Raw genomic sequence first — 72,089 nt, 5'->3', positions numbered from 1 at the left:
TTAACCCGATTATCCGATTTCATCGTAATCAAGGGTATGGCAGATGTTTTAGTAGTTTTCTTTAACTCGACTTTAAACCCGTTTCTTTGCTGTTAATTTAAAAGCATTCTTATTACCAATTTCGAATATTCAAGGGAAATACGTGACTCTATCACAGGCCGTGTACACAAAGCTGGTCTTATGAGAAAACATTCTATCATTTTATGACAATCGAGTACGAAGCGCGCTCTTGAGTACCTACCACTACTCCTAATTAAAAGGGTTTGTACGACAGCTCACCACTTCAGGTATTATTTCCGCGCTTAAATTTCATCTGATGGTCAAAAAAAGACTTATGTCATTAAAATTCTGAAAAATGAGAATAAGTATAATGAAAGGATTAAATCTTTGGTTTAAGAACTACTATGCTCTAACCCCTTTTATGTGGTTTTCCTTAACATCTCTCTTTCATTCTCGGAACTGTTACGAATATCACGTAATTAATTTAAGGTTGTATGCAAATTTTTGATGAGTAAATAATATGAAAAAGCTGACGTTGCCATAAAAGTCACAAATGAAGGTATATTTCATAGATGAAATGAGAATCATATAAATTTGGTCAGTGATGAAATTAGAAGATCCTCGCAGCTAAGAACACTACTGAAACTAGTAGTTGTAAGTAGGACCTGAAAAAAAATTTCTTTTTCAGGCTCGTATTTACCAGCTCCCAGTCATTTACCAGCTCCCAGTTGGCTTGTTAGCTCAATTGGTAGAGCGCTGCACCGGTATCGCAGAGGTCATGGGTTCAAATCCCGTACGAGCCTGAAAAAGAAATTTTTTTCAGGTCCTACTTACAACTACTAGTTTCAGTAGTGTTCTTAGCTGCGAGGATCTTCTAATTTCATCTTTCCACCGCAGTGCAAATATGTGAATTTTGATATATCTAAATCTTCATTCACTCGGATGTTTATTTGTACCCAATTCATTGACCAGCTCCCAGTTGGCTTGTTAGCTCAATTGGTAGAGCGCTGCACCGGTATCGCAGAGGTCATGGATTCAAATCCCGTACGGGCCTGAAATTTTTTTCAGGTCTTACTTACAACTACTAGTTTCAGTAGTGTTCTTAGCTGCGAGGATCTTCTAATTTCATCTTTCCACCGCAGTGCAAATATGTGAATTTTCATATATCTAAATCTTCATTCTCTTGGTAAGTGATGTTTAAAAGTTCAAAATTATTTACCAGGATCGACTGATTTCCAACCGCGATTTCTAGATATCGTAGAATCTTGTTCTAAAATACTCCAGAAAATTTTGAAATGCTCCTTTATTTACTTTGTCTTGCTGAGTTATGAGCTAAGCCAGGCAAATTAAGCTGAAACTAATCTTTAAACGGAATATGATGAAACAATGTAGAATGTCACAAGCTGTTAAGCATATCTTTATAAGCAGAGCTCATGGTTAGCTGCCATTGTTGTTACTAGCCTTTTAAAGGCTTTAATTTTGTAAAACGGAGCGAAATGGTGCATGGCACGATAGTAGCGGTGGAGAGAAAAAAGAGGGAGACTTGGGTCGGGTCGGGTCGGGTCGGGTCGGGTCGGGTCGGGTCGGGTGAAAAATGCTCTGATGCAGAATACAACTGACTTCTACAGATGTTTTCTTCGAGTCATTAATGGAAACTCTTATTAGAAAAGAGGAATCGAGACAAAATGAATGCAATCACCTGTTGTATACATGACAACTTTAAACGTCATTATGGTAGTTTTTCAAAAAACTCATACAAAACCCGGGCTAAATAACATGGTCTTGGTGACATTAGACTCACCCAAAGGAAGTCTTCAAATTGCTTCCTGACCGAGTAGAATCTGCACTGCAACCTTTTTGTTTTTCAATTTGCCGTACGTGTGTGATCATAATTCTGACAAGTCCTGATATAACAGCAGTGCCTAAGCACTTCGTCATCTGTCAATAGCTATCACTAAAGGTTTTTCTTGGTCAAACACTGATTTTTTTTCACCATTTCTTTTGAAAAAATGGTTACAGAGAGTATAACTTCGTCCCTGTTATACGATGCCATATCCAAAGTATCGCTTACCAATTCGATTAACAGGTAACAAGACAAACAGCACCGTTCAGAATCAAACTTCCGCCTTAGAACCAGAGATAATTGACACACAAAATGTCTCCGGTGAGAAGAATGTTTGAATTTCTTGTTTGTAGTTAAGGATAACTTGTACAGATGTGCAATTTTAATGGTGATTAAAAAAAAAACTGTTCACCGCTGCATCTATTTTGAAACCTTTTAGGACAAAAAGGTAGAGTTCAAGGCAGTTTGATCGGTAGAGATATTTTCTTGATCTCAAAGTTCCAGTCAGATGCGACACGTAGAGAGGAAAGAACAAAAATATAGATATTTTTAGGAGTAACTATGCATCTGTAACAATACATTAATTTTGAATAGTTTTATGCAGTCTAGATTTCTATTTTTTCCCATACCAATTATCATTTTAAAAAATTGGCATTATAGATGTAGAAAATAGAATAATTGAGATAGTAAATTTTGGGCACGTTACTGAACTAGGGAAAAAATGTTTTTAATCGTGTCACGTGCGTAGGACAAAGAAGAAACCTTGAGGGCCTCTTCATATGAGCCCGGTAACCGGGCTGGCCCGGTTACCGGGACGAATTTTGTCGTCTGTTCATATGGGAAATTTCAGCCCGGTTACCGGGATGAAAAAGAGTCGAAAAGGGCGCGAAACGTGGACTGAGGCCCTGGGAACGAGTTTGAGCGCGAAATTCAAGAAAGTAAACAAAGATGGCGCCACGTTCAACAGTTATATCGTTCGCTCCCATCGTAGCGTTATCAACGCTCGTAGCTCTAGTGCTACAACTTCACGGGGTCCTTTTGCTATGGAAAATATATCAAACCAGGCAGATTGATGCAATCCGGATCGGCTTGTTGCGGAAGAAAAGTTATTTCTTCCGAAATGTAAAGCAGCTGAAGCAGAGAGATTTGTACAGAAAAAAACGAAGTTGTTGGCATAAACCCGGTCGAACTGACTTGTGGTGCATAGCATCAAGTTGTGTTTGTATATCTATATACAATATAGATCTATTAGACAATGTCATAATGCCATAACTCTATGGTTGATAATAAAAGCTTCCACTGCTTCCTGGATCTTGCTGGCTACCATGTTGGCTAAACAGCTGGGCATAAACACCCTCAGCAGCCTGAGGTGCAACTTGCATTGGGTTTTGATAGAACAAATTCTGATTTACAGGTGCACGTACTACATAAGGTTGTTGCAATGCTTGTGATAGCATCTTGATTGATCGACAAACTCCTGCACCTAGATCAGTCATAGCTTTACTAACACTTTCAATACTATGAGAAAAACTTGCTGTAGACTCCCGCATTGCCTCAGCAAGGTCCTTTCGAAATTGGGCATCTTCCTTAGCTTCTTTAATAAGCAACCCATCCCTCTGGGCAGCAGAAAGCTTTTTTTCCAAATGCTTTCTTTTGTTGTCGATTAGCTTTGGTACACAGTTAGCTTTGCGTTTGTTACCAGGTGCCACATCGCCACTTGCACTACCCCCATCATCTCCAGGGCCTAGATCACTTGAACCAGCTGAAGTACCTGCAGTTTCCAAATCCAAACTTAAGCTGTCATCTTCTGGATTGTGACATTGGACAACTTCATTGTCCTCCAGAAAATCATCTCCTCCTACACCATAAGAAAGGGGCTCTGTTCCGGCAGAACCACCCCACAATGTTATCAGTTTGTCGTAAAATTCGTAAACAAGTTTTCCACTGCCACTCCTACTTCCAGAAACTACAGCTTTAGAGAAACTCTGTCTGATTTCCTTCACCTTTTCCATCACTCTCTTCTGTCCTTTCGTTATCATATCTCTTGACTCTTTTACACGATGCTTTGCTTTGGCCTGCTCTTCCTTTGAACGGGTTTTGAAATCATCCGGTAACTTGAAAGCAGCCACAGGACCAAATATAGATTCATCGTCCTCATGAAGCTTCGCCATGTCCACTCGCAGTTCTTGGTACTGAATTTGTTTATCGGCGTCGAAATCAAGGTTTCTATAGGCCATTTTTGCTTTGTATTCAAGTAAACAGTCGATCAACTGCCTTACCGTGTCTGTTTCCCAACGGAATCTCTTCGAAGTCAAGGTGGAAGACACTTCGCCATCCGCCATGTTTGCACGCGTTGTAGGTCGCGTGAGCTGCGTTCCGTTTAGTCAGCGTCCTTACAAGGCATGCGTAGTTGAAAAATTTTCTTCCCGGTAACCGGGCTGGAGTGTTCATATGGGAAAATATTTCATCCCGGTTACCGAGATCTCGGTTTCTACAACCGAGATCTCGGTAACCGGGCTGGCCCGCCTTCTCATATGAACACATCGAAATTTTTACAAAGGAAATAGGAGTGAGGCGAGATCTCGGTAACCGGGCTAGCCCGGTCAACCAGGCTCATATGAAGAGGCCCTGAGTCTCCCTACTGGAAAGTATTAGGAAAATTTATCACCATAACAATCACGATTGGACGCAAAAGCGGGTCAATAAAACCAACGAAGCTTCGATTTTGTTGTGTTGAAACCTTATTGGGGACAAGCAATTACAAGTAAAACTTATGGAAAAGGTTCAAACTGTTTCGTATACTTAACTCAACACTTTAAATGAATTAAATTGATCATGTATTTTTCTTTGCAAATGAATTGTTTGCCCATGGATATTTGAATCCCGGAGACAAAAATGAAATTCAACATACTTTCCGGAAATTTTCAATAGGAATGTTCGATTTACATCATGTTACTAGAATAAAAGGAGACAAAATTATGGAAATGTTTTCTAAATAGTACATCACCTGTGGAAATGATGTGATGATATGAAGGTTCCTGGTTTCAATAGTACGGCCATTAGTGTTTGTCTCTTGAAAATCGTTCTCCCCTCTTACCTTGATATGAAATTTGCTTAATTAAAATAAAAATATACATCACCGTGACAACTTGAAACACGTCTTTACAAACTTAAAATATTCGATATGCCATGACCACTATCCATTATAAATCAGCACGTTACAAGTTTTGATCAAAATTTTACTTGAGCGGAGTCAGAATATCCTTAATTATCCGTCAGGAACGAATTCAGACCATGATAATTGTGTTTAACACAGTCTTTAAGTTAATTTGATATCTGAAGGTGAATATTCTTGAGTTATCTGATGAGTAAGAAAAATATTAGCCCCGATCACTTGTCATGTGTATTTAGAAAATAGTTCCTCGTCAAGCAATAAAAAATTTAGGGTATTTTAATATTATAAACTGAGTTGATAACGTATATTAGCCACCGTAAAGAGCTTAGCAACTGACGTTTCGAACGTTAGCCCTTCGCCAGAGCGATTGGAGGAACTGTGGGTTGTGTGTGGGTTTATATACAAAAAAAGGAGCTACGCTATCGGTGGGAATATGGTGACGCGAAATCAATAATAAATTAGTCAAGTGAAAAGCGCTCGTTGATACTGTGGGATTAAGAGTGCCGATTTAAAAGGTCGATTTTTGTTCTACAGTTTTGTTGCCTTCCGAACTGCTAGATGTAGGGAAAGGCTGCAAACTACCATATGCTGCTTAGAATGATTAGAGTCATTTCTTTCTACGTCGCCAAGGTGTTCTCGGAATCGGTCAGCTAGTCGCCTTCCTTCCAAGAAACAAGAAGTTTATCTTACTATTAATTAGATATTTGAAAAAATGGGACCTCAAGCTTCGTGACCTTTAATTTTCTCATGACCATAACATATAACTCGGCTGAATTTTCGGTTATAAAAGAAGTGGGTAAATAGTAAATGAAAAAGTTAAGATAGACGTATCTTAAACTTGTCGCCGTTTCGTTCCTAAGTCCAGATAGGTGCGACATGTAGAGAAAAAAAATTCAAATATTTTCGGAATAAGTTTGTATCTGTAACCTACATTGATTTTGATATTAACATTTTTCTCTCAGTTTTCCTGAGCTGAAAACTATTCGTGGCGTTCCAAGATCACGTGAATTAACAATTCGGGTATGAAAACAAATCCGATCCAAACAACACGTCAGCAGATTCGTTGGTCAAGGCGTCCACCGACAATTTGTCGACTGCCGACCGACCGACCGACTGTCGGTCAAGTCTTGATATCCTATCACTGAAGCTTTATTTGAGTAGAGAATTCTTTTTTCCTTTGTATTTGTTTTTTTTTTCTGTGTTGGGAAATTAACCTATCAAAAATGCATGTTTACTTTCCCCTAATTACTAATTTAAATTCGCGCAGAGAAAACGGCCTTTTTTCCTCTTTCGTGTGACAAACCTCACAGCTTTTGGACATTTTACAGAGTCAGACGCTACTGATGAATTTTAATCTCTGTAAATGCTAATAAAAAGAATAAGGTTTAACTGATCTTGGCTTAGAGGGCGTTGTTAAGACGAAATATACCTCATATTTATTAAGGATAACCTGCAAAAAAGTGGAAGATAACAATGCTGGCAGCTTCAAATATAACGGAAAGTTGAACGCAGACGAAAACATTTGGAGTATGGCAATGCTCCCCCTTTTGGGTAGGCGAGTTAAAACAACAGTCCATTTCATTCTCAGCAGTCAACATTCTCCTCTCCATCACAGCAACTCTTGGGAATTCTCTTATCCTTGTTGCCCTTCATAAGGAATCTTCTCTCCATCCGCCATCCAAACTCTTGTATCGTTGTCTGGCTGCAACTGATCTGTTTGTTGGTCTTGCTACTCAACCTCTTTATGCTACCTATTGGATGTCCGTGGTTCACGAACACTGGAGTCTTTGTCGATACTCATTTGACGCAAGTAGCATAACAGGCTATGCATTATGTTCAGTGTCTTTGTCGACACTGACGGTCATAAGCGTGGACCGACTTCTCGCCCTGTTGTTGGGACTGAGATACAAAGAGATTGTAACTTTGAGGCGCACGTTCATCATTTTAGCTATCGTTTGGGTTGTATGTCTAGTCACTAGTTTATTCCGTCATCTCAGCTACCGTGTAGCCCTTTGGTGCAGCCCTATAGGTATATTATGTTGCTTAGTTATCTCAATCGCCTCGTACACAAAGATTTTCCGCGCTCTCAGTAATCATCAGGTTCAAGTACAAGATCACGCACAACAACAGCCTAGCCTACCAAATGCACTGAATATAGCGCGATACAGAAAGGCAGTGCATTGTGCACTGTGGGTGCAGTTAGCTTTAGTTTTCTGTTATGTACCATTTTTTATAGTGGAAACTGTGATCACTTTTAGTAAAGAGCGATTTCCGAATTTCGTCATAATCAATGGAATGGTAAATGTCATAGTGTTCTTTAACTCTACTTTAAACCCGTTACTTTTCTGCTGGAAGATGAGTGAAGTGAGACGAGCTGTAAAGCAGACAATCAGACAAACAATCTGCTATGCATAGGGGTAGACCTGTTTTAACGTTGACTAGTACTGTTTCTTTCATATAGCTAATTTGAAAAATTATATTTGTTAGAAGAGAGGGGAAGATATGCCAATTCATGATAAAAGGAGTAAGGAAAATATGAAGAGCTACTTCTAAATATTATATTGTATTCGAATTATCTAACGAAGAATTAACGAGTGAAAAATTATAATTTAGTAGCCACAACAAAACAATAACGTCTCCAATTTGCGCATTTGCAATGAAATAGTGCAGCCTATTATTTTTGAGTCAGAATGCGCTCAGGATTTTTTCTCTGCGATGTAAACTTAATGACATATGTCACCTTAGCTCAGAAATATGGTTTAGTGATGAAGAGCTGCTAAAGGAGCCAGCCGCTCGATTTTGTCATGATTAGGAATTAGCCATAATGTTTATAACGAAACCTTGTAAATTAAAGATGCGAACTTTGCCAACAATTGTTCAAATACACAGAAGGAACTGTTTAGAGAAGAAGTTGGTCATCTCTATTTTTAATAAACAGTTACCATTTGAGATCAATCGTTTACCTAAGATTAAGCTCGAAAATTATAACAGGAGAAAATTATAATAACAAATGATTAATATAAACCTTAACTCGGTTGATAGGACTAGCAAGCGGTTTCTCAGTACGTTACCAGCATCAATTAAAACTGTTTATCGAGTGCAAAATTGAACTCCTCAGAAGGTTGTCCATAGATATCTTTGAGCATATAATTTAAAAATCATTTTTATCACCAAATTCGAATATTCAAGAACATTTCGTGACTCTATGACAGACTGTGTACACACAGCTGGTGTTGTGAAAAAACATTCCCTTATTTTAATGACAATCGAGTAAAGGTGCTAACACCGCCTCTTACTCCTACTCCTAATTAAAAAGGTTTGTATAGCAGCTTACCACTGCAAGGATAATTTCCGCGCTGGAATTTCAATTGATGGTCAAAAAATGATTTGTCATTAAAATTCTGTGGAGGGCATAAAAAATTGGTTCAAAAACTACTTATTTCAAGTAAGGTACTAACCTAACCTCTTTTATGTGGTTCCCTTTAAAGTTTCCCTTTTGTTCTCGGACAGCTACGAATATCACGGAATGAATAACTGGTTACATGCGAACTTTTGAATTTTTGAAGAAGTTGCCATAAATGCATGAAGATATATCTCATCGATAAAACGAGAATCGAAAAAAATTTGATCAGCGATGTTTAAAAGTTCAAAATTATTTAACGATCGCCTGATTTCCGACTGCAATTTCTAGATATCGTAGACTTGTGTTCTAAATACTCCAGAAAATTATAAAAGTTTCCCTTTATCTACTTTGTCTTGCTGAGTCATGAGCTAAGCCAGGCAAGCCAATTATGTGAAACTGATCTCAAAATGGAATATGATGAAATGATGTAGAATGTCCCACGCTGTTCACCATATCTCTATGAGCAAACGTAATATTTAGTTGCTGTTGTTATCACCAGCCTTTTCCAGGCGTTCATTCAGTAAAACGGAGCAAAATGGTACTGGGCACGGAAGTAGCGGTTGAGTGGAAAAACGGGGGAGGCTTGTGTCGAGTCGGGTCGGGTCAGGTGAACGCCGGTCTTTAACCGACTCGACCCAAGCCTCACTCTTTTTTCGCTTCGCCTCGAACAGGCTCGATAAGCTGTCAACAAAAGCTGTGATGCAAACTATGAGTGACTACTACAGATATTTTCTCCGAGTCAGTAGTGGAACCACTTTTTACAAAAGAGGAATCGATACAAAAGACAAAATTAAAGCATCACCTGTCGTATACAGAACAACTTTAATTATTGCTACGGTAATATTTTGCAATCAGATAATGACTCAAAAAAGAATTTAACTTACCTTACTTAATGGTTTACAAAAGAAACCACTGTAAAAATGTTTCTGCAGCTTTATGAAATGATTGAATATTTTTATTGGGTAGCAAAACCGTATTGTAGAAAAAGTGCTAGTATAGTTTTCAAAAAACAACGGAATTGGTGACTATGGATTCTTTCAAAGGAAGTCTTTAAACTGCTTGCTGACCGATTGACATCTTCATGCACTGCAAACTTTTTGTCTTTCAGTCTGCCGTAAGTACGTGATCATAATTCTCTTAAGTCGCGAGATCACAGCATTTGCACAAGCACTTTGTCATTTCTCAATAACTTTCAGTGACGGTTTTCGTTTCTCAAACAATGATGTTCTCACCATTTCTTTTAAAACAATGCTCACATAGCCGGTATAAATTTGTCCCTGTTATACGATGCCATATCCAAAATGTCGTCTATCAATTTGATAAACAGGTTACTGAGACAAACAGCATTGTTCAGAAGCAACAAGCAGAAAACGGTCTTAAAAGAAACTTGAGATCGTTCGCGCATTTCAAGTAAGGTAAACGATACAGTTTAAACGCTAAAGTACATATGCATTATTAAATGGTAACATTTACGGCAAAGTGGACGTGAAGACTTTGTGAAGGCGAAATACCTCTGTAATATGCAAAAAAAAAGTAGATACTGATGATGCCGACTATAAATTTAACAGCATCTGAAAGGAGAAAAGAAGGTTGTCAATGGAGAAATATCAGCCAAGCAGCTTCTTTCATCCTGTGCAGAAAGCTCACTTAAAAATTTACAACTCGATCGTTTATCGTGTTAGATAAACAGTAATTCTATCGTTATGTTGAATGAACACACAATTTTTTTTTATAATGCAAGACTTTGACAAAGTAAATATACCATGATTTTTTTTCTATATTTTATTTCGTTATGAAATACAAATAGCCTGAAATATTTAAAGATTAAAAGTGAGACTCAATTTTTGACACAAAATGTCTCTTACAGGTGCTGTTGAAGAGAGCGGTGTACTTACAATGCAATACAATAATTTTGAATGTGTTTAATGCAATATATCGTTTAGTGTCATGGTCCTTCAAGGGCTAAATCTGTTTGAAATTCACGTTTTTGAAGACAGAAAAGTGACAGAAAGGAGAGCTGAGCCTCTTTTTGTTGACCTTAGATTTCAGCCAAGTTACATGCTTCGCATGCTGGTGATCGATTGGCACAATCGTTCACGTCAAGTACTGTGCTATTATTCAAAATCAGTCTATTTATTAAATGGGAATAACAGAGCTAGAGTGTATTAAAAGGAAGAGTTGGTCATAATGTAAAACACTCTGAGTTTTAGTCTTTAAGTAGGGGGGGGGGGGTCTACACAAAATTGACTGCCAATGAGGAGGGATCATCAGAATACCATGGAGGATCAGGTAATATTCATACTGACATAACCAAAATACTCCGATCCATCCTGTCTCCCCTCCCCCCCTTTTTTCAACTCCCCGGGCTACAAATCCCAACCTGTCCAGAATAATTGAATTCAGGTGTTGAAAGATACTGCAACTAGAAAGTGGAGCAACTCAGAATAAGAAATGTATGCTCTGATAAAATATGTTACACTTACAGCATTTCCAGCCTTAGATTACTGATGAAAATATCAGAAGGCAACTCCGCCAGCTGGTTGTCTCTTAGATACCTAGTAACATAAACTTATGTAATCGAATGATGTTAATGAATGGATGTAACATTTTGCTGGACGTATTACTTGATAGCTAATCCTTTACCTCGTGAGTTATAACTACTCCAACATGCACCTATCATTTCAAAGCCTCAAAATTCCGCCCTCAGGAAACCCACGGGCATTAGACCGTCGTCCGTGCCCGTGGGGTGGGGAAATTAAACCTTGCCTGGCTGGGAAGGAAAATTTGAACCTTAACCGGAAGCGGTGTCAAGTCTTTCCAGCGGAAAACAAGAGTTTTATATTTCAGTATGGTGATGTTTAAAGGCAAAGAGCTCACTTTGGCGAGCGAAAGGCTCAGAAGAAAAGGTCTTCAAGGTCTTAGTCTTGGCCCAGAGGTCAGAGCGCTGGACTCTGGGTCGGACGGCCCGGGTTCGAGTCCTGGATGGGGCACTACGTTGTGGCCTTAAGCAAGTCGCTTCACTCACCTTGCTTCGTCTTCTCGGATAAGACGTTAAGCCGGAGGTCCCGTCTCCTGCAGGGTTTGGGGTAGGAGACGTTAATTTCTCACGCACGAGATTACTGTGTGATGGATGTCCTCCCCTGGGTTGGGTTGGGTGGATTTTAGAGTTGTAATGCGCACTCGATCATATTATCGCATGTTAGACTGCGCAATATAAGAAATAAACATTATTAACCCGGTCAATGCGGGTGGGGGAGGGGGGGGGGAGAGGATTTTGAAGCTTCCAATAGATCGACACATCAGTAACGTAACACGCATTTGAACCGTACATGTTTATAAACTCCTACTTGTAAAATTAAACTCAAAATAAAGCGATTTAGTATAGAAATCTACAACACAGTCGTGTGTAAGCTTTGGAAAACAGAGTGTCCAATTTTTATTGATGGGGTTGCAATATCGGGAAAGGCGTTATTTAATTCACTAAAAGCTAGAAAAATGTTTGTTTAGCTAGAAATTCTTTACCTTGATAATAATTGAAAGGGTTATTGATCAGTCAATTGTTTTCAACTGTAATTAGCAGACGACTTTAATTATGCGATATGTGATTTTGATTACCAAAGGTGATTCGTTAATCGCACAGTAGGAGAGCAACAAAAAGAATCCAATCACCCGGAGTACATGTTGTGGTTCAATTTTATCCTTGGTTAAAAATTCTATTTTCCTTTGTTTCAAACTCATTATCCTACATTACAATACCCAAAAACAAAAGAACATAAAATTTGAACCAAGGATATAATAGAACCACAACAAATACATAACAGCTTGGTTGAATCAAGAACAAGAAATGAGAAGCTTACCTCACTAGTAGTTTAGATACTTGAAAAAATGGGACCTCAAGCCTCTTGACCTTTAATTTTCTCGTGACCATAAGAAATAATCCGGCCGAATTTGCAGCTATAAAAGAAGTGGGTAAATAGCGAGTGAAACAGTGAGATAGACATGGGCCAACAACGTAATATCTTACACCTGTCGCCGTTTCGTTCCTAACTCAACACAGGTGCGACACGTAGCGAACAAAAATTCATATATTTTAGAATAGCTGTGCATTTAGAACCTACATAAATTGTGAAATTGGAATTTTTCTCTCAGTTTGCCTTAGCTGATAACGATTCAAGACATCCCATGATTCACGTGAATTAATAATTCACGTTATTATCCGGGTAAGGCAACGAGTCCGATCCAAACGACACGTCGGCCGATGAATTGGTCAAAGCGTCGGCCGACAATCTGTTGACTGTCGGTCAACTGTCGGTATCCTATCACTGAAGGTTCATTTAAGTGAGGAGTTTTTTCTGTTGTATTGTGAAATTAACCTATCACAACTATCACAAGTACCGTTTTGCATCCTGCCCCCCTCCCCCCCCCCCCCATTGCTAATTCAAATTCGCGCACAAAAATTTGTCTTTTTTCTCTTTTGTGTGACAAAGCTCACAGCTTCAGGCATTTTGTAAAGTCAGACGCTACTGATGAATATTTACTTTATGTTATTGTTATTGAAAAACTAAGGTTTAAATGATCTTGACTTAGAGGCTGCTGTTAAGACGAAATATACCTCGTTATTGACAACTTAAGGATAACCTGCAAAAGAGCGGAAATACCAATGATGGCTATAACAACAAATATAACAGGAAGTGGAACACAGACGAAAACAATTAAAGAATGCTCTCCGGTTTGGGTAGGTGAGTTTCAAAAACAGTCCATTTCATTCTCAGCAGTCAACATTCTCCTCTCCATCACAGCAACTCTTGGGAATTCGCTTATCCTTGTTGCCCTTCACAAGGAATCTTCTCTCCATCCGCCATCCAAACTCTTGTATCGTTGTCTGGCGACAACTGATCTGTTGGTTGGTGCTGTTAGCCACCCTCTCTATGCTACTTATTGGATGTCCGTGGTTAACGAACACTGGAGTCTTTGTCGATACGCATGGGTCACAAATGGCGTAACAAGCTATGCATTATGTTCACTGTCAACGTCGACACTGACGGCCATAAGCGTGGACCGACTTCTCGCCCTGTTGTTGGGGCTGAGATACAGGGAGATTGTAACTTTGAGGCGCACGTATATCATTTTAGCTATCGTTTGTGTTGTATGTGTAGTCGCTGGTTTATTTTTTCATCTCAATTACCGTATAACCTTTTGGTTCAGTCTTATAGGGCTACCATCATGCCTAGTTATCTCAATCGCCTCGTATACAAATATTTTTTGCGCTCTCAGTCATCATCAGGCTCAAGTACAAGATTATGCTCAACAACAGCCGAGCCAACCAAATGCACTGAACATGGTGCGATACAGAAAGGCACTGCATAGTGCACTTTGGGTGCAGTTAGCTTTGGTTGTCTGTTATGTACCACTATTAACAGTGGAAATTTTGATCTCTCTTCGCAAACTGCGATCTCCGAATCTCATCATATTTAGGGGAATAGCAGTTGTTATATTTTACTTTAACTCCACTTTAAACCCGTTCCTTTACTGCTGGAAGATAAGTGAAGTGAGACAAGCAGTAAAGCAGACAATCAGAAAAGCAATCTGCTATGCAGAGGGGTAGACCTGTTTTAACGTTGGATTGTACTGTTTCTACTTCAGCTTATTTGAAAAATTTAATCATTAGAAGAGAGGGGAAAATATGCCATTTCATGATAAAAAAGGGTAAGGAAAAATATGAAGAGTTACTTCTAAGTTGTATATTATATTCGAATATTAATTATCAAGCGAATAACTAACAAGTGTAAAATTGTGGTTTAGTAGCCACAACAAAACAATAATATGTCGCCAATTTCTGCATTTGTAATGTAGAAGTAAAGGCTATTATTTTGCAATCAGAATGCGCTCAGGGTTTTTCTTTGGGATCAAAACTCGATGAGATATGTCACCTTAGCGAGGAGATATGGTTCAGTGATAATGAGCTATTGAAGAAGCCAGCTCCTCAATTTTTTGATGATTGGTAATTATCCATAGTGTATATAATGAGACTTTGAAAAGTAAAGATGAGGATTTTGTTAACATCAGTTCAAATACACAGAAGGATATGTTTAGAGAGAAGTTGATCATCTCTATTTCATATAGAGTTATCGTTTGAGACCAATCATTTGCGTAAGATCAATTTCGCAAAATACAACAGAAGTAAAAAAGAGTGCGGAAGAAATATGAACAGCTACAGTAACTTCTAAATAGTATATTGTATTCGAATTATCTAACGAACAACTAACTGGTGAAAAGTTGTAGTTTAGTAGCCATGTGAAAACAACAACATCTCGCCAATTTGCGCATTTGTAATGAGTAGTGAAGGTTATCAGTTGGAATCAGAATATGCTCAGAAATTTTGCTTTGCGATCAAAACTTGACGAAATATGTCACATTAGCTCAGAAATATGGTTTAGTGATGACGAGCTGCAAAATTAGGCAGCCGTTCGATTTTGTCATGATTGGGAATTAGCCATTATAGTGTTTATAACAAAAAAGGTACGGACTTTATTAACATCTGTTCAAATACACAGAAAGATGTGTTTAGAAAAGAAGTTGATCATCTCTGTCTTTGATATAGAGTACTTGCTTGAGACAGGTCGATTGCCTAAGATTTAGCTCGAAAACTTTAACAGGAGAAAATCATAAGAAATGATTGAAAAATTCTAACATGGTTGATAAGACTAGCTAACTGTTTCTTAGTACGTTACCAACATCAATTAAGACTGTTTATTGAGTGCAAAAGCGTGGTCCTCAGAAGTTATTTATAAATTTCTTTGGGCGAGTAATTTTAGAAGCACATTTATTACCAAATTTGTTGTCGTATTGTGAAATAATTCTACCACAAATGTATATTTCCTTGCCGCCTATTACTAATTCAAATTCGCAGAAAAACCCGGCCCTTTTTTTTTTTCTTTGAGTTTCGTGTAACACACTGGACAGCTTGTTTTCTGCATTTTGCATAATCAAACGCTACTGATGAAGTCAGTAATAATGTAATTATTATTTCAGCGCCAAATGATGTTAGCTACAAGAATAATACACATAAACCAGGCATTTCTATGTGCTACTTTCCAAAGGATGTAGCTGTATGGCTATAATGGACGCGTTTCGATCTTCGACATCGAGGAGATTTTACTCTTCAATGTGGTTTTTGGCATTTGCATAGTCAAACGCTACTGATGAAGTCTTTATGTAATTATTATTCACAAACTGATGTTGGACTTATCTTGACTAATCTGCGAAAGAGGTTCTTAATGGGGTGATGGCTTTAACGGCTAACGGTAAAAATTTTGGCCAATTCACGGCGAACGCTAGGCATCTTTCCATTGTTTCCACCGGAAATATTTTAAGTCAATTTTCTTATGACTAACGGTTAAATTTTGTCAATTTTAACACCTAACGGCTACTTTTTTTGGCCGTTTTACGGCTAACGGTTAACCCCATTGAGACCCTCGCAAAAGGGTGATAGCAACAAAAGGATGTTGGCTGTTGCCTTTTGGATACTGCTGGTGTCGCTGGTTTATGCTACATTTGTTTTAGGCTATACTGATTAGATATGTGGCACGACCGTATAATTATACGGCCTCTCTATGTTACCTATTGGATGTCTGTGGTTCACGAACACTGGAGTCTTTGCCGATACTTATTTTACGCAACCGGCGTATCAGGCTGTGAGTTATGTTCAGTGACATCGTCGACGCTGACAGTCATGAGCGTGGACCGACTTCTCGCCATGTTGTTGGGACTGAGATACAAAGAGGCGTAACTCTGAGGTGCGTGTATATCATTTTAGCCATAGTTTGGGTTGTAACCGTTTCTTTACCGCTGAAAGATCAAAGATATCAGACAAGCAGTAAAGCAGACAATCAGACAAGCAATTTGCCATGCATAGGTTTCGACTTATTTCGACGTTTACATGTTCCATTTTTTCCAAAGCTATTAAACGATTATATATATTTGTTTGATAAAAAGAGAAAGGAAGGCCAAAAAGAGCTATATCTTATGTTCATATTGTATTCAAGTTATCTTAAGAACAAATAAACGGTAAAAATCTTACTTTGGTAACTATATCACAAGAATATCATGTGCCGAATTCGCACACTTATGATGAAGCAGTGAATACTATTCTTTTCAAATAGAATGTGCTTACGATTTTGCTGTTTTGTCAAAACTGGATGAGATATGTCATTTTGGCTCAGACATACGGTTAAATGTTTACAGATTTTAACAGGAGCCGCGGGCTCGATTTGTTTATAGCAAAACTTTAAAAATATGTAGACTTTTTTTTCAATGTTTTGAAGTAAATTCTTAGAAAATGAGTTGATTATAACTACTTTCACATAGAGATTTATTGTTTGAGGCCAATCGATTGCCAGAGAGAAAGTTTCCAAATTATGGCAGAAGAAACCTATGATAAGAAATAGTCCAAAAACTCTAACATGGTTGATAAAACTAGCTTTTTTCACTCTGTTTCCAGCATCAATTAAGACTGTTTATCGAGTGCAAAATTGTATTCCTAAGATGGTTATCCATAGATTACTTTGAGCAAGTAATTCTAAAAGTACTTTTATAACCAAATTCGAATATTGAAGAGAATTTAGTGACTCTATCACAAGCCGTGTACACACAGCTGGTCTCATGGGAAAAGATTATCTCATTTTAATGACAATCGAGTACAAAAGCTGCTGACACGCGCTCTTACGTACCCACCACTGCTCCTTAGTAAAGAGGTTTTTTTTTTTTTTCAGCTCACCACTAAAAGGATAATTTTCGCGCTTGAATTTCATCTATTGGTCAAAAGTTGTTTATTTCAAGAAAATTCTGAAAAAATAAAGAATCCAATTATTATGTAAGGCATACATTGGTTCAAAACTCGCTATGCTCTAACTTCATCGTGTGGTTACCTTAAACGCGTGCCTTTCGTCCTCGGGACCGTTACAAATATTACGGAATGAATGACAGGTTGTAAGCAAATTTTGATTAGTAAATGATTTGGGAAGTTGCCATAAATGAAGATATATTTCATCGATAAAATGAAAATCAAATAAATTTGGTCAGCTATGTTTAAAAGTTCAAAATTATTTATCGATCGACTGATTTCCCACTGCGATTTCTTATAATCGTAGACTTCTGTTCTAGAATACGCCAGAAAATATATATATAAAAAAAAAAATGCCCCTTTATTTACTTTGTCTTACTGTGTCATAAGCTAAGCCAGGCAAGCCAAAGTGAAACGGATCTTTAAGTAGAATTTGATGAAATGATGTAGAATGTCCCAGGCTGTTAAAGTGCCTATGACACGAAATTTGTTTGGCATTTTCTGGTTTATATCTGTAATTAGAATTAGAAATAATCGACCTTGGCACCAAGCGAGTTATTTTTGACCATTTTTTTTGGCATTGAAATTACGATTTGGCGGCCAAAATTTGTTCCCATTAGCGTGCAGCCAAAACGATCATGTTACTTAGCTGTGAGGTAGAAAACTATAAAGATACGTCGGCAATTATGGTGGAGAAGGGAGAAATCTAGAAGAAAGGACGAACTTATAGCGTGGCTGGAGCGCCAAATGATGTTGGCTACAAGAATAATACACATTTATCAGGTATTTCTATATACTACTTTCCAAAGGATCTAGCTGTATGCCTAAAATGGACGCGTTTCGATCGTCGACATCGAGGAGATTTTTTTGTTTTATATCCTACCACTTGTAGTTTCCATCGTATTTCAAAAACAAATTTACATCTCTGTAAATATAATAAAATCATATATGTGCACTGCGCTTGAAGAAATGAATATAGAAGCTTTCCTGGCAGTTATGAACACTTCTCAATTAGTAGTTGAACTAGGTTCCGAAAATCCATTCCCCCCTTTGCCCTCAAGAAAATAAGAGTAGCAACAGCGGCAATGTTATTGTGAATAACAGCACTGCAACGAGATAAATAAGGAAACACAAATTTTATTGAATTAGATGGTAGCGAATCCAAGTGTTTTCTGAAAGTCGATGCGAACGAAATATTCATTTATAATACTCATGTCAGTTATTTCTCTGGGTAAATTTCGAAGTGTTTTGTGGCACAAACGACGCTTGGGATAGTTTGCGCATTTCAAATAGGGTAAATGATACAGTTTATATACTCAAGTATACATGTATTATTTAAAAGGTGAGATCGAAGCCAAGGTGGATGTGAAGTTGTCGTGAAGGCAAAATATCTCTGTTATACCCAAAGAAAAGAAGATACTGATGATGCCGACCACAACTTTAACAGCATTTCAAAGGCAAACAAAAACATTTGAAGACCTAGTTTGGTCGCCATCTTAGGCAGGTGGATTATAACAACAACCAATTTATTTCACGGCAGTTCACATTCTCCTCTCGCTTATGGCATTTTTGGGGAACTTTCTCATCCTTGCTGCCCTTCACAAAGTATCTTCCCTCCACCTGCCATCCAATTTCTTGTATCGTTGTTGGGAAACAACAGATCTGTTAGTTAGTATTGTCAGCAAGCCTTTCATTGCCCCTTATTGGATGTCCTTGGTTCACGAAGAGTGCTATCTTTGTCAACGCACATACAAAGCAACGAAAATATGCCTATATGCATTATGTTCACTGTGGACAGACTTCTAGCCCTGTTGTCGGGGCTAAGATACAGACAAACTCAGTGTACTTCATAGGCAACCTTTTGGGTACCGTTTGGTGTCGCTGGTATATGCTACATTTTAGACTACCGAATAGATATGTCGTCCCCCTTTTATACTCTGTTGGTGACGACTTATCCTCCCTCCGTTTCCCCTGAGAGCCATGTGATCCCCCTTCCCCACCCCCCACTATATAGCCCACTAAATTGACTAATCATAGTACATTTAATAACTGAGAGATACATGTATAGAAAAATATTGATATTAATACTAAATACAGTATCAGTTTTCAAAACGGTGGTTTTTTGTTTCCTTGTTCTTTCCATCAAGAAATTCAAGAAAATTACTCAGAGGATAAGACTTATGCTTTTCTTATGACTGTATTCTTTTCACAAGCTGTTTCACCATTGTCTCAATTTGATTGTTGTTCATGTATTCAGAGTTCGACACAGCATTGGCAACAGTAATCGTATGAGGTATTGACAATGAATTGATCCACACTCTACCATTCATTCCCATAGTGCATTCAAATGGAAAGTGCTTTCCAAGAAATTTTAGAAGAGCAAATTCTTTTCTGAGCAGTCTATAAGAGAACGTCACCTCGCAACGTGATGCAAAATTAATTGTTGAAGGAAAAAGTTTTCCCCAGTATGATGTTACACGGTGTTGTAATTTTCGCGGAACGAAAAACAAGAGTCCCATGTAACGCAATCAGAAAGAAAAAAAAACTTGGAATTGTTAAAAGAAATACTTTACAGATACTAGCCCTTCTTTGATTGCAATCGATCAAGTAGATCGACGGGTTTCGATGTCTAAAAACCCCCGCTTTGTAGGCCACGATCGCACCATTTACTTCTCTTAAGCCTAGACTGAGCTTAACTTTGTTTTTCCCTTCGAGGCTTCCTTCCAAATCAGCTACACTACCGATAACATCGCCAGGCAACACAATGCGGTTTAGTAAACTCCCAACATATTTGTCCACCATCTTTGATAGAAGATCCGCTGCTTGTCGACCGGCGACTCAGAAATCAGCTGATAGTAGTTTCCAGGATCCTCTCCGACCTCGCGTCTCACATTTCGTGGCTGCCGACCTCTTCAGGACTATTCGCTGATTAGCCCAAAAATACATACAAACAGAAGTCAAAGTTCACAGTTAATGCCTTCTTTTCCTTTCTTAATTTCAGTCTCATGCCGTGCCGAAATATCTTCTTAAAAAGATGCGTTTGACATGGCATTTAATTTATGTATTTTCAACAATTTGAAACAACATAATTATTGCACAGCAAAGTTGAGCAGATTAAAAGAAATATAGTTTTCTGTCAGTGACGACCATAGGGTAAAAGTTTTTTAGAGTTATCAGCCGAGATAAGTGACGACGGAAACAACAAGAACGGCAGGAAAGCTTTATCCGAAGCAGAGAAGTTAATTAACACGGATTTACTAGAATTTGCATAAAAATGAACATAAACCGTTCAGACCTAAACATCAGTATGTATATTATCCATACTGTTCGCTATACATTTCCCAAGGAGCTGACAAGGAGAATTTCTTTAACAATCAAGAGCGTACTTCTTTAGTTGGTGATCATTTCCTCTATTATCGTGACCTTACTGTGTGTCGCATGGGTGATACCTTGAGGAGAAATTAGATACTGGTCACTTTTTGGGGTCAAAGGATTAAACTCTTTCCTGAACTCCAGGGGGGCAGAAAATCTTTTAAATCCCCCTTTCTACGCTTAATAATTCATTTTACCGTTTTGTGATTGAGAGCCTTAGTGCAAAAGTTATATGACTGAATGGTGATACTGGTTTCAAGGCACCGATCGTTTGGAGATGAAACACCTTCGCTACCAAATCCTTTCTCTTTTATCTCTGTCTGTTTTTTTTGGTGGCTGGTTCAACAGCTTCACAGTTGCCAAACAAGGTGAGTAGGCTTATCATTCCTGCAACGGGAAAGAATGACAACAATTAAGGGACGTATTTCATCCTTTCTTGCTAATGATAATTGCAACGTGCCGTCTTGTTATAGTCAAACTGTTAAGTTGTTCCTTGAAGTAAGCGGGCATTCAAAAGAAAAATGATCGTTCAAAAGTGATGGTTAAAATCTGAAATTCATGACACCAGAAAAAAGGGCTTTCGATCATCTCATCGGAATGGGATCTGGATTTAAAACTGAAACCTTTGTGATATGAGTTATCGAAGTGTCTTAATGTCACTGAAGTAAACAGTGAGAAAATTATCTGGCTCAGTTAAATGAATCATGCTTCTTAACAGATCAAGCATCAAACATTTTACCTGCCACGTAGAAAGCTCGATTAACGAGAAAACGAAAATTTAAGTTTCAAGGCGGATGAATCATGTACAAAAATCTACCCAAGACAATTTGCGGAGTTTAGAAACTTGGATTTAAAACTATAGTATCTTCTTGAATTTCACGCATTACATAAAATAGGAAACTGTTACGAAAGATTGTGACAATGACCGTTAAAAGGAACATATTCAGATATTGTACACTAAGGTAAATTAATCTTCTCAATTCAGTGAATCCGTTGTGATAATTGTCTTGAGTTACTGAATTAAGTGGGGAAGAAGCAAAATGTTTTTATTAGATTTCATGAACAATTCTGATTCTTGATAAAAAAAAAATTGATCAGAAAGAGAAACAGAAGTTACAAACGTGCATATTTATAACTTTGGTAAAATGGAACCTTTCACCTCTGAGGAATCACTTAGTCATAGTATCCCGTGGCTTTGAAAATTTCCTTACTTCTAAATTTGCTTACGCCTCACGCAAGCAATTAAATTTATCCAAAATGAATCGCACACTATCGAATTTTCCGATGCAAATCGTCGATCAGCAACTTTGCTTCAACCTTGACTGGAGTCTTTAACTCCAATTCGATGCGTTTGTATGGCTGCAAAAAATTTCCCGATCAATTTTCAAATTATTTGTCGAGAAAGCTGTTAAATTTTCTGAAGAGGAGACCAAAATATTTCAAAATACACAAAAAACCCCTTTACAAATCCATTGACAAAGTCTTTTCAAATCAAATTTGATCGAAACACAAGTTGTTACGGGTTCTGACTGCATAAAAACATGATTGTTTACTGGGGCTTTTTCGCAAGCTTTTAGTCTTGAGCTTTCTTGCTTCTTTCATATTTATAGATATGATTTCTGAAAAGTTAAGCGATAGACATTCATGTATTGTGTTTACTAAACGCTCTTTGAGTCCTAGAAAAAGTTTCAGGACTACGAAAACCATCACACTTTCTTAGTCTTCTTCTATTCGCTGACATCAAAGGGTAACGGGATATTACAGGCAGTTATGAAAGCCGCTAGATTCTTACGTTCTTGCGTTTAACAATGAAAATTAGTATGAGTAAACGATGCCATAAATCCTGGTAGTCTGTTTTCTCAGTTTAATTTCTCGAACTAATTTCGATATTGCGTGATATATACCGAGACCTTCAGTTATCTTGTATCAATTATTTAGGGCTCGTAACACATCGTTTACTTCAGCAAGCCTACAAGAAGAAAATGAAATGATTCCGTAAGAGTTTAAGAAGATTTTGAAAAATCTATCATTTCCTACAACTCTCAGGCTTTTCCCTTTCGAACATGGACAAATCTGTCCGTATGCAGTAACTTTTAAAATTGATATTGATACAAAATTTCGTTCTTGTCGTACTACTGCAAAAATAAAAGATAATAAGGTTTTATCAACTGAGTCAATAATGTAAATTTCTTTACAAACTTACCCCCTCTTGTGTTCTGCAAAACGATTTTATTTGGTTTGATTTGCCTTTGTACTTCTGTTTTTGTTTTGTTTTGTTTTGTTTTGTGTTTTCAAAGTTTTCCAAACTAATTTTGACAAGCTTCTTACAAGCAACTAAGCTAAACTCGATGATTTCCACAGATTCTTGAGCGTACAGTTGGGGAATGGGATCATTTGCAAATGGAAAAAAAAAGAACGTACTGAATCAGATTTTTCCGTTAAATTTTAAACAAAAGGATATTTTCAACCATATTTGACTTACATGGTTTTTTCTCACTTTTGTGTTCAATCAAAGTGAACTTGATTTAGCAACAGTATTCTTAAATTGTTATTCAGCTTTAGTGGAGTTACAGAGTAAGGCTGGATAAAGAGTCTCAGATTCAGTTCATATCACACACAGAAATTTTAATCGGGAACAAATAATCTAGTTGTCTTTCTATGAATCTATCACTAGTTCAACTCTTAACAACAAGACAGGTTCAAAATTTCACTTTATTTTGTTTACCACCTCACGAAGTTAATCAGGCCAGCTCACTTGACTATCTGTCAATCAAGAAATTGGTACCAAATAGCATAGCCAATCAGATTGCTCCACTTGTGATTAAATGCTGATAGATTTATGCTGAAAGGTATGAGAATTACAGTAGTATATTAAGGCTAATATTCTCATATCTCTTTTTGTAGATATCAGGCGTGTAAAGTTTTTGGAACAAATCGGTGGACATGAATTGATGGGTCATGTTATCGCAAATATTACGCTTTTTGTGGGAAGTCTTATACTCTCCCACTGCAGAAATCGATGTGTCATGGAGGATAGATGCAAGTCGATCAACGTACGGCCCGCGGTAAAAGACACAGTTTTATGCCAGCTTAGTGATTCGGACCACATGCAACACCCGAAGGATCTGAGGAAGGTGGCAGGCTCTGTGTATACGGGAACCGAAGTAGGTATTTGCATCTTTTTCGTTGGAGCCTTTCGCTGTTCTGAGGGACGAGCCTTTGTTTATTGCATTGGGAAGAGGGGAGGAGGGTGGGAGGGGTTGGGTTCGGAGGATTTTGGAGGATCACGTAATTTTCAGGGGGAATGAAGGGGGATCAATTGTCTCAAACGGAGTATAAAGGAGGGGGGGGACTATTAACTGCCAATGTGGAAGGGAGGGGGTCATTAGAATATTACAAAGCCTAATGGGAGAACCAGATCAATTTTATCGTGAAAAAACAAAATCATCCGATACTGAAATTGTTCCAGGAATCCTGTGAACTGAAAAGTGGTTATGGGTTCGAGGAACGCTTTCGTTTTCAAAAATTGTAACCGTGCCTTCATTATAATATCAAAGTCAACCACAAGACATTGCGCGCTTAGTCCGCCATTTTCTATGCCATCTAAATTCGTGAAATTTCTATTGTGTCATTGTGGTCTATCATCCAAATGCATCCGAGCGATTTAAATATTTTGAGGTCTTAAATTGTCGCTGCAGTCTTTTGAAATTAAAAGTAATTAGTTCTGGATCGTTAAATTATTGGTTTCTTCCAATTTTCTTGAGCCAATTTTGTTTGTTACTGGGACCGTCTATATCACCTTCGTTACCTTTATATGATAAGCCTAAAGCCACAGATTATACGAAAAGCTTTAACCTGTGGAATGACAGGAAGGACAGCTCCGGCATCAAAGGTCTAACTACTAGCCATTTTGCTGAGATTGTGCCGCATCAAAGCGTCGACAAGCGTCGTGCTGGTTGCAGGTCTAAAGAAGCAATTAAATGAACACTGAAAATTTGATGTATAGACGGGTCTGCACGACTCCTGCCATTTGCGAGCAATTTTCGTCTCCTACCTTCAGAAATTAGTTCTGAAAAGGATATTAATTAATAACTTTCTTTTACGAAGTGATTAAGTGCGTTGGTTTTGAATATGGTGCCATTTCCCCATCAGTGTGTTCTCGAGGTTAGGTAAAGCCGGAAGATATTGCGTTACAAAGGCAATATTTTTGTTTGTCAGTTTGTTTTTAAGTGACAGTTTTCTACTGTTTTTTTTTTTTTTTTTGCACCAGAACAAGTGCTGGATGAACATTTGCCACAATGATGCAACATGCCTGAGTGGATTGACAGATCAGGGTTACCTTTGTTTGTGTCAAGCGGGATACGCGGGAGAACACTGCGAAAAAGGAGGTGAAAATTAAGAAGCTATTGATATACACTCTCAAATTAACATTAAATGTTTGAATCCGGGGGTAACATGCGATCCTGTAGTCTTTTTCGGTTGTGGCGACTGACATTTCGACAACCTGAGCGGAATACATCATCAGAGTCAAGTGAAGAGATATTGTCAGTCAAATGTCTAAGTCCGGTTCGCGGCGTTAAACGATTCGTCAGTGTAGCCGTGATGTTATTGGCCATAAGACACAAGTGGCGTTAGTCAGTCGTGATTGCATGATTTGTTGTTGACGTTACTTTGTTTTAGTTTCACTGCACTCAATCGAGTAACGGCGCTCTAAGATACAACAATTTTCTTTATTCATTATTTTTATTTTTTGTATATTTATTTTTAAATCGCTTTCACCAAAAGTGCGGGACGATTAGACCCCTACGCCTCTCATACCTTTATACCCCTATTCCCAACATGTTTTTTTTTTCAGTTTTTAAGGCCATTTTCACAAATCTTGACACCAAGGGAAGATATGGTCCAACAACGCTTGGAAGTCACTATGAAGGGCAGGATCATGACGGAAAAGTTACATTGTCCAGCGGTATTCAATTGTGGAGTGTGCCTCATACTGGTGACTACAGCGTCGAAGCAATAGGAGCAGCAGGAGGGTACGATATTGCCTCTAACAGCTCTACGTTTCGAGGAAGAGGCGCAAGAATGACAGGAATATTCCGCTTGAACAAAGCAGAAGTTATTCGAATACTTGTTGGTCAGGAAGGAATAAGCAATAATGTTTACCTTTCGTCTGGAGGTGGTGGAGGTACATTTGTGGTGAAAGGATCCGACACACCTTTGATAATAGCTGGTGGCGGCGGAGGAGTGTACAGACCAGAATTGAGATTTGAAGGATGTGATGCCAGCCAAAACATGACAGGAAACGCTGGACTCCTATCATGGCCAGGTGGGAGGAATGGACATGGCGCAAAGACAGCTGATAATGGTACCTCAGGTAAGGACGTGTTGGCACGATCCCTAAGGGATTGTTCATTATTTGTCACCTTGAGGGCAGGGGGGAGGAGGGGGTGGGGAAGGGGAAGAGTTGGAGGATTTTAGCTCACATGATAAACTTTATCTGATTCCCCTAGAAGGCTTTGTAATGTTCTTTCTCTTTCTCCTAATTGGGCAATCAAAAATGAAGAAATAAAATTTACAGGATAGAAGGTATTTATTTCAAAAAAACAAAAACAAAAACGAAAAAAAAAAACCCACAAAGTTGTGGTTGAAAAACAGAACCACAAGAACAGTGGAAAGACAGGACCAGACAGAAGAACAGTGGAAACACAGAGCCATACAGAGGAACAGTGGAAACACAGAACCAGGCAGAAGAACAGTGGAAACACGGAACCAAACAATAGAACAGTAGAAACACAGGACCAGGCTGAGGAACAGTAGAAACACAGGACCAGACAGAGGAACAGTAGAAACACAGCACCAGACAGAGGAACAGTAGAAACACAGCACCAGATAGAAGAACAGAAGAAACACAGGACCAGATAGAAGAACAATACAAACACAGGACCAGACGGAAGAACAGTACAAACACAAGACCAGACAGAAGAACAGTACAAACACAAGACAAGACAGAGAAACAGTCGAAACACAGCACCAGATAGAAGAACAGAAGAAACACAGGACCAGATAGAAGAACAGTACAAACACAGGACCAGACGGAAGAACAGTACAAACACAGGACCAGACAGAAGAACACTAGAAACACAGAACCAGACAGAAGAACAGTGGAAACACTGGACCATACAGAGAAACAGTAGAAACACAGGACCCCACAGATGAATAGTAGAAACACAGGACAAGACAGTAGAACAGTAGAAACACATAACTAGAAAGAGGAACAGTAGAAACACGGGGCCAGACAGAAGAACAGTGGAAGCACAGAACCATACAGAGGAACAGTGGAAACATAAAACCAGACAGAAGAACAGTAGAAACACAGGACCAGACGGAAGAACAGTGGAATCACAGAACCAGGCAGAAGAACAGTGGAAACACAGGACCAGAAAAAAGAACAGTACAAACACAGGACCAGACAAATGAACAGTAGAAACACAGGACCAGACAGAGGAAGAGTAGAAACACAGGACCAGACAGACGAACAGCAGAAACACAGGACCAGACAGAATAACAGTAGAAACACAGCACCAGACAATAGAAGAGTAAAAACACAGGACCAGATAGAAGAAGAGTAAAAACACAGGACTAGACAGAGGATTAGCAGGAACACAGGTGCAGACAGGAGAACAGTAGAAAAACAGGTCACAAGACCAGACATAGGAACAGTAGAAACACAGGAACAGAGAGAGGAATAGTAGAAACACAGGACCAGACAGAAGAACAGTAGAAACACAGAACCAGACAGAAGAACAGTGGACACACAGAACCAGACAGAAGAACAATGGAAACACAGAACCAGACAGAAGAACAGTGGAAACACAGAATCAGACAGAAGAACAGTGGAAACACAGGATTAGACAGAAGAACAGTAGAAACACAGAACCAGACAGAAGAACAGTGGAAAATCAGAACCAGAAAGAGGAACAGTAGAAACACAGGACTAGACAGGAGAACAGTAGAAACACAGAACCAGACAGAAGAACAGTGGAACACAGGACTAGACAGGAGAACAGTAGAAACACAGAACCAGACAGAAGAACAGTGGAACGCAGGACTAGACAGGAGAACAGTAGAAACACAGAACCAGACAGAAGAACAGTAAAAACACAGGACCAGAGAAAAGAACAGTAGAAACACAGAACCAGACAGAAGAATAGTAGAAACACAGAACCAGACAGAGGAACAGTAGAAACACAGGACCAGACAGAGGAAAAGTAGAAACACAAGACCAGACAGAAGAACAGTAGAAACACAGGACCAGACAGCGGAACAGTAGAAACACAGGACCAGACAGAGGAACAGTAGAAACACAGGACCAGACAGCGGAACAGTAGAAACACAGAACCATGCAGAGGAATAGTGGAAAAACAGGACCACAAGAACAGTAGAACACAGGACCAGACAGAAGAACAATGGCAACACAGAACCAGAGGAAGAGCGGGCTTCTAAAATGAATACATAATACACAATATTAGTTCATATAGGTTTAAATATGTACATAATCTCACTTGTCAGATGAAATAGCTTAGCACTTCTGTTAGTTAAACACCCACTTTTTTTCCAGGTGGCGGCGGTGGCGGATTCTACTCCAGCGGAAGAAGTGGAACGAATTTTAATGGAAGCATTGGGGATGGTGGAGAAGGTGGCATGGGATTTCTTCAGGGAGGGGTGGGTGGAAGATCTAAGAAACAAAATATTGTGGGTGGGTTTGGAGGTGGTGGTGGAGCTTTTGGGAAAGGAGGATCGAGTGGGGGAGGGGGAGGAGGGGGAGGAGGGTACTCTGGGGGAGGCAGTGGAGGCAATACAAGACATTCCTGTGGGGGTGGAGGTGGATCCTACAATTCTGGAAAGAGTCAGCATAATGAATGCTGTTACAATGAATTTGGGCATGGTAAGGTGACCATCATTTTACTGTAGAACAAAGATATCACGTCTGTCACCAAACACATTATCAAGTGAAATAAAAGAAATGAGAGCACAATCTGAAAAAATATCGGACAGAAAATGTCAAGAAAGAATTACTATTTTTATGGGATACTGCATTTGCCTCCACAGGCAGGTCTCCATTTATTTTCACTTTTCCATCCTCCTTTCTGCTTTGTCGTCATTGATTCGTTTTTCCAAATTGCTTTTATTTTAGTAGATTAGGGTGGAGGGGGGAGTCTGGAAGGGAAGAAGAGGGCTTTCCGCCAAATAAGCAAATGCTGTTTTGAAGGGTTTGTGTTTTGTTGTTCTATATTTCACCTCCATTTATCCAGCCTTTCCATTTGTAAAGGTGTTTGGTTTGAAAACGCAATTCAACGTCTTTCTCTTCGTATTCATTGTGAGACGAGAAGACCTAAGAATGATTCGATCCACAGTAAAATTATCTTCACGTAAAGCTCGAATACACATCACTTATAAGAAATAATGTAGTAGCCAAAAGTCTCAAAGTGCTTACCGCTAACCAGGAGTGTAAATTTGTAAGTGTCAACAGCTAAGAAAATATGATAAATTGCTGGATGGAAAGGGGGAGGGGAGGGGGCTACTTGAGATGTACAAGCTTTCTCTCTAGGAGGGGGAGCTTTGTTCCTAGTTACTATGTGCAGCAAGCTTAAGATATGCTCCAGCAGTTTTTAAATTATTATTTTTTTTAGATGGTGTTGTTGCTTTTTTGTACTTGCGATTGTCTCTTTATTCTTTTCTCGCAAAAACCTGGGTAAAAAGGGTCTCTCTTAGAGATTTGTTTTTATCACTTTCTCCCATCTGAGAGAGCTTGGCCAGACAGCGAAGAAAAAATAAGCTTTGAAAGATTGGACAAAGATTGCGCACGCAGTGTGATCGTTCGGATGGGGCCAGCTTTCAATTTTTTCCCTTTAAATCCGTTTTTTATCATTTTCAAGGTGTTTTTCTATTTAAATCATAATCGTCATGCGTAGTAAACAACTTCTAGTTACTATTTATGTGATAAGCCGAATCATACTCGCATTTTGACTGTTTCTTGATATGATCTATCGGGGGATGGATGCATAGATGACGTCACTCCTACCAGTTTTCAAATAAAAAAATAGAACCTGTGTTGCTATGCGTCTGCACAATAACTGATCACAGAAGACGCCACTATTGTAAGAACATCAGTGTCACACTTGATTGTGCCTTGCGTCCAAATTTTTGTCTATAATTGAACAGACGCTTAACAACACAGATTCTATTTGTTAACTAGATAGGGACATGTTTGATAAGAATAGGTTATGAAATATAATATAGGCAATTACACCAAGTTAGAGCAGTCCTTACTGTGATCTAGCTGCCTTTGATGTGTTCGTGTTAGGGTTCAAATGAATAAGGGTTTCTGCCCCTGAGATGGAAAAAACGAAATGGAGTTGTCTGTGTAAGGATGCCAAAGAGAGTTCTAAAGATTGAAACATAGAGAAAACAATTCGCTTCGAGAAAGCTTTAACGCTTAAGACTGAATGAATGAAAACAATAGAACGAGTACACTGAGCGAAAGCGACGGAATGTACACCTGACGTTTTCTGTTTAACTTCCGCCTCTAAGAACGCCCTTCATATTACTGATTATATCAACGAAAAAACATGTCTACAGTGATCCCGTTATTCGGCGAGTTCTTCAATTGGAAATAGGCGTCTCTTAAGATTCGCCTTAATTCCTTTAGGATCTCGCATCTTCCGTGGTATTCTTTATCTTGAAATATGTTTCCTCTTTGGGATAATAAAAGTTGCTTTCGCCTTGTTAGCTTCCGTTGTCTGAATGCATAACTGTGAGTCACTTAATACAATATTTGCATGTTTAAGCCTCTCTCGTGAAACGATTAAAAAAATTCAAATGGCAGAACTTAGAGCGGTCCATACCCGAGGCTTCTCCTGGATCGCTGAAAAGCGTGGAATTAGTCAATCAGATTCGAAGATATTTACGATTCCGGACCAATGAGATGCTCGAGAAAAAAAAAAATTACTTATTGAGTTTGGTCGGGCCGGACGGAAAGATATTTGGGTCGAACCACATGACCAATGGTCAAAACATTTTCTCGTTCGGGCAAACTAAACTCAGTCATTAGGCAGTTTATCATATGACCACTAAGTGCTGAAAATTTCACGAATTTATTTCAAACTGAATAAGAAGCAATAGAAGGGCGCACGCGGGACAACCTCTCATACATAAAATATTCTGTAATAAAAACTTTTCCTTTGCCACTTTCGATTCAGAATTTCCCAATCACCTTTACCCTCGTTTTAAAAACGAGGCCTGATGCTTGACCATTCGTATGAAAATGAGTTAAATTTGGATGTATGTGAAAACTTATTGTCATATGAAAGGATAAGCAATAGGACTCATTTTGAAAATGAGGCTAAAGGTAATTCGGAAATGGCCTATTCATCGAAAAACCTGTCTCTTTTGTACTCTTCTGTTTTTCCCCTTTAAGTTTTTGCAACAAAGCCCTGTCTGTGCAGGGTATCCGCAGCCCTCCACACATCCGCTTTGATTATTTTTCCTTTGGGATTGCGCGCGCGAGGCCGAACAGGTCACAAGATAGAAAGGGTTTTTATTTGGAAAAAGTGCTTATTGGTGACAATTTTGAAAAAAAATTCGAACCGCTGACTGTCGATCTGTGGAAACAACGTAGGACATTTCTGCAATGTAGGCTGACACAACACAGACTCGCACAAGGGAATCTTAGCAAACAAATTCAAGCGTATTCTTTTTCTTTTCGTTTTTTTTCTTTCTATTCAGGAATGGATAGAGAGACTATGGTAACATCAAATTTCGTTGACGAAAAGGAAGCGGCTTCCTATTCAAAGGCTACTGCCACACTGATGTTCGTATTGTGCTTCATATTAATTTTCTGTTCAGTTTAGGACTGTTCACCAACTAAACTTGAATGTAAAAATAATATTAATAATTAAAAAAAGAGCCTAAAATTGTGCGCAAATTATTGATAAAGAAAATAGTTTTAACTGACGCACTTTTGTTTTGACGAATCATATGCCATTATATGATCAATCTGGAATTCCGTACTTGCTTTTTTGTTCTTGTACAGTATCGAAGAAACAAGTTCTACTTGGCTTTAGGCCGCCCTAGCCGAGAACTACTCAAGAAACGCTGCAAAATAATGATTATGAGTCATTTGAATAATGAAAATAATAATTACTTCTGGGCGTATTGCAACTTTACCCATAAAAAGTCACTTTTTTTTCCTTTTGCACGTTCCTCGATTCATCTCGGTTACTTGGTTAAATTAGGTGACAATTCGTGCAAAGATCGCTTAAAAATTCACTTAAGAGGCATTTTCTACGAATTTTCACTGGACCTAGTTTCCAGCCGCTTTATTTTAATTCATTTTATAAAGACGTGGACTTTGTTTTCATCTCTTGAAATATTCTGAGGTCAATGATTAGAAAAAAAGTTGATTATTACCATTTTTACATAGATTCATCGGTGGAGACCAATGGTTCGGAAAATGTCATTAAAATTCTGAAAAAAAAAAACGAAGTATTATAGAAGGCATAAAAATTTAGTTAGAGAGCTACTACGCTCTAACCTTTTTTGTGTGGTTCCCTTTAATTCTTTGCTTTCGTCCTCGGGACCTTTACGAAAATCATGGAATGAATAACAGGTTGTATGCGAATTTTTTATCAGTAGAAGATTTGAGGAAATTGCCATAAATGAAGATATATCTCACCGATAAAATGAGAATCAAATAAAAGATGTTTAAAAGTTCAAAATAATTTATCGATCGACTGTTTTTCGACCTTAATTTTTAGATATCGTAGACTTATGTTCTAAAATACTCTAGGGAACTTTAAAAGTGTTCCTTTATTTATTTTGCGTTGCTGAGTCATGAGCTAAGCCACGCAAGCCAAACTGAAACTGATCTTTAATTATAATATGATGAAATGATATAGAATGTCCCAGGCTGTTAAGAATATCTATATAAGCATAGCTCATATTTAGTTGCTGTTGCTATCACTGGCCTTTTCCAGGCGTTCATTTTCTTCGAGTCAGTAGTGGAACCACTTATTCTGGAAGAGGAATCGAGAGACAAAATGAATGCAATCACCTGTCATATACATAACAGCTTTAATTGTTACTACGGTAATGTTTTGCAATCCAATAATGACTCAACAAGAAAATTAACTTACCTTGCTGAATGGTTTATTAAGCAAACAATGTAAAAAGGTTTCTGTAGCTTTATGCTTTGCGCTTATGAGATGATTGAACATTTTCATTCAGTACCAAACCGTATTGTAGAACAAAACCAAGAAAAAGTATAGTTTTTAAAAACAAAACAAAAACAAAACCTTGGGTAAAATAACATGTTATTGGTAACCATAGATTCATCCAAAGGAAGTCTTCAAACTGCTTCCTGACTGAGTAGCATCTGCGTTGCAATCTTTCGTACGTACGTGATCATAATTCTGACAAGTCCCGTGATCACAGCATTGGCATAAGCACTTCATTATCTGTCAATAGCTTTCACAGAGGGTTTTCCTTTGTCAAAAATTGATATTATTACCGTTTCTTTTGAAACAATGGTCACAGAGAGTATAAATTTGTCGCTGTTATACGATGCCATATCTAAAATGTCGTTTATTGATTTCATAAACAGGTTACTGAGACAAACAGTATTGTTCAGTAGCAAACTTCCTCTTTAAAACAAGAGATAATTTGCAAACAAAATGCCTCCCGTCGGAGTAATATTTGAGTTGTTTTTGATCTTTTGAGAAACATTTCCACCCTTTGACAGGTGTGACTTGTAGAGAAGAAAAATTCAAAAACTTTTAGAATAACTGCATCTGTAACCCTCATTCATTTTGAAATTGGACTTTTCATCCCAATTTGCTTAAGTTATGTCGTCCCAAGATCATGTGAATTCATTATTCACGCTATTATGGCGGCGAGTCCGATCCAAACAACACGTCGGCCGATGTGTTGGTCAAAGCGTATCCTATCACTGAGGGTTAATTAAATGACGAAGTTTTTTTCAATTGTATTGTGAAGTTTTGCTTTCCCCCTATTGCTAATTCAAATTCCCGCAGAAAAAGCGGCCTTTTTTTCTACTTGGTTTAACAAACCTTACAGATTTCGGGTATTTTACATAGTCAGATGCTTGTGATGAAATTTTTGCTCTGTTATTGCTATTCAAAAACTAAGTTTTAAGTTATCTTGACTTGGGGGGTGCTGTTAAGGCGAAATATTACTGGTTATTACTAACTTAAGGATAACTTGCAAAAGAATGGAAACAACAATGATGACAACAACGAATATAACGGGAAGTGGTTCACAGACGAAACTTTTTGAAGGATGGCAATGCTCCCCGGTTTGGGTAGGTGAGTTGAAACAACAGTCCATTACATTCTCAGCAGTCAACATTCTCCTCTCCATTACAGCAATCCTTGGTAATTCTCTCATCGTTGTTGCCCTTCGCAAGGAGTCTTCCCTCCATCCGCCATCCAAACTCTTGTATCGTTGTCTAGCAACAACTGATCTGTTGGTTGGTCTTGTTAACCATCCTTTCTACGCCACCTATTGGATGTCCGTAGTCTACGAACACTGGAGTCTTTGTCGATGCGCACTGGGCGCAATGAGCATAACAGGCTCTATACTGTGTGGAGTTTCTTTGTATACAATGGCAGCCATAAGCGTGGACCGACTTCTCGCCATGTTGCTGAGGTTGAGATACAAAGAGATTGTAACTTTAAGGCGCACATATATTATTTTAGCGATCGCTTGGGTTCTATGTCCAGTGGGCAGTTTATTATTTCATCTCATGTACCGTATTGGCCTTTGGTACAGCTTTATAGCTACACTATCTTGCCTGGCAATCTCTATCGCCTCGTACACAAAGATTTTTCGCGCGCTCAGTCATCATCAAGCTCAAATACAAGATCATGCTCAACAACAACCGAGCCAACCAAATGCGCTGAACATGGCGCGATACAGAAAGGCACTGTACAGTGCACTGTGGGTGCAATTAGCTTTAGTCACCTGTTATATACCACTTTTTACGGTGGAATTTGTGATCCTTCTTAGTAAAGAGCGATTTCCGAATTTCATCATACTCCAGGGAATGACAGTTGTCTTAGCATTCTTTAACTCTACTTTAAACCCGTTCCTTTACTGCTGGAAGATAAGAGAAGTGAGACGAGCTGTAAAGCAAACAATCAGACAAGCAATCTGCTATACATAAAGACAAACTTGTTTAATCGTTGGCATATGAATTTTCGTCTGTAGCTTATTTGAAAAATTATAGACGTAAGGACAGAGGGGAAGATATGCAATTTCGCGTTAAAAAGAGTTAGGAAAACTAAGAAGAGCTACCTGTAAATACCGTATTGTATTCGATTTATCTAACAAACAACAAACAGGTGAAAATGTGAAGTTCAGCAAATCAATAACATGTCACCAATTTGTACATTAATAATGAAGTAGGGAAGGCTATCAGTTATTTTGGAATCAGCAGAACGTGCTCAGGATTTTTCTTTGCGATCAAAACTCGAAGAGAAATCTCACCTTAGCTCAGGAATATGGTTTAGTGTTAAGGAGCTGTTAACGGAGCTGGCCACTCAATTTTGTCATGATTGGGAATTAGCCATAGTGTTTATAACAAAACTTTGTAAATTAAAGATGGGGCTTTCAAGTGTTAACATCTGTTCAAATATACAGAAGGATATGCTCAGAAAAGAAGTTGATCATCTCTACTTCATATAGAGTTATCATTTGAGACCAATCGTTTACCTAAGATTAAGCTCGCAAATTAGAACAGAAAAAAATTGAATGATTAAATGATTAAAAAATAACTCTAACATGGTTGATAAGACTAGCTGTTTTTCAATGCGCCATCAACGTCAATTAAACTGTTTATCGAGTTGCCTCACGAGTCCACAACATTTTGACCACTGTGGTTACGAATATCGTTTTTCCCAATACCGATTACCGTTTTCGAGAAAGGCTTTTGCCCTTCAACTAAGATAATTCACGGCGTCTTAAGTTTGCGTTATACGAGAAAACAGGGCTCAATTTGTTCATAACATAACTTTGTAAATATGTAGACTTTGTTTACTTTGAAGACAATTCTTAGGAAACGAGTCGCTGAAATCTGACAAATCCTGAGATCACAGCATTGGCTAAGCACTTTTTTATCAATCAGTAGCTTTCAGTGAAGGTTCTCCTGAGTCAAGCACTGATGTTTTCACAATTTTCTTTAAGTCCAAATTTTTGTCTATCATTAAACAGACGCTTAACAACACAGATTCTATTTGTTAACTAGATAGGGACATGTTTGATAAGAATAGGTTATGAAATATAATATAGGCAATTACACCAAGTTAGAGCAGTCCTTACTGTGATCTAGCTGTCTTTGATGTGTTCGTGTCAGGGTTCAAACGAGTAAGGGTTTCTGCCCCTGAGATGGAAAAAACGAAATGGAGTTGTCTGTGTAAGGATGCCAAAGAGACTTGAGACTGAATGAATGAAAACAATAGAACGAGTACACCGAGCGAAAGCGACGGAATGTACATCTGACGTTGTCTGTTTAACTTCTGCCTCTAAGAGATTGGAAATAGGCGTCTCTTAAGATTCGCCCTAGCTCCTTTAGGATCTCGCATCTTCCGTGGTATTCTTTATCTTGAAATACGTTTTCCTCATCGGAATAATAAAATTTGCTTTCGCCTTGCTAGCTTCCGTTGTCTGAATGCATAACTGTGAGTCACTTATACAACATTTACATGTTTAAGCCTCTCTCGTGAAACGATTAAAAATTCAAATGGCAAAACTCAGAGAGGTCCATACCCGGAGCTTCTCCCGGATCGCTGGGAAGCGTGGAATTAGCCAATCAGATTCGAGGATATTTAGGATTCCGGACCGATGAGATGCTTGAAAAAAAAAAATGTACTTATTGAGTTTGGTCGGGCCGGACGGAAAAAATATTGGGGTCGAGCGACATGACTATTAGTCAAAATATTTTCCCATTCGATCATATGACTACTAAGTGCTGAAAATTTCGACAATTTTGTTTCAAAGTGAATAGGAATCAATAGACGGGTGCACGCAGGACAATCTCTCATACATAAAATATTCTGCAATAAAAACTTTTCCTTTACCACGAGAAACACAAATAAAACATCTGAACGTCACAAGACAGAACTATCCAAAAGACCTTAAAAGCCCAAACAGAAAAAAATAAAAAATAAAAAATAAAAATAAAAAGTAAAAAAAAACGATCAGTGAAAAAGCAGATAATCCATAAGAGCTAGGAAAACAAAGTTAAGAGAAAAAAACGATAACAACAGGGAAAAAAATCACGGGGAACGATGAAATAAGAAGCGCGAAGTATGATCTAAGTGCCCAACGTCACCATTTGCGTTATGTGTATGCGCTGCAATTTTTTTTTTCTTGTCTGTTTTGATTTCCTCGCTTGATGAAAACAGAAAAACTTAAGAATCCCTACTGTTCATTCTGATCTTTGGCTTATTCAGGAAAGCCACGCAGACCACTGAAGCGAACTTTTTACATTTGACGAGTACTTCCCATCGTAACGAAATGGAAATGAAAGTTCGGAGTACGAGACGCAATTCTTCCCCAATATGTCTACGAAACTTGACGACAAAAATTGCTTCAAAAACGCTGCGCGTCGTGAATCCACACGGTGACGAATATCGTTGTCGATAAGAGTAAATAACTGTCGGTTAGACAATTATTTAGTTTTGATTATTATTATGTTGGAGATCTCAAACGTTTGGTTTTCTCACGCGTTTCCTTTGGGGATTAGAAACTTCCTTTTAAACAAAACACAAAAGGTAACTTGTGTTACTGAAGAAGTTGCAACAATTATTTCTTATAGTAGGCCTTTCATTTTCTGCGCAATCGATTATTTTCGCGGAAATCAGTCTACAAGCCTGAACGTAAAACACACCGTGATAAAACTGGAGTTTAACAAAATAAATGTAAGTAACTTTGAGGATGCATTAAACAATTCCTCCAAATCAGTGTCTTTTGGCCCAAGCATACCGCAATTCAAGTGCGACTCAGAGCAAACACTTTCGCTTCAACTTACCATTGTCGCAACAGCCGTTGCTTGTCCATGGATCATCTCTCTAAATATGCTAGTGATCTCAGCAATCAAGAAAGTAAGAGAGCTACAGAAAAACTCTAATATTCTTGATTGCCAATCTGGCTGTGACTGATCTTTTAGTTGGGGCAGTTTCTATGCCTTTTTCAACTGGTGTGGATGCGTTTATTCTTCGAGGAACTGCGTCACATAGCACTATTTTTGTTCTGAATGAAATCGGTATATCTGTACTGATCACTTTGTTTAGTACCTCCTATCACCATTTATTGCTTAGCTTGGGAAAGGTACGTGGCGATAGTTAAATGGACAGAGTACAAAGTTTTAATCACAAAAGGACGCTTAAAGAAGTATACTGTAATTGCTTGGATGGACAGCGTCACAAAAGTGGCCTTATATCAAGCATTGGTTTTCGCGGAAGTTCCTCATGAGGTTCTCTTTGTGGTGGATCTTGCGATTAACCTCAGCTGGCTTACTGAAACGTTAACCTTGTTATAATTTTATCGCATGATTTACATATTTGTACAGAGACAAAACAAATGTCAAATCAGCCAATCAAGTGCTCTTATTAAAGTAACAATGGAAAGGAAACTTGCCTACACTGCGTTTCCGCAGTTAATAGCCGCTTTCATCTGTGGTGTTCCGATACTAGCAGTCATGACCTCGGTATCATACTCACCAGTTTTTCGCACGTATTCGGCTTTACGATGGGTATGTATCGTGGTTCAAATAAACTCTCTGGCGAACCCTATCCTCTATTTCTATGGAAACAAACGTTACAGGAAGGCTCTTCTACAAATGATAGGATTGGAGAAGACACAGGAAAGCGAGCGAATAGATCCCAAAGGGCGCGGTGCAAGGCGGAATTGTTGCACCGTGGAACTTGTGGACACTGAAGGAGCTCTAAGGCTCAAACGATCACACTCATTTTCAGAGGAGACTCTTGGACCGAGGAACACGAGAGAGTTGAAAGCCACAACGATAGAAAGAAGAATATCGACTCCATGTCTGACGATAACAGACAGCTTGCAAAGCGGAACACAATCCTTCTCGCCAGACGGTATGATGCAGATAGAAAATAAACCATGATAGACCATCAGAATTTTTTCCATCCTGATAACCAAGCCAAAGGCTCACATCATCACGAAAGGATGAGATCAAAGTCATTAAATGAAATGTCGTTCGAAATGAAGGCAAGTAAAGCTATTGAAAATGTCACGAAAGTTGAGTGTCAAAGAGACACCTCAGTGTCATCAGTTAAAAAGTCTCGAAATGAAAGGACACAAGAAGAGGAGAGTCTCAATGGGGTGATGGCTTTTTGTGACTTACAGTTAAAATTTTGACCATTTTACGGCTGCAGTTAATTTCCTTGTCAGCACATTAAGAAATGTATGGAAAACAGGTATAACAGGTGTAAAAGCTGAATGATCTCCTGTCAGTACCAATATCTATTCGCAAAAATTGATTAAACTTTAAGCCTTTTTTGATGGCAAAATTTGGTCACACGATTTAGATTCACTTGTAAAAAAGATACGCCATTTCTAACAAAATTTTGCTTACACACATTTTAAGCCTGGGATTCTGTCGAAATATCCCGCGCTTAAGATTTTATATTGACCCAGAGTTCATCGACACTATTCTTCGCTCAGAGGCTCGGGGTGAGAGAGTTTGACCCGCTTCTTATTATTTTGAAAGCTTGAATGCAAATTGGTATGTTTTTTATGTATCTTTTTCTTTTTCTTTTTTTTTTTCTTTAGGAAGGGGAGGGCAACAGTAATTCTTTCTTCGTGGGGGCTGTTCCAATAGACCAAATCCAATACTTTATCCTTCATGGAGGCATTGGAATCTACAGTTCCATAGTTGCTTTCTTGTTCTTGTACAGAATCGAAGAAACAAGTTCTACTTGGCTTTAGGTCGCTCTGGCCGAGAATTACTTAAGAAACGCTGTAAAATAATGATTAGAAGTCATCTGAATGATAAAAACAATAATTGTCTTTGGACGAATTGCAACTTTACCGTTTTTTTTGTTTTTTGTTTTTGTTTGTTTGTTTGTTTGTTTGTTTTTTCACGTTCCTCTATTCATCTCGTTTACTCGGTTAAATTAGATGAAAACTCGTGCAAAGATCGCTTAAATCACCTGTTCTATGCATAACAACTTCAATTGTTACTATGATAATGTTTTGCAATCAAATAGTGACTCAACTAAAATATTAACTTACCTTGCTGAATGTTTTATTAAGCAAACAATGTACAAAGGTTTCTGTAGCTTCATGCTCTGCGCCAATGAAATGATTGAATATTTTTATTCGGTAGCAAAACCGTATTGTAGAACAAAACCAAGACAAAGTATTGTTAACAAAGTAAAAAACAAACAAAACAAAAGCAAAACCTTGGCGAACATAACATGTTATTGGTAACCATAGATTAATTTAAAGGAAGTCTTCAAACTGCTTCCTGACTGAGTAACATCTGCGCTTCAATCTTTCGTACGTACGTGATCATAATTCTGACAAGTCCCGTGATCACAGCATTGGCATAAGCACTTCATAATCTGTCAATAGCTTTCAATAAGGGTTTTCCTTTGTCAAAACTTGTATTTTTACCGTTTATTTTGGAACAGTGGTCACAGAGATTAAAAATTGGTCGCTGTTATACGATGCCATATCTAAAATGTCGTTTATTGATTTCATAAACAGGTCATTAAACAGCATTATTCAGTGGCAAACTTCCACTTTAAAACATGAGATAATTTGCACAAAAAATTTCTCCCGTCGTCGGCTGTCGGTATCCTATCACCGAGGGTTTATTAAAGTGACGAAGTTTTTTTTCTATTATATTGTGAAATAACCTGTCACAAATATAGTTTTGCTTCCCCCCTTATTGATAATTCAAATTCGCGCAGAAAAGCCGGCCTTTTTCTCCCCTTCGTTTGACAAACCTTGTGGATTTCGGGCATTTTACATAGTCAGATGCTAGTGATGAATTTTTTATTCTGTTATTGCTATTCAAAAACTAAGATTTAACTGATCTTGACCTGGGGGGTGCTGTTAAGACAAAATATTCCTGGTTGTTACCAGCTTAAGAATAACTTGCAAAAGAGTGGAAACAACAATGATGGAAACAACGAATATAACAGGAAGTGGTTCACAGACCAATTTTTTTTTTAAGGCTGGCAATGCTCCCCGGTTTGGATAGGTGAGTTGAAACAACAGTCCATTTCATTTTCAGCAGTCAACATTCTCCTCTCCATTAATCGAATTCTTGGTAATTGTCTCATCCTTGTTGCTCTTCGCAAGGAATCTTCCCTCCATCCCCCATCCAAACTCTTATATCGTTGTCTAGCAACGACTGATCTGTTGGTTGGTCTGGTTAACCATCCTTTCTACACTACCTATGTTGTTGGGGTTGAGATACAAAGAGATTGTAACTTTAAGGCGCACATATATTATTTTAGCTATCGTTTGGGTTGTATGTCCAGTGGGTGGTTTATTATTTCATCTCAAGTACCGTGTTGGCCTTTCGTACAGCTTTATGGCTACACTATCTTGCCTAGCAATCTCAATCACCTCGAACGCAAAGATGTTTTCGCGCTCTCAGTCATAATCAGGCTCAAATACAAGAACATGCTCAACAACAACCAAGCCAACCAAATACACTGAACATAGCGCGATACAGAAAGGCACTGTACAGTGCACTGTGGGTACAATTAGCTTTAGTTGTCTGTTATGTACCACTTCTTACAGTGGAATTTGTGATCTCTCTTAGTAAAGAGCGATTTCCAAATTTCATCATTATCAGGGGAATGGCAATTGTCTTAGTGTTCTTTAACTCCACTTTGAACCCGTTCCTTTACTGCTGGAAGATAAGAGAAGGGAGACGAGCTGTAAAGCAGACAATAAAACAAGCAACCTTCTATACATAAAAGGTAGACCTATTTAAACGTTGGCAGTGATATAAATTTTCTTCTACAGCTTAATTGAAAAATTACAGACGTAAGGACAGAGAGGAAGATATGCAATATCGCGTTAAAAAGAGTAAGGAAAATATCAGGAGCTACCTATACATAGCGTACTGTATTCTATTTATCTAACGAACTACTAACAGGTGACAAAGTGAAGTTTAAGAAATCAATAACAAGTCACCAATTTGTGCATTTGTAATGAAGTAGTGAAGGCTATCAGTTATTTTGGAATCAGAACGTGCTCAGAACTTTTTCTTTGCGATCAAAACTCGAAGAGCTCAGAAATATGGCTAAGTGTTAAGGAGCTGTTCACGGGGCCGACCACTCACTTTTGTCAGGATTGGGAATTAGCCACAGTATTTATAACTTTGTAAATTAGAGATGCAGCTTTCAAGTGTTAACACCTGTTCAAATACAGAAGGATGTGCTTAGAAAAGAAGTTGATCATCTCTATTTCACATAGAGTATTCATTTGAGACCAATCGTTTACCTAAGATTAAGCTCGCAAATTATAACAGAAAAAAAAAATTAATAACAAATGATAAAAAAATAACTCTAACTTGTCTTAGTTAAAATAATTGAAATACAAATATAAAGTTCCTTCCCGCTAATTGTCGCTTGAAATTCGAAGAAAAACCCGGCCCCATTTTTCTTGTTCGTGTGATACACCAGACAGCTTGTTTGGGCGTTTTGCTTGGTCAAACACTACTGATAAATTCTTCTTGTAATTATTATTCACAAAGTGAGGTTTGACTGATATTTACATTTATTTATAATTACCTAGTAATCTGAGCCGCCTTGTTCACAAAGATTTTCCGCGCTCTCGGTCATCATCAGGCTCGAGTAAAAGATCATTTTTAACTACAAGCGAACGAAACAAATGCACCAAAAATGGAGTGATACAGAAAAGTAGTGTACAATGAACTGTAGGTGCGGGTAGCATTAGTTGTCTGTTATGCACCAAACTTAACAACAGAAATTGTGATATCTTTGAGTTTAAACCGATTATCGAATTTCATCATAATCATCATTACCATTTGCTACAATGGCGAATGTTTCAGTTTTTTTTAACTTCACTTTAAACCCGTTTCTTTACCACTGGAAGATCAAAGATGCAAGATAAGCACTTAAGCAGGCAATCAGACAAGCAATTCGCCATACATACGTTTCGACCTATTTCGCCGTTTAAATGTTCCGTTTCTTCCAAAGCTATTTATGGCCGTTAGGAGAGAGGAGAGGATATACAATTTGATAAAAAAGATTAAAGAAAACTATAAAGAGCTACTTCTAATTTTTATATTGTATTCAAGTTATCTTAAGAACAACAGAAAGCTAAAAAATCCTACTTTGGTAAATATATTACAAGAATATCTTGTTCCGCATTCGCACACTTATAGTGAAGCAGTGAAGACTATTCCTTTCAAGCAGAATACGCTCATGATTTTGCTGTTTTGTCAAAACTGGACGAGATGTGTCACTTTGGCCTAGAGATACGGTTAAGTGTTAATGAATAGTAACAGGACCCACAAGCTCGATTTGTTCATAACAGAACTTTTTAAATATGTAGACTTGTAGAGTTTATTTTGAGGACAATTCTCAGAAAATGAGTCGCTGAATTCTGACAAGTCCTGAAATCACAGCATTAGCTGAGCACTTCGTAATTAATCAGTAGCTCTCAGTGAAGGTTTTCCTAAGTCACGCACTGATGTTTTCACAATTTCTTTAGAAACAATGGTCACAAGGAGTATAAATTTGTCCCTGTTATACGATACCATATCCAAGATGTCGTTTACTGATAAACAGGTAACTAGGACAAACAGCATCGTTCAGGAGCAAACTTCCACTTAGAACCAGATATAATTTGCGCAAAAAAAAAAAAAAATTTGTATGTGGAATATTTGAATTCCTTGTTTGTAACTATGGATAACCTGCAAAAGAGTGCATTATTAATGGCGTTTAAAAAAATTAGGGGGTTCACCGCTAAATCTATTTTCAAACTTTTTAGGACATAAAGGCAGAGTTCATTGCAGTTTTGATCGGTAGAGAGATCGTCATTATCTCAAAGTTCCAGTAAGGTGCGATACGCAGTGAAAAAAGAAGAACAATTCAAATATTAGAGGTAACTATGCATCTGTAAACATACATTAATTTTAAATAGTTTATGTAATCTAGCTTTATTCTTCCCAATACCGATATTTTTAGAATAACTTTGCTTCTGCAACCTGTGTTAGATTTGAAATTGGAATTTTTTTATCACTTTCATTAGGCTGATAACAATTCATGGCGTCCCAAGATCATGTGAATTAATAATTCAACCTACTATCCGGGTAAGTTAACGAATCTGATCGAAACAACACGTCGGCCAATGCGTTGGTCAAAGCGTCGGCCGACAATCGGTCGACTGTCGGTCGACTGTTGGTCGACTGTCGGTATCCTATCACTGAATGTTTATTTAGGTGAAGAGGTATTTCTGTTGTATTGTGAAATTAACCTATCACAAAGGCAGTTTTACTTTCCCCTTATTACTAATTCAAATTCGCGCAGAAAAAGTGCCTTTTTTTTTCTCTTTCGTGTGACAACCTCACAGCTTTCGGGAATTTTACATAGTCAGACGCTACTGATGAATTTTTACTCTCTGTGATTGCTATTCAAAAACTAAGGTTTGACTGATCTTGACTTGAAGGGAGCTGTTAGAACGAAATATCCCTTTTTTGTAGCTAAGGATAACCTGTAAAAGAGTGGAAACGACAGCAAGATGATGGCGACAACAAATGTAACGGGAGGTGGAACACAGACGAACACATTTCAAAGATTGCTATGCTCCCCGTTGTGGGTAGGTGACTCAAAACAACAGTCCCTTTCATTCCTAACAATCAACATTTTCCTCTCCATCACAGCAACTCTTGGGAATTGTATCATTCTTGTTGCCCTTCACAAGGAATCTTCCCTCCATCCGCCATCGAAACTCTTATATCGTTGTCTGGCAACAACTGATCTGTTGGTTGGTCTTGTTACCCAGCCTCTCTATGCTACCTACTGGATATCCGTGGTTCACGAACACTGAAGTCTTTGTCGATACGCAAGGGACGCATCGTACATATCAAGCTATGCGTTATGTGGAGTGTCTTTGTTAACGATGACGGCTATAAGCGTGGACCGACTTCTCGCCATGTTGTTGGGACTGAGATACAGAGAGATTGTAACTTTGAGGCGCACGCATATCATTTTAGCCATCGTTTGGGTTGTATGTGTAATCGCTGGTTTATTCACTCATCTCAGTTACCGTATAAGCCTTTGGTGTAGCTTTATAATTACACCATCTTGCTTAGTAATCCCAATCGCCTCGTACGCAAAGAGTTTCCGCGCTCTCAGTCATCATCAGGCTCAAATACAAAATCATGTTCAACAACAGCCGAGCCAACCAAATGCACTGAAAATGGTGCGATACAGAAAAGGCAGTGTACAGTGCACTATGGGTGCAGTTAGCTTTAGTTGTCTGTTATATTCCACAATTTACAGTGGAAATTAGGATCTCTCTAGGGAAAAATCGATTTTCGAATTTCAGTATAATCAATGGAGTGGCAAATGTCTTAGTGTTATTTAACTCTACTTTGAACCCGTTCCTTTACTGCTGGAATATAAGTGAAGTGAGACGAGCAGTAAAGCAGACAATCCGACAAGCAATCTGCTACGCATAGCGGTAGACCTATAGTTTAACACTGGCATGTACTGCTTTTCTATAACTTATTTGGAAATTGTGATATCTTTGAGTTTAAACCGATTATCGAATTTCATCATAATCAGGGGCATGGCGAATGTATTAGTTTTCTTTAACTCGACTTAAAACCCGTTTCTTTACTATTAATTTTAAAAGCACCTTTATTACCAAACTCGAATATTCAAGAAGATTACGTGACTCTGTCACAGGCTGTGTACACACAGCTGGTCTTATGAAAAAACATTTTCATATAATGACAATCAAGAGCGAAAAATGCTAACACGCGCTCTTGAGTATCTACCATTGCTCCTAATTAAAATGGTTTGTATGACAGCTCACCGCTGCAAAGATCATTTCCGCGCTTGAATTTCATCTGATGATCAAAGAATGATTTATGTCTTTAAAGTTCTGAAAACATGAATAAGTGTAATTGAAGGAATAGGTCTTAAGTTTAAAAACTACTACGCTCTCACCTCTTTTGTGTGATTTCCTTTAACGCTTCCCTTTCGTCTTCAGGACTGTTGCGAATATCAAGGAATAAATAACAGGTTTTGCGCAAATTTTTTGATGAGTAAATAATATAAAAAAAAGTTAGGGTTGCCATAAATGTCACAAATGAAAGTATATCTCATAGATAAAACAAGAATCAAATAAATTTGGTCAGTGATGTTTAAAAGTTCAGAATTATTTATCAATCGAAATGATTTCCGACCGCGATTTCGGGCTATCGTAGACTTATGTTCTAAAATACTTCAGAAGACTCTAAAAATATTTGTTTATTTACTGTCTTGCTGAGTCATGAGCTAAGCCAGGCAAACCAAGCTGAAACTGATCTTTTAATAGAATATGATAAAGTGATGTAGAATGTCCCAGGCTGTTAAACATTTCTCTTTAAGTAGAGCTCATATTTAGTTGCTGTTGTTATCACTATCCTTTTCTAAGCATTCATTTAGTAAAACGGGGCGAAATGGTATACAGCACGATACCCACAATAGAGTGATAAAACGGGGGAGTGTTGGGTCGGATCGGGTTGGGTGAACGCCGTTCTTTACCCGACTCGACCCAAGCCCCACTCTTTTTTTGCTCCGCCGTGACTATCGCGCCGTTAACTGGGCACTTTGTTTTACTAGCTGAACGCCTCAAACAGGCTGTGTTATCACTCAATAAGCTGTCAAAAAAAAAAAAAAAAGCTGTGATGCAGAATACAAGAGACTAAAACCTAGAATGAGGAATCGAGAGACAAAATACATGCAATCATCTGTCGTATACATAACAACTTTAATTTTTACTACGGTAATGTTTTGCAATCAAATAATTACTAACACAAAAAATTTAATTCATCTTACTGAATTTTTTATTAAGCAAACAATGTAATTTTTAAATTGGACTTTATTTCTAAGTTTTCTTAAGCTGTTAATAATTCATGGCGTCTCAAGATCACATACATTAATTATCCGGATAAGGGAACAATTCCTATCCAAACAACACGTCAGCCGCTGAATTGATCAAGGCGTCGGCCGGCTGCAATTTGTCGACTATCGACCAACTATCGGTCGACTTTCGATATCCATCACTGAAGGTTTACTTCAGTAAAGAAGTTTTTTTTTTTCTAATGTTTTGTAAGGAAATTAACCTATCACAAATGCAGTTTTACTTTCCCCTTATTACTAATTCAAATTCGCGCAGAAAAACCGGCTTTTTTTCCTCTTTCGTGCCACAAACCTCACAGCTTTCGGGCGTTTTACAAAGTCAGACGCTACTGACAAGTTTTTACACGCTGCAATTGCTATTAAAAACTAAATTTTAACTGATCTTGACTTAAAGGGTGCTGTTAAGACAAAATATTCCCCGTTGTAAATGAGGATAACGTACAAAGGGGTAAAACGACAGCAAGATGACGGCGATAACAAATATAACGGGAAATGAAACACAGACGAAAACGTTTGAAGGATCGGAATGCTCCTTGGTTTGGGTAGGTGAGTTTAAACAACAGTCCATTTCATTCTCAGCAGTCAACATTCTCCTCTCCATCACAGCAACTCTTGGGAACTTGCTCATCCTCGTTGCCCTTCACAAGGAATCTTCTCTCCATTCGCCATCGAAACTCTTGCATCGTTGTCTGGCAACAACTGATCTTTTGATTGGTCTTGTTACCCAGCCTCTCTATGCTACTTATTGGATGTCCTTGGTTCACGAACACTGGAGTCTTTGTCGATACTCAAATTATGCAACCGGCGTAACAGGCTATGTGTTATGTTTAGTTTCATTGTTGACGCTGACGGCCATAAGCGTGGATCGACTTCTCGCCATACTGTTGGGACTGAGATACAAAGAGATTGTAACTTTGAGGCGCACGTATATCATCTTAGCTATCTTTTGGTTTGTATCTCTATTCGCTGGTTTATTCTTGCTTCTTAATAATCGTATAACCATTTGGTGCAGCTTTATAATTACATTATGTTGCCTAATTACTTCCATTGCCTCATACACAAAGATTTTCCGCGCTCTCAGTCATCATCAGGCTCAAATACAAGATCATGCTCAACAACAGCCAAGCCAACCAAATGCATTGAACATGGCGCGATACAAAAAGGCAGTGTTCAGTGCACTGTGGGTGCAGTTAGCTTTGGTTGTCTGTTATGTACCACATACTGCTGTGAAAATTGTGAGCTTTCTTAATACAAAGCGATTTCCGAATTTCATCATCATCGAGGGAATGGTAATTGTCTTAGTGTTATTAAACTCTACTTTAAATCCGTTCCTTTACTGCTGGAAGATACGTGAAGTGAGACGAGCAGTAAAGCAGACAATCAGACAAGTAATCTGCTATGCATAAAGACGTGTTTTAACGTTGGCATGGACTGTTTCTTCCGTAGCGTATTTGAAAAATTCTGATTATTAGAAGAGAGAGGAGAAAAAATGCCGTTTCATGGTAAAAAGAGTGAGGAAAAATTTAAGAGCTACCTCTCAATAGTATATTGTGTTCGGATTATCTAACGAACAACTAACAGGTGAAAAATTGTAGTTTAGTAGCCATAAAAAAAATAAATAAATAACCTGTCTCCAATTTGCGCATTTGTAATGAAGTAGTGAAGCCTATTATTTCGGAATCAGAATGTGCTCGGGATTTTGCTTTGCGATCAAAATTCGATGAGATATGTCACCTTAGCTCAGAAATATGGTCTAAAAATAATGTGCTGTTAATTTGTTGCTCGATTTTGTATCATTGGGAGTTAGCCATAGTGTTTTTGAGGAAACTTTGTAAATTAATTATCAGAAGATGCGGACTTTGTTAACATCTGTTCAAATACACAGAAGGAAATGCTCAGAAAGGAAGTTAATCATCTCCATTTCAGATGGAGGTACCATTTGAGACCAGTCGTTTGCCTAAGATTGTGCTCGCAGAGAAAATTATAAGAAGAAATGACTAAAAGAAACCTCTAACTTAATTGAAAAGCGTGGCTGTTTTTTAGCATGTTAATTAAAACTGTTCATTGAGCTGCCTCGTGAGTCCACAACATTTTGACCTCTGTCATGACGAATATCCTTGTCCGTTTGTTAAATGGAGAGTTTTTTCTAAAAGCACTGTTTACTATTAGAACTAAAATTATATTGTAAATAGTTGACGTGGATTTGCAGAAAAAATAAATGTCCAAAGAGAAGAAGAAATTTGTATTGTTAATGGTTTTTCAAGTAAACTGTTCACCGCTAGATCTATTTTCAGACTTTTAGGGCATAAAGGCAGAGATCAATGCCATTGAATCGGTAGATAAATTGTTATTTTCTCAAAGTTCCAGTGAGGTGTGACACGTAGAGAACAAAGAACACAAATTCAAACATTTTTAGGGGTAACTATGCATCTGTAACCATACATTTATTTTGAATAGCTTTATGTGATCAAGTTTTCCCTTTTCTCTCAATATAGATTAAAGTTTTCAAAAAAGGCTTTTTACGTTCAAATACAACTAAGATAATTCACGGCGTCTTTAGTTTGGGTAAGTTATATTAAAAGTCGATAAACCACCTTATTAATGAAAGTCTGTTTGAATAAACAGAGTCTTTTTGTTGTTGTATTGTGAAATAATTAGAGGTAGAGGTAGACCTATCTTAGTTTTGGCATGTACTTTTTCTTTTATGGTTAACTTGGAAGAACTACTTCCAAATAGTATATTGTATTCAAATAATCTAAAGAGCAACTAACAGGTGAAAAATTGTAGTTTAGTAGCCATGACAAAACAAAACATCTCGCCAATTTGTGCATTTGTAATGAACTAGGAAAGCCTATTTTCAGTGGGAATCAGAATGCGCTCAGGGTTTTGCATTGCGATTAAAACGTAATGAGAATGTCACTTTAGCCCAGAAATATGGTTTCGTGATAACGAGCTGCTAAAGGAGCCAGCCACTTGATTTTGTCATGATTAGGAATTAGCCATAATGTTTATAAGAAAACTTTGTAAATTAAAGATGCGGACTTTGTTAACATCTGTTCAAATACACAAAAGGAAATGTTTAGGAAAGAAGTTGATCATCTCTATTTTTTTTACATAAAGTTATCGTTTGAGACCAATCAATTGCCAAAGATTTCGCTCGAAAACTATAATAGAACAAAATTATCATGAGAAATGGTTTAAAAAACACTAACATGTTGATAAGATTAACCAGCTGTTTTTACCAACATCGATTAATCCTGTTTATTGAGTGCAAAATTGGGGTCCTAGGAAAGTTATCCATAGATTTCTTTGAACAGGTAGTTTTAGAAGCAGTTTTATCACCAAATTCGAATATTTAAGAACATTTCGTGACCGTGTATACACAGCTGGTCTTAAGAGGAAACATTCTCTCATTTCAATGACAATCGAATACAAAAGGTGTCAACGCCCCCTCTTGAGTACCTACCACTGCTCCTAATTAAAAAGGTTTGTATGACAGCTCACCACTGCAAGGATTATTTTCGCTCTTAAATTTCATCTCATGGTCAAAAAATGATTTTATGTCATTAAAATAAAAAAAAAGAAAAAAAAGAGAGAGAGAGAGAGAGAGAGAGAGAGAGAGAGAGAGAGAGAGAGAGAGAGAGAGAGAGAGAGAGAGAGAGAGAGAGAGAGAGAGAGAGAGAGAGAGAGAGAGAGAGAGAGGAAAGGGCACTTTAGTAACCCGAAAAGGGAACTTCTGTAACGTTTAAGGGAACTTTTGTAACGACCAAAGGGAACTTTGGTAACATAGGGCACTTTGGTAACCTGGATTAGGGAAGTTTAGTAACCAGATAAGGCACTTTGATTAGGCACTTTGGTAACGAAAAGGGGAACTTTAGTTATATAACCTTATTTATTATATAAACACCAATGAAATACCAGGTGAGCTTTCGCGCGAAAACATGATATCTTCACACGTGAAAATAACATGTTATCTTCACACGTGGAAATATCACCGCTGCTATGGTTACATGATAAATCGCGCCTTTTGCAATCAGTTTGATATTTCATTGGTGTTTATATACTAAACAGAACATTGCATGACCGCTTGGAGATACGAAATTTCTCTTCTCGTGTTGAAAAATATTTCACTCGTTCGCTGCGCTCACTCGTGAATTTGATCGTAAGCCAAGACAAACAGCTTGCAAACGTCTAGACGCACGTGGAAAGACGAACGATCAGATCGAGCGACTGCAGATTGGTAGTCACCGCTGTTTGAGCCCGCTGGCCGTCTTTTCATTGAGATGACAGATTACCAGTAGATACAGGTACATGAGTTTATTTTTAGTCGGATTAATTATAGTACTCGTAATGCTAGTTTCTTCGAAAAATAAAATAATAACAAGAATGTTACAAATGTGACGAATGTTACTATGTCTGAAAGGTGTCCGCCTTTAGGGAACATACAGTTTGACCCGGCGCCGGAAGCCACTAATAATAGACGATTATTTATTTCCATTAGTTTCGTATTGATCTTGACAAACAATTCCAGGTCGCTTCTCTAACTACTACCAGGTAGTTCGGTAGGAGAGGCACGGCGTAAGGTGGAGGAGTGGCGGAGGAGAGAAAGAGGGGGGACTGAGGGGGGTTTCTTGTACGTAGGTTCCTCAGTAGTGAAATACCCACACGATTAAAAAAATTGGGGAATTTAAACACTCGAAATTAAAACGACGTATCCGACTGAGTAGACCAAACAAAAAGAGCAACAACAACCAAAACTAAACAAGTAGGTATGGGTCACATGATTACAGATACTTGATTTGTTTCTTTTTATTTTCGATTTTTTAAGCACGGTTTTGAAACCCTCCATCCTCTTTGACCCGTGTCCATTGGACAGACTGTCAATACTCGTACACTGCTCGGTATACGCTCCTTAAAGTAGCCACGAGCTACACAAGTAGAAAATGCTATCCTCAACCGAAAGTAGTGAGCACCTTATTTTCTCTTGCCTCTAAACTACATTAATTCCAGCGTTATCGCGAGCTTCCCGTTCCCGCATTTTCACGTAGGCGTCTAGATATATTCTTTTATCATCGTTATTACAAGCGATAGGTTTTGTATTAAATAATGAAAAAGTACACATACAATACATAGGAGTGGCTGTTTTCATGAAGCGAGGAAAAATGGATTGCCGTAGTTTTGTTGAAATGTTCGAATAAGCGCCCGCGGCGCTTGTTTAATTTTCTAACGAGGGGGGCGCTAATTCGAAGGGGGGCGCTTATTTGGAGGGGAGCGCTAATTTCGTTTATCAATTTTTAGCCTCAAAATGACATTATCTGTTTTTCTATTTAAAACCAAACTGCAACATAAAAATTCAAAAACTTTATAAAAAACTACTTTTTGAGTACCGAAACTCATTTTGTCTTGGATATTTCTATCAAGGAAATGAGAAGCAAACCTGTGCGACTTTGAAAGGACATTACTGTTTATACTATTTAACAATGCGTCTCGTATATCGTACCGAGTAGCGAAACTCAGTTTTTCTCGGGGGAGGGGGGGGGGGGCGCTTATTACAACTTTTGAGGAATTATTTGAGGAAGTTGCCATAAATGAAGATATATTTCATCAATAAAATGAGAATCAAATAAATTTGATCAGCGATGTTGAAAAGTTCAAACTTATTTATCGTTCGACTGATTTCCCACCGTGATCTCTAGATATCGTAGTTCTAAAATACTCCAGATAATTTCAAAAACGCTCCTTTATTTACTCTGTCTTGCTGAATCACGAGCTAAGACAGGCAAGCCAAGCTGAAACTGATCTTAAAGAAGAATTTGATGAAATGAGGTACTATGTTCCAGGCAATTAAAGTGCTTATGACACCAATTTTTTATTTTTTTTTTCTGGTTTATATTTGTATTGAGGATTAGACATAATCGACCATAGCGTTTAGCGAGTTCTCCTTGACCATTTGTTTTTGTATTGAAAGTGCGATTTGGCGTCCATTTTAACGCGCAGCTAAATTAAGGATCATGTTATGTAGCTGTGACGTAGAAAACTGTGAAGACACTTCGGCAATTATGGTGGAGAAAGGAGAAATCTAGGAGAAAAGACAAACTTATTGCATGCCTGGAGCGCCAAATGATGTTAGCTATAAGAATAATACACATATACTGGGTATTTCTGTACACTACTTTCCAAAGGATATGTATGGCCAAATGGATGCGTTTCGATCATCGACATCGAGGAGACTTAACTCTTCAATGTCGCCGGCCTTTTGCTCCGCAACGGCTTGGAAGACGCCTGTATGTTACGAACACGTACCATTAGTGGCAGCGGTGGAGTGGTAAAACGGGGGAATTTCGGGTCGGGTCGGTCGGGTCAAGTGAACGCCGCTTTTCACCCAACTCGACCCAAGCCTCACTCTTTTTTCGTTCCGCCGTGACCATTGCACCGTTTACTGGGCTCTTTTTTGTTTTACTAGCTGAACGCCTCAAACAGGCTGTGTTATTACTCAATAAGCTGTTTGTTAAACCTGTGATGCGGACTACGAGTGACTGCTACAGATATTTTCTTCGAGACAGTAGTACAGCAACTTATTACAAAAGAGGAATCGTGAGCTAGACAAAATGAATGAAATCACCTGTTGTTTACACAAAAACTTTAATTGTTACTACGGTAATGTTTTGCAATCAAATAACGATTCAACAAAAAAAAACTTAAATAACTAAATGGTTTATAATGCAAACAATATTTAAAAAGGTTACGCTTTTCGCCTACGAAATGACTGATATTTTTTATTCGGTAGCATAACTGTATTGTAGAAAAAAGCTAGTATAGTTTCTCGAAAAAACAAAAGCAAAATCTTGGCTAAAATAACATGGTATTGGTCACTATAGATTAATCCAAAGGAAGTCTTTGAGTGGCGATCTCTGTAAGAGCGGTCCAGGGTATTTCGAGTCGGAAAAAAGTTTTCCCTCAAACTTTGCCCGATAAACTATCTTTGGTTGCAAGTAAATAAAACCACATTAGTTTCTGGAAATACGTTAAAATAAAATTTTTAAAGCTCTCAAATTCAAAGCTGCTAAAGGCCCTTTTTTGACCTCTTGCGACATCGAAAATTTCCAAAGTTGAATACCCTGGTCCTCGTATCACACCGCATGCAGCAAAAAATCTTTTTTATTTTTAAATATGTTAGGTGAATAAAAAGTATTTCAATTTTGATATTTGTTTGTTCAGGGGTTCGTCATAATTTATTTAAAAACACTCGTTAAACAGCTTTCTGAAATTGGTCAAAAGTACTCTTTCTTTCTTGGTTGATATTGCTCAAGTCCAGACCAGGCCATTGAAAACTCCGATTGATTTCCTGTAATAAGATGTTTGGCTGCAGAAAAATATAAAAACATCTTGCACTTATTAATTTTGTTCGCTGCGGTGGCTTCAAACTTTCAGCGATTTTGCTAGTGTGACAGCCGATTATGCAAATTAGTTCATTGAACAAACTCCGACCGTTTTATATATGTAGCTCAATAAGTCTTAGATTTTAACCATTTTAAGTTGAAGTTGTTTTAAGTTAAAAGATAGTAGGACAGAGCTTTTAGACTACACCGATTGATACTCTAAACATTTCAAAAGGCCAGAATTTGACAAATTTTACCCTCTCGTGACGAAAGACGTTAACAACAATGCGTCGAATATCATAATTTGATTAGCGCTTGCTTAACATTTTTTTTTATTAGCAAAAAATCTAAGTTGGTTCAAAAAGCTGGGGAAGCGTACCGGCTGGTGTGCGATGATATTGCTCTAAGAGATGGAAAAGCGTTATTCCAAGTGGTCGTAGACCATGAAGAGAAGTGCAAGACAGCTATTGATGTTGGCCTTCAAACCCTTACGGTTGCCTATCAGAATGCTCCCACAAAATCACTTAGGACTCACAACTGAGTATTTATGCCGATAGATTTTCAACCAATGAGCTTAAACGCATGCATCAGCCATCTGAAAACCTCTCCGATAGACAACTAAAGAAGGCAAGAGCACAGGCGAAGAGTGAGGTGCCTGTTGAAAAAATCCTGCGTCACAGAATCCGACCTTGAGCTCCATATGAACTTGGTATTTCATCATGTAAGTCCTGTGTCTGCGAGCATGACTGAAAGTCTTTATGGCAAAATGAAGAGGGAGTGGGTTCATCACTTTCAGCCATTGTCATTAGAGGGTTCGACTGAACTGGTTGCAGTGGCCACAGAACCCTTGACAAGTGCTCCACAGTTTCCCATGGGATGAGCTCTTCATAAGAGAAGTGCAAGTGTACGGCTTTCGCAAAACGTCAGGCATTACTCGTGTTTGATAGAGGCCAGGAACACATTAATGGATGAGATAGGACTGAAACATCCAATCATATTTGATGTCTATGATGTGTGCTCGTTGGCAAGAGGGTGAAGGCTGCCCAGCCTCAAAGTCAAGGTACTAAGAGACATGTGCAAACATTTTGTGCTCGCATTCAAAATGCGCGATACAAAGACAACACTTCTTGCAAAAATGGAGGAAATGATTTCGGAGTGTTGTAATTCAGTCTAATTGTGACGTCCACCCGTTATGCGAATGCGATATCCTTTTTTACAAGAACTCTCCAAAGTTATGAACAGCGACTGTTATGCAGATAAGTGTGACGACCAAATATCATTTGTTCCTGTCAGCTAGAAATTCGAGCAATCGCTGCTTTACTTAGACTTGAGAGGTATTCAGGACAATTATACGATGGAATTATCATTATCTGTGTCCACTTTACTATTGCTTTTCCCGAAAGTACTGACTAAAGCTGAATTTTATTTTTCATGCGGCAAATGAAAATGATTCATCCAGCAGCAGAAAGGGCTTGCTATGTGGCGAGATCAGTTGATGAAACTCCCACTCTCGCTGTTTTAAAGGAAGCTTTAGAGACGGTGAGTGAGATTGAATTATTTCCACACCCTGGGTCTTTTACCGTCAGTCTCGCAATGTTTAGGCGCGTCTGATTCCTAATTCTCATCACTTTTTTCCATTATATCAGCAAACTCCCAGAACAGGTGAAGACTTACTAACCACTTCAACTGAAATACAAATGAAGGTTGTGGGACTGCTTGACGATGGTTCAGTGCTGAGTACTGAAATGGAGGATCTGTGTGCAAATCAGCCAATTTATGTGGTGGTCGTAAGAAGAGCTAGGAACTCAAATGAGAAGGAAGCTGATGTGGAGTCTGATGAGGATGTTAATGAACTCATTGACAAGGAAACAAGGAAGCAAGGGGTTTCCCTGAAGTAACCGACCTATCCGACGTTCCTAACGCACGTATAAGTCGTATTGAATAAGGTGTGCTTTTTGTTAGACTGAGGTGTCGAGGAGAGGTTAGGGATGGGATGTGTTTAGGACAACTATTTTTTTTTTCTTCGAGAAAATAACGCAAAACAGGAGAGAAATGCTTCAAATGAACAATTAGATCCTAAATATTAGTTCTTGTTTACATAAAATATAAAAAGGGCCTCATGACATGACTGGCTCTGCGTGCTGGTAAGGTGAATCGAATGATGTGTGCTGATTGACTCTCGAGCAGGCGAGACGAGCCATTTTTCCCGCTTAGAATTGGCCGCCTTGCTCCCTCAATAAGAAAGACTTGAAGACTAAAGGTAACTTTGTCTAACTACAATTTTGGAAAATACATATTGTGGACCAAGAGGCCCTCTCGGGGATGGGGAGTGTGAGCCTTCCCTGGGTGGGTAATATAAAGCTGAAGTGTAAAGACTGTAAAGAAGAATGCATGCGTTTTAATTTTAACATGGAGGAGTCCAAAGGTACAGGGTACGTTTCGTGCCCAAATGGCATAGAACGAAAAGTTTCACAGCGTAGTTTGATGCATACAAGCGAATCACCCAACAGCAGCACCAAAAACTAATGAGTGACTTTGCTTGATTCTACAACATTCGTTGATCACAAAAGAAAAAATCCTTCAAACAAATTTGCTTGAGTGGGGCATTTGAACGAATTTTGGCCTAGAAAGTAGGGAATGAGAACAAACCAATCTTCAAAAGTTCAAATGCGCGGGGGTGAGGATGGGGGGAATGATGAAGCTTGGAATTGTTCGACGCACAACTAAAACTCAAGAAAGATATACGAGACGTCATTTTTACACCAACTGTATTTTTTTGTGGTTTCTAGGTGAGAAACGCCAAATACAAAAAATCCGGCAATGGGTTTGTAACAAGGTGTGTAACTGGGTAACAAAAAAGATTTGCAGACGTGTGTTTAGCAACGGCCTTTGGCGTCGGGTATGCCATAACATCTGAAAGCGGATCTGTCGCATAATTTGTAAATGGGTGACACGGATAGGATAAACTCTTCTGTCTCAAACCAAGTGTAAAAAGGTAATAATCGTTTTTATCAATGAGAGATTAATCCAGTTGCGCTTTCCTTTGAGCTAAAATTCAGTTCTAGTTTCAAATCATCTTAAGAAGTTTTTTTTTTCATCCAGACTCATGGATCGATTTTCAGGTCGAAGTGTGAGACTCAACTACAAAACTTTTTTTCTGCAAATTGTCAACATGTTTACTTTTTATACGTTAATACTTGGAAAAGTCGCTTCTGTCAAAGATTTCAGTGAGCTAATCGCTGACTCAGCTTTCGAGGAAGTTAACGGTACACTTGGAAAAGAAATAATCCGTAGTAACAGAAATGGAAATAGAAATGAATCTGGCATTTCCACTCAAACGACGAGGAAAAGAAATATTGCCAAAGGTTAATGTTTTAGTTGCCATGTTGTGCTTGGATTTCAATTGGCTGAGTAAGACATTTGAGCAAGAAGGAAAGCGCCCTTATTGTATTTGAGGTTTTTAGATCGAAACTGAAGTTGAAATAGTAATAACAATAAAATAATAGTATCAATTTGGCTCAATAGCTTACACGGATATTTTTTCTGCGGAGTAGTTAAAACACCTGGCATTTAAAGAGCTGCATCAAAGAAAACAGAAGAAGAACTTTGGAGAAGATACAAGTTCCAATGGCCAAATCGCAGCCACATATATTAGAATTGATAGCATATAGTGTTCATGTAATTAGAAGAACTTTTAGTGAGAAATAAAGGCACTTGGTTAAACTACAACGCCCTTGTGAGAGTCAGTTCATCTCTAGTCTTTTATTCGGATTCATTGCGAATATCTGTAACGTAGATAATTTTTGTTTCCTTTGTTAGGAGAGCTTTCGTTCTAGTGTCATAAATCAAACCAAAATACATAGAGCGCGCAGGAAAAATGTTGGTCATTAGATGCGTTTGTTTTTTGTCTAACACCAAGCGCGGGGAAACGCGATTGACTTGGTCGGGATTGGTTTTAGAGCCGCATCTGATTGGTAAAAAATTTCAGTAGTGTTACCAACTGAGTTGAAAATGTAAACTGGCCACAGTAAAGAGTTAAAAGGCTGACATTTCGAGCGTTAGCCCTTCATCAATTGCTCTGACGAAGGGCTAATGCTCGTAACGTCAACCTTTTAACGCTTTGCGGTGGCTAATTTATGTTCTCAACCCAATTGTTAACGCTAAATTACCTGTTATACTCTCCCACCAACGTAGTACCAGAGTTTCTTCAGAAATTTACCCCAATTTATAATTGGTTGAGAGGTTGGCCAGAGTTTTCCGGGCCAATCACAGCGCGGGGAAACGCAGAACCTATGCAATCATTGATTACTTTTCGAGCCTCAATCAAAGGGGCTCTAAGTGGCAGGTATCCAACCTACTGCAATTCCCGCTCCGCTACGTCTCAGATTTATACTGCTGACCAACTTCCAACAATTTTGTTCACAGAATTATTCCTCGGGAGTGTTCAAAAACCCTTCTCCATCATAACCTCCGACTACATAAAGTTTCCCGCACAAAACAGCCGCACTAAGTGCACTTCTCCTGTGTATCAGCGACGAAACAGTTATCCGCGTGTCCGAAGCTGGGCTATAGCGTTCACACTGTTAAATTGCGTACCGTCATCATATCCACCAATGCTGACTACGACGTTTCGACTGCTACACTGCTAGTCTTCGTCATGGGAAGAGATCGAAAGTTTACGTGTGGCCATTTATAGCAAGGGGTTACTAAGATTTCCAAGAAGAAAGAATAATGATAAGATTGCTCTAACCATGCAATGGTCTGTTGTATTCTAAAATGAGAGTCGGATGTGAAATGTCAAATGGAGAACTTTCCAAAAAACCTGCATCTATGCAGGCGAAGACTAAATTTGTATCGTTGATCTTCAAGTAGTGTTGTGAAACTTAAAATTAGTTGAAATATTGTCAAAATCCACAAAGGCAGCGAAAATAACATTACTATATAGAATAAACTGCAATGTTTTAAAAGGATTTCCAGCCCTGGAAGAAAAAATTCCATATCTACCTGCACCCATGTATTATTCTTTATTTGCAATAGAAAATTGAATATTTGTTGTGAGCATATAGTAGCTATTGTTTTTTTTTGTTGTTGTTGTTGTTGTTTTTTTAATGTGATTTATAATGTGTTAGAGTGGGACCCAGAACGGCATTTAGACTTAGAAAATAAACCGACAGGAAATTCAAAAACTATCCTGCATAGCCAATGTAGATACACTTGAATGCTGCACCTTGCAGCATTCGAGAACTCTTCCAAGATATTTCTGAGGTACATTTTTCTAACACTCGATCTTCTGCTTCTGACAACTTTCATAAACAAAGCTCTAGACTATCAATTCGACTACATTCTTTCTCTAGAACTGGAACAAAAGTTTGGACTGAGGTGCCCTTAATATTGAGAAAAGACAATAAAAATAAAACTCTTTGACATTCTCATTATAGAAGACTCTTTTATTGAGATTCAACAAATCATTCAAAAGGTTAAGGTTATTCTAGCGTGTTTTTATTTTATTTTATTTTTTATTTATTTATTTATTTTTTATAGCGGCCAGCATGTAATATCCTTAGTTAGTCCTAGGTAATCTTGTAATTCCTAATCTTTGCATATCTCTATATAATGAGAATTTATTTATTCTGTAACAATACATTTGTCTTATCAACAATATTATTAGATTGTTGGTTATTTGTGAACGCTTATGTAATAGTTTTACGTCTAATATGCGACTCACCTAGAATAGCACTCAAGCTCGGCGCATGAAAACCTGCAAATACAAATCCAAGTGATAAAATGTATGTATGTATGTTGGATATGGCTGTACAAAGAGCGAATTCCATGGTTAGTTTTCATGATTCCTTTCAAAAATACAAACTCAGGCATTGACGGAAGAATGCTCAGCGGGCCGTGAATGATTTTATTGATTACAAGAAATATTTGTTGCAACCAATCATAACTATATCTTTCGTAGACGTAAAGTTGACTTTTAAGTTACTTTCCAATACCATGAGCGTCTTTCACGGTGTTGAAAATGATTTAATCTTTAAGTATAGAAAGACCCTAAGACGTATTTCTTCGTAGCTAAGGAATATATTTCCTGTCTTTATGCGACGGAAATTGCGTCAAAAATGTGGTCCGAACGATGAGGAAATTAGGAAGTGATGTTTACACCAGATTTGATGTGATTAGTGTTCTTTTATTATACAAACATATGAGCACGTAGTAATCATCTACAAGTTTTCAATATGCGAAATTTTCACGCCTGTTCAGTCGTTTTGGCAGCCGTAGGCTACAAGCAGTTCTTCCTCTTCGGCGAAGTCCCTCGCTCATGAAAAAAAAAAAGGCAAAAGAAAAAAAAAATCAGTGAAAAAAATTAATGTAAGCGCGCGGTGGTGAGCTTTGAGAGTGGGGCGCCTCACTCCCAGAGCTCCCTGTAGCGCGCTAACATAAATTTCTTTCTTTATTTTTTTCCCCTTTTTCTTTTCCTTTTGTTCTTTTTACTCGCGCGACGGACGTCGCCGAAAAGGAGGGACTGCTCGTAATGTACAGCCACGTTTTATTTGGACTGGTCACGCAACGCGCCCTTCTCAGAGTGTTGTGTGACGAGACCAAGTAAACGTAACGCCAGAGCGCGCGCTGCTCTTATTTCAGTTTTCATTATGACATAGTCATTGACGCAGAAGAAACATTCACAAGAAAAATGTCTCGGGTCTCTCGCGGCATGTCGTTCGTGGTGTTCTTTTTTTTCTTTAATCAGTTTCGGTATGGAGAGAGGCGAGAACGGTGGAGTCAGATTCCAAGTTATTCGTAGAATAAAGGTAGAGAAATTTAAGGTTGACGGAGATGACTTTTTCCCCATCGTGTGTTCAAGCCCAAGCCCAAGCACATGTGCCGAGGATTAATTTGGTGATAACTTCACAAAAGAAGAAAACAACTTCAGCAAGAAGCAGAAAAAGAAGAGGGCAAGAGAAACAAAGACAAATATGACTGTGAGCATGCTCTCATTAAAAGCGCCGGGGGAAGCGTGTTTTCCCGCCCGCGGGAAGATTTGACACGAGTCAGGGAGAGATTTGCTGGGAATCTGGGCTCCTCATCAGTGCCAAGCCCTTTGCAGACTTCTCGCAGAATCGCAATGCTCAAGACTAAAATGTTATATCGCTTAGATCTATTCGACTGTGATCAAGCGTTCTTTTTTATCATCCCATACCCCCGATACCCCCTGACGCTTTATGCAAGGTGAAATTCTTTTTATCTCATCCAAAGGATGAAGGTAACTGTGCACTTCGCTAGAACAATTTAAAACACTCAGTAATGCGATTACTTAAAGCGCCACAGTATCGACTGTCAAGCTCGTAGCAAAAAAAATCCGTTATATTAACAAGCAAAATGCACATTATCATTACATCATCATTATTATGATCATTTTTAATTTCAGTTGAGATGTCAAAACCTCACATGCCATCGAAGATGCCCTCCATGTTGCTAAAATTTCTAATTCAACCAAAGTGAAAAGTAAATGCAGTTTGATGCATTCGAGCGAATCACCCAACAACAGCACCGGAAACTCGTAAGTGACTTCGCTTGATTCAACAAAAAATTTGCTTGAGTGGAGCATTTGAACGCAATTTTGGCCCAGAAAGTCGGGAATATGAACGAACCAATCTTCCAAAGTTCAAATGCGCGGGGGGTCGGGGAATGATGAAGCCTCGAATTGATCTACGCATAGGTAAAACTATTGAGATGTACGGAACGTGACTCTTACACTAACGGTATTTTTTCATGGTTGCTAAGTGAGAAACGTCAAATCGGGCAAAGATTAAGAGAATGGGTTTGTAACCTGCCTTTTGCGGTCTATTTCTTTGTTGTCTGAATAAATGTAAGCAAAAATAAACTGAATCGGCGGAACGCTCACTGTTGTCTCCTTCGGATCCATTGTTTGGTCTCGTCACGCAACGTGCTCTCCCTCCTCCCGTTGCGTGACGAGAGCGAACAAAAGCTACAAGGGAGGATACGCTGGCATGCGAGACCTCATTATCGGCATTTGGTCACGAGCGCTTCTTTGCCCGCGCGAACGTACGAGGTCTTTGAAACACGAGCCAGGGGCTCTTAATAATTAGTGCCAGATTTCCCGCAAACCTCTCCCCGACTTGTCTTACAATGCATACTTAATATCGGCCCCTCAGGGGTGGGCTGAGATTCACCACATGCTTATAACCTTATAATAGACACATGCTGCTGATTCTCTTTCTAAATTTGGCTGTTTCACCATACAAAGTGATAGAGCGTTCAGAGTGATAGTCGAGGTAAGTACGATATTTAATTGTCAATGTTTTGATGTGTTAATGCGACCTCTCATCAATTTTCCAATTCATATTCCAGCGCCTTTCTGTCAGAGCTGCTCTTAAACTGACCATTATAATATTGATTAATATTCTTACACAACATGAATTGCCAAAGAAGGACGTCGTTCTTAATAAATTTCCTCTTTTTTCAAAATGTTTTTCTTATCCGTTGGATAAAGAACATCTGACGCATAAACATCGGCACTTCTGCCGTGTTGAGTCAAATTCGTTTTATTCATAGCTATCCGTCAGTTGGTTAACAATCAAACCGCTTGTGTGAATTTCATCAGATAGACATGCTTAATTTGTGTCCATAAAAGTCATGAGAAGTTTATTAATGTTAACATCATGTACACATTGCATTTTTCGCGCGGGGTCAAATATCTTCGGCCAAACAAGTATTGGGATCCAGAAAGATGGTAGCCGTTTTTAGTGTTCCCAATGTAAACAAAGGGTGAAATAAGGCCATTCGAAATTGAAACTGTTTTCATGAAAATGTTTATCACACGAGCAGAAATTCTTCTAATAAAATTTTCGTTTGGTCCCGGCTCGTCTGCTGTTGCTTCCTTGTCCGTGCTAAGTAGCTTCACGTTTTCAGTGTCAGTTATAACGCAGATTATCTACAAATCGCACAGTATTGCTAAATTTCAAATGAATTCAAGGCGGGGAGATAATTCTAGTCTGTTTGATAATTTAACCTTATGCGCTTCATTTATGGAGATGATAGCGATTCATTTTCAGGTTCCTAAACGGCTTTTTTTTTCTTGTTCTGTACAAATCCAGCTCAATCTTTATACTTGGTAACCGTTTGTCACCCATTTTATCTCTATTTTACAGAATATTTCACGTCTTTCTTACAATATCTATTTGCATTTATCTTTGTTTTGCAGAGAAAGTCTTATTTCGGTTTCTTGCTTTGGTCTCATCAGTCATTCGACTAGAATATCAAACAAGACCAGTTTCTTGTGCAAAAGGTTAGTAGTAAAAAATTAAATTTAGAAACAATCTCTCCCGTTTTACAAAACTAAAATGTTTTGGACTGGACATTCAAAGCCAGAGGATTTAACCTCGAAATTAACTCAGATTCTGGCAAAGATTTGTTGCTTAAAACTTGACTTTAACTGATCATAGTTTGCAAAATAAAAAGAGTAACTCAATTTAAGCCTTAAACTTTCATGAACTTACTAAGTCTCCTTTGCAAATTTAACAAATATCTCAGGAAATATTTTTAAAGAATAAAGTGTTGCGTCAATTTGCCGCCGTCCATAGGGAAGGGTCTTTGCTCTCCAAAACTGTTGGCTGAAGAAAATATTGATACCGTAGGATTTAACCTCGAAATTATCTTAGATTCTGGCAAAGATTTGTTGCTTAAAACTTGACCTCAACTGATCATAGTCTGCAAAATAAAATGATGAACTCAATTTTAGGCCTTTAACTTCCATGTTCTTACTAAATCTCCTTTGCAAATGTAACAAATATCTCAGGAAATATTTTTAGAGAATGAATTGTTGCGTCAATTTGACGCCGTCCAGCTGATGAATTTCTTTACTCTCCAAACTGTTGGCTGAAGAATATATCGATACCGTAAGGAGAAATTACACGTGAAACAATTCTTTGTTGTCATATTCTTAGAGTGAAAGAGTAAAAGCAGAGACGAGATGTATGATCAGGAAAATCAGATTTTTAAATCTGAAATCATGTTTAAAAAAAATGTTTTAAAAATGTTTTAAAAAATCATATTTTCATTTAAATTCATATTCCAGCGCTTTTATGATCAGAGCTGCTCTTACACAGACTATAATTATTTTGATTAATATTCTTTCACGACATGAATTGCCTTAGAAGGAAGCCGTTCTTAATAAGTTCCCTCTTTTTTTCAAAGTTTTCTTCTTATCTCTTAGATAAAGAACATGTGACGCATTAACATCGGTACTTCTGCCGTGTTGAGTCAAATTCGTTTCATTCATACCTATCCATCAGTTGGTTAACAATCAAACCACTTGGGTGAATTTAATCAAATAGACATGCTTAATATGTGCCCATAAACGTCATGAGAAGTTTATAAATGTTAATGTCATGTACACATTGCATTTTTCGCGCGGGGTCAGTTATCTTCGGCAAGACAAGTTTTTAGACCCAGAAAGATGGTAGCCGTTGTCAGTGTTCCCAATGTAAACAACGGGTGAAATAAGGCCATCGGAAATTGAAACTTTTTTCATGAAAATGTTCATCACATGAGAAGAAATTCTTCTTCTTATAAAATCTCCGTTTGTTCCAGCTCGTCTAATGTTGTTCCCTTGTCCTTCCTAACTTGCTTAACGTTTTCCAGTGTCAGTTGTAACACAGAGTATATACAAATCTCACAGTATTGCTAGATTTCAAATTAATTCAAGGCGGGAAAATCTAGTCTGTTTGATAATTTAACCTCGTGTGCTTAATTTATGGAGAAGATGACAAGCTATTGATTTTCAGGTTCCTATACGGCCTTTTTGTTGTTCTGTACAAATCAAGCTCAATCTTTATACTTGGTAACCGTTTTTCACCTATTTTACCTCTATTTTACAGAAGGTTTCACGTCTTTCTTACAATATCTATTTGCATTTATCTTTGTTTTGCAGAGAAAGTCTTATTTCGGTTTCTTGCCTTTGGCTTCATCAGTCATACGACTAGAATATCAAACAAGACCAGTTTCTTGTGCAAAAGGTTTGTAGTAAAAAACTAAATTTAGAAACAATCTCTCCCGTTTTACAAAACTAAAATGTTTTGGACTGGACATTCAAAGCCAGAGGATTTAACCTCGAAATTAACTCAGATTCTGGCAAAGATTTGTTGCTTAAAACTTGACTTTAACTGATCATAGTCTGCAAAATAAAATGATGAACTCAATTTTAGGCCTTACTAAGTCTCCTTTGCAAATGTAACAAATATCTCAGGAAATATTTTTAGAGAAAGATGTGTTGCATCAATTTAACGCCGTCCAGCTGATAAGTTTCTTTATTATCCAAAACTGTTGGCTGAAGAATATATTGATACTGCAGGGAGAAATTGCACGTTAAACAATTCTTTGTTGTCATATTCTTAGAGTGAAAGAGTAAAAGCAAAGACACGATATAGGATCGGGAAAATCATATTTTTAAATCTGAAATCATGTTTAAAAAAATGTTTTAAAAATGTTTCAAAAAAATCCTGTTTTCATTTAAATTCATATTCCAGCGCTTATATGATCCGAGCTGCTCTTACACTGACCATTATTATATTGATTAATATTCTTACATGACATGAATTGCCATTGAAGGACGTTGTTCTCAATAAGTTCCCTCTTTTTTTTCAAAATTTTCGTCTTATCCCTTAGATAGAGAACATCTGACGCATTAACATCGGTACTTCTGCCGTGTTGAGTCAAATTCGTTTCATTCATACCTATCCATCAGTTGGTTAACAATCAAACCACTTGGGTGAATTTAATCAAATAGACATGCTTAATTCGTGCCCATAAACGTCATGAAGGGTTTATAAATGTTAATATCATGTACACATTGCATTTTTCGCGCGGGGTCAATTATCTTCGGTAAAAAAAGTTTTAAGATCCAGAAAGATGGTAGTCGTTTTTAGTGTTCCCAATGTAAACAACGGGTGAAATAAGGCCATTGGAAATAGGAACTGTTTTCATGAAAATGTTCTTCACATGAGCAGAAATTCTTCTTCTTATTAAATATCCATTTGGTCCAGCTTGTCTAATGTTTCCTTGGCCGTCCTAACTTGCTTAACGTTTTTCAGCGTCAGTTGTAACGAAGAGTATATACAAATCTCACAGTAATGCTAGATTTAAAATTAGTTCAAGGCGAGAAAATCTAGTCTGTTTGATATTTTAACCTTGCGTGGTTAATTTATGGAGAAGTTGACAAGCCATTGATTTTCAGGTTCCTATACGGCCTTTTTGTTGTTCTGTACAAATCGAACTCAATCTTTATACTTGGTAACCGTTTTTCACCTATTTTACTTCTATTTTACAGAAGGTTTCAGGTCTTTCTTACAATAGCTATTTGCATTTATATTTGTTTTGCAGAGAAAGTCTTATTTCGGTTTCGTACCTTCAGTTTCATCATTCATACGACTAGAATATAAAACAAGACAAGCTTCTTGTGCAAAAGATTAGTAGTAAAAAAATAAATTTAGAAACAATCTTTCCCGTTTTACAAAACTGAAAGGTTTTGCACTGGACATTCAAAGCCAGAGGATTTAGGCTTGAAATTATCTTAGATTCTGGCAAAGATTAAAATGATGAACTCAATATAGGCCTTTAACTTCCATGATCTTACTAAGCCTCCTTTGCAAATATAACAAATATCTCAGGAAATATTAGAGAAGGAAGTATTGCATCAATTTGACGTTGTCCAGCTGATAAGTTTCTTTATTTTCCAAAACTGTTGGCTGAAGAATATATTGATATTGTAGGGTGAAATTGTACGTAAACAATTCTTTGGTGTCATATTCTTAGAGTAAAATATTAAAAGCAGAGACGCGATGTATGGTCGGGAAAATCAGATTTTTAAACCTGAAACCATGTTTAAAAAAATGTTTTAAAAATGTTTTAAAACATCATATTTTCATTTAAATTGTTCATTTATCTTTGCCTGAATGTAGCGAAGCGTAATGAAACAAAAGATAAATGGTTTCTTGAATTCCCAAGCACGAGTGCATTTGTCGGCAGTGTGTTTTAAGTGCCGGCGTGAGATTATGGGAAAGAAGTGTGATATGTAAACTAGCAAGTATATATTCGCTGAACAGTAAACAAGTTTCATTGTGGATTTTTACAAGCGGACAGTTAAATTTTGTTCTTCTTTATTGTTTGGGTGGAATCCTGTAGTCCATTTCCCGTAACGATTTTTAGTTGTGCTTTCCTGATGATTGACAGTCATTATAAGTGGTTTTGTTTATTCAATTTACTTTGGCCGCATCGAACGTGTAGAGTTTGTTTAATTTTTTTTGGTGTCTAAACAGTGTAAACAGTTGTTTTTGTCTTGTGATCAGTTGGTTAGTTCAATAAATGGGCTAAGAATTGTCTGCTTATCCCGCACCGCATTTCTGGTTGTCAGTTTTTTGGGTGCGGGGAATTCAAGAATTCATATTCCAGCGCTTTAATGATCAGAGGTGCTCTTACACAGACTATAACTATTTTGATTAATCTTCTTTCACAACATGAATTGCCTTAGAAGGACGCTGTTCTTAATAAGTTCCCTCTTTTTTTCAATGTTTTCTTCTTATCCCTTAGATAAAGAGCTTGTGACGCATCAACATCGGTACTTCTGCCGTGTTGAGTCAAATACGTTTCATTCATACCTATTCATCAGTTGGTTAACAATCAAACCGCTTGCGTGAATTCAATCAAATAGACATGCTTAATATGTGCCCATAAACGTCATGAGAAGTTTATAAATGTTGATATCATGTACACACTGGATTTTTCGCGCGGGGTCAATTATCTTCGGCAAAACAAGTTTTAAGATCCAAAAAGATGGTAGCCGTTTTTAGTGTTCCCAATGTAAACAACGGGTGAAATAAGGCCATTGGAAATTGAAACTGTTTTCATGAAAATGTTCATAACATGAAAAGAAATTCTTCTTTTTATTAAATCTCCATTTGGTCCAGCTCGTCTAATATTGTTTCCTTGGCCGTCCTAACTTGCTTAACGTTTTTCAGTGTCAGTTGTAACGCAGAGTATATACAAATCGCACAGTATTGCTACATTTCAGATGAATTCAAGGCGGGAAAATCTATTCTGTTTGATAATTTAACCTTGTGTGCTTAATTTATGGTGAAGTTGACAAGCCTTTGATTTTCAGGTTCCTATACGGCCTTTTTGTTGTTCTGTACAAATCAAGCTCAATCTTTATACTTGGTAACCGTTTTTCACCCATTTTACTTCTATTTTACAGAAGGTTTCACGTCTTTCTCACAATAGCTATTTGCATTTATCTTTGTTTTGCAGGGGAAGTCGTCTTTCGGTTTCTTGCCTTTGGTCTCATCAGTCATAGGACTAGAATATCAAACAAGACAAGCTTCTTGTGCAAAAGGTTAGTAGTAAAAAAATAAATTTAGAAACAATCTTTCCCGCCCTACAAAACTGAAATGTTTTGCACTGGACATTCATAGCCAGAGGATTTTAGCCTTCAAATTATCTTAGATTCTGGCAAAGATTTGTTGCTTAAAACTTGACCTCAACTGATCATAGTCTGCAAAATAAAATGACGAAATGAATTTTAGGCCTTTAATTTCCACGATCTTACTAAGTCTCCTTTGCAAATGTAACAAATATCTCAGGAAATATTTTTAGAGAAAGAAGTGTTGCATCAATTTAACGCCATCCAGCTGATAAGTTTTTTTTATTCTCCAAAACTGTCGGCTGAAGAATATATTGATACCCTAAGGAGAAATTGCACGTTAAACAATTCTTTGGTGTCATATTCTCAGAGTGAAAGAGTAAAAGCAGAGACGCGATGTATGATCGGGAAAATCAGATTTTTAAATCTGAAATCATGTTTAAAAAAATGTTTTAAAGATGTTTCAAAGAGATCATGTTTTCATTTAAATTCATGCTCCAGCGCTTTTATAATCAGAGCTGCCCTTACACAGACCATTGTTATATTGATTAATATTCTTACACGACATGAATTGCAATCGAAGGATGTTGTTCTCAATAAGTTCCCCTTTCATTCTTTTCAAAATTTTTATCTTATCCCTTAGATAGAGAACATCTGACGCATTTACATCGGTACTTCTGCCGTGTTGAGTCAAATTCGTTTTATTCATGCCTATCCATCAGTTAGTTACCAATCAAACCACATGGGTGAATTTCATCAAATAGTCATGCTTAATTCGTGCCCATAAACGTCATGAAGGGTTTATAAATGTTAATGTCATGTACACATTGCATTTTTCGCGCGGGGTCAATTATCTTCGGCAAAACAAGTTTTAGGATCCAGAAAGATGGTAGCCGTTTTAGTGTTCCCAATGTAAACAACGGGTGAAATAAGACCATTGGAAATTGGAACTGTTTTCATGAATATGTTCGTCACATGAGAAGAAATTCTTCTTATTATTAAATCTCCATTTGGTACAGCTCGTCTAATGTTTCCTTGGCCGTCCTAACTTGCTTAACGTTTTTCAGTGTCAGTTGTAACAAAGAGTATATACAAATCTCACAGTATTGCTAGATTTAAAATTAATTCAAGGCGGGAAAATCTAGTCTGTTTGATAATTTAACTTTGCGTGCTTAATTTATGGAGAAGTTGACAAGCCTTTGATTTTCAGGTTCCTATACGGCCTTTTTGTTGTTCTGTACAAATCAAGCTCAATCTTTATACTTGGTAACCGTTTTTTACCCATTTTACCTCTATTTTACAGAAGGTTTCAGGTCTTTCTTACAATAGCTATTTGCATTTATATTTGTTTTGCAGAGAAAGTCTTATTTCGGTTTCTTGCCTTTGGTTTCATCAGTCATACGACTAGAATATCAAACAAGACACGCTTCTTGTGCAAAAGATTAGTGGTAAAAAAATAAATTTAGAAACAATCTTTCCCGTTTTACAAAACTGAAATGTTTTGCACTGGAAATTCAAAGCCAGAGGATTTAGCCTTCAAATTATCTTAGATTCTGGCAAAGATTTGTTGCTTAAAACTTGACTTTAACTGATCATAGTCTGCGGAATAAAATGACGAAATGAATTTTAGGCCTTTAACTTCCACGATCTTACTAAGTCTCCTTTGCAAATATAACAAATATCTCAGGAAATATTTTTAGAGAAAGAAGTGTTGCATCAATTTGACGCTGTCCAGCTGATAAGTTTTCTTTATTCTCCAAAACTGTTGGCTGAAGAATATATTGATACTGTAGGGAGAAATTGTACGTTAAACAATTCTTTGGTGTCATATTCTTAGAGTGAAAGAGTAAAAGCAGAGACGAGATGTATGATCGGGAAAATCAGATTTTTAAATCTGAAATCATGTTTAAAAAAAATGTTTTAAAAATGTTTTAAAAAAACACATTTTCATTTAAATTCATATTCCAGCGCTTTTATGATCAGAGCTGCTCTTACACAGACTATTGTTATTTTGATTAATATTCTTTCACGACATGAATTGCCTTAGAAGGACGCCGTTCTTAATAAGTTCCCTCTTTTTTTCAAAGTTTTCTTCTTATCCTTTAGATAAAGAACATCTGACGCATTAACATCGGTACTTCTGCCGTGTTGAGTCAAATTCGTTTCATTTATACCTATCCATCATGGTTAACAATGAAACCACTTGGGTGAATTTAATCAAATAGACATGCTTAATTTGTGCCCATAAACGTCATGAGAAGTTTTTAAATGTTAATGTCATGTACACATTACATTTTTCGCGCGGGGTCAGTTATCTTCGGCAAAACAAGTTTTTAGATCCAGAAAGATAGTACCCGTTTTCAGTGTTCCCAATGTAAACAACGGGTGAAATAAGGCCATTGGAAATTGAAACTGTTTTCATGAAAATGTTCATCGCATGAGCAGAAATTCTTCTTCTTATAAAATCTCCATTTCATCCAGCTCGGCTTATGTCGTTCCCTTGTCCGTCCTAACCTGCTTAACGTTTTTCAGTGTCAGTTGTAACGCTGAGCATATATTAATCGCACAGTATTACTAGATTTCAAATTAATTCGAGGCGGGAAAATCTAGTCTGTTTGATAATTTAACCTTGTGTGTTTAATTTATGGAGAAGTTGACAAGCCATTGATTTTCAGGATCCCATACGGCCTTTTTATTGTTACGTACAAATCGAGCTCAATCTTTATACTTGGTAACCGCTTTTCACCCAGTTTACTTCTATTTTACAGAAGTCTCCAGGTCTTTCTTACAATAGCTATTTGCATTTATCTTTGTTTTGCAGGGGAAGTCGTCTTTCGGTTTCTTGCCTTTGGTCTCATCAGTCATACGACTAGAATAACAAACAAGACCAGCTTCTTGTGCAAAAGGTTAGTAATAAAAAAATAAATTTAGAAACAATCTTTCCCGCCTTATTAAACTGAAATGTTTTGCACTGGAAATTCAAAGCCAGAGGATTTAGCCTTCAAATTATCTTAGATTCTGGCAAAGACTTGTTGCTTAAAACTTGACTTTAACTGATCATAGTCTGCAATATAAAATGATTAACTCAATTTTAGGCCTTTACCTTCCATGATCTTACTAATTCTCCTTTGCAAATGTAACAAATATCTCAGGAAATATTTTTAGAGAAAGAAGTGTTGCATCAATTTAACGCCGTTCAGCTGATAAGTTTCTTTATTCTCCAAAACTGTTGGCTAAAGAATATATTGATACTGTAGGGAGAAATTGCACGTTAAACAAATTTTTGGTGTCATATTCTCAGAGTGAAAGAGTAAAAGCAAAGACACGATATAGGATCGGGAAAATCATATTTTTTAAATCTGAAATCATGTTAAAAAAATGTTTTTAAAATGTTTCAAAAAAATTATGTTTTC

The 72,089-nt window shown here is 37.7% G+C and overlaps 7 protein-coding genes and 1 pseudogene across 7 annotated transcripts in view; 7 read left to right on the top strand and 1 right to left on the bottom strand.

Moving 5' to 3' along the window:
• The window catches only part of LOC113668945 (5-hydroxytryptamine receptor 1D-like), a 2,426-nt gene extending 2,025 nt beyond the window's left edge, over window positions 1–401 (top strand). Inside the window, exon 1 of the mRNA XM_089187442.1 lies at window positions 1–401. This exon is cut by the window's left edge and continues 2,025 nt beyond it. The gene's annotated coding sequence lies outside the window, so the exon portion shown is untranslated.
• A 2,716-nt stretch (window positions 402–3,117) lies between these two features.
• On the bottom strand, window positions 3,118–4,258 carry LOC149037847 (uncharacterized). Its single transcript, XM_089186501.1, has one exon. It carries the CDS (start codon window positions 4,183–4,185, stop codon window positions 3,118–3,120), a length of 1,068 nt encoding a protein of 355 aa, XP_089042627.1. The 5' UTR covers window positions 4,186–4,258.
• Window positions 4,259–6,491: 2,233 nt separating this feature from the next.
• On the top strand, window positions 6,492–7,963 carry LOC149037846 (melanocyte-stimulating hormone receptor-like; annotated as a pseudogene).
• Window positions 7,964–12,865: 4,902 nt separating this feature from the next.
• LOC149037845 (melanocortin receptor 5-like) lies at window positions 12,866–14,845 on the top strand. The gene has a single exon (XM_089187436.1). The coding sequence runs from the start codon at window positions 13,082–13,084 to the stop codon at window positions 14,024–14,026; it is 945 nt and encodes a 314-aa protein (XP_089043562.1). The 5' UTR covers window positions 12,866–13,081; the 3' UTR covers window positions 14,027–14,845.
• Window positions 14,846–20,795: 5,950 nt separating this feature from the next.
• Window positions 20,796–32,994, top strand: LOC149037844 (uncharacterized). Its single transcript, XM_089187433.1, has 6 exons — window positions 20,796–21,003; window positions 23,540–23,799; window positions 24,906–25,023; window positions 25,491–26,009; window positions 28,254–28,580; window positions 31,421–32,994. The coding sequence occupies exons 1-6, from the start codon at window positions 20,913–20,915 to the stop codon at window positions 31,543–31,545; spliced, it is 1,440 nt and encodes a 479-aa protein (XP_089043559.1). The 5' UTR covers window positions 20,796–20,912; the 3' UTR covers window positions 31,546–32,994.
• A 175-nt stretch (window positions 32,995–33,169) lies between these two features.
• Window positions 33,170–37,277, top strand: LOC149037843 (adenosine receptor A2b-like). The gene has a single exon (XM_089187434.1). The coding sequence runs from the start codon at window positions 33,924–33,926 to the stop codon at window positions 34,875–34,877; it is 954 nt and encodes a 317-aa protein (XP_089043560.1). The 5' UTR covers window positions 33,170–33,923; the 3' UTR covers window positions 34,878–37,277.
• A 7,016-nt stretch (window positions 37,278–44,293) lies between these two features.
• Window positions 44,294–46,109, top strand: LOC113668944 (melanocortin receptor 5). Its single transcript, XM_089187438.1, is given in 2 exon segments — window positions 44,294–45,166; window positions 45,168–46,109. Coding segments are annotated over 2 exon segments (942 nt in total). The 5' UTR covers window positions 44,294–44,470; the 3' UTR covers window positions 45,414–46,109.
• Window positions 46,110–47,083: 974 nt separating this feature from the next.
• Window positions 47,084–48,814, top strand: LOC149037842 (melanocyte-stimulating hormone receptor-like). Its single transcript, XM_089187439.1, has one exon. It carries the CDS (start codon window positions 47,328–47,330, stop codon window positions 48,267–48,269), a length of 942 nt encoding a protein of 313 aa, XP_089043565.1. The 5' UTR covers window positions 47,084–47,327; the 3' UTR covers window positions 48,270–48,814.
• The last annotated feature ends 23,275 nt before the right edge of the window (window positions 48,815–72,089 follow it).

Source organism: Pocillopora damicornis, chromosome 11 (genome assembly GCF_964200805.1).
Source record: "Pocillopora damicornis chromosome 11, jaPocDami1.2, whole genome shotgun sequence".
Classification (NCBI taxonomy): domain Eukaryota; kingdom Metazoa; phylum Cnidaria; class Anthozoa; order Scleractinia; family Pocilloporidae; genus Pocillopora; species Pocillopora damicornis.
The sequence above is the reverse complement of the archived record's forward strand: the minus strand, read 5'-3'. Positions and strand labels throughout refer to the sequence as shown.

Bases quoted from the DNA above. Each gene is read 5' to 3' on its own strand.
- LOC149037847 (XM_089186501.1), bottom strand. From the start codon at position 4,185: ATGGCGGATGGCGAAGTGTCTTCCACCTTGACTTCGAAGAGATTCCGT.
- LOC149037845 (XM_089187436.1), top strand. From the start codon at position 13,082: ATGATGGCTATAACAACAAATATAACAGGAAGTGGAACACAGACGAAA.
- LOC149037844 (XM_089187433.1), top strand. From the start codon at position 20,913: ATGAAACACCTTCGCTACCAAATCCTTTCTCTTTTATCTCTGTCTGTT. The intron at 23,800-24,905 runs GTAGGTATTTGC...TTTTTGCACCAG, and splicing joins CTGTGTATACGGGAACCGAA to AACAAGTGCTGGATGAACAT. The intron at 25,024-25,490 runs GTGAAAATTAAG...TTTTTTTTTCAG, and splicing joins AGAACACTGCGAAAAAGGAG to TTTTTAAGGCCATTTTCACA.
- LOC149037843 (XM_089187434.1), top strand. From the start codon at position 33,924: ATGGAAACAACAATGATGACAACAACGAATATAACGGGAAGTGGTTCA.
- LOC149037842 (XM_089187439.1), top strand. From the start codon at position 47,328: ATGACGGCGATAACAAATATAACGGGAAATGAAACACAGACGAAAACG.